The sequence below is a fragment of the Nuphar pumila genome, chromosome 13 (genome assembly GCF_984573655.1).
Source record: "Nuphar pumila chromosome 13, dmNupPumi1.hap1.1, whole genome shotgun sequence".
NCBI classification, from domain to species: domain Eukaryota; kingdom Viridiplantae; phylum Streptophyta; class Magnoliopsida; order Nymphaeales; family Nymphaeaceae; genus Nuphar; species Nuphar pumila.
In genome coordinates, this window is record NC_143261.1 from 69,276,082 (window position 1) to 69,348,170 (window position 72,089).

Genomic DNA, 72,089 nt, shown 5'->3' on the forward strand with positions numbered 1-72,089 from the left:
GTTTTGTAAGTGACGCTTTCACTAGCAAATTTTGCATTTAATAGTAAAAGAGTTTTCATTGGCACAAACGTGCATCAGTGATAATATTTTCACCAGTGTAAAATTGTGCCAATGATACTCTTTTCACTGTCGACAATTTGCGCCAGTGAAAATATTTTCAATGCCAATCTTATTTCGCCAGTGAAACAATTTTCACTGTGGCAGACTAGTGCCAATGAAAAGTTTTTTGCTAGCACGACTACCAATGATACATTTTCGCTGGCATTAAGCTGCACCGGTGAAAAGCTTTTCATTGGCACTAAACTCCGCCAGTAAAAGTCATTTCCCTGATGCCAAACTACGCTAGTGATACATTTAAAACTTTTTTTTTAGATTATATTTCTTGTCACAAATATATAACAAATATTGAATGTGCATATATAACCATCAAAGATCATTTAAGTATCCTGACAACAGGAAGTTGAGAACAAAGAAAATGCTTTTTCTCTTGCACATGGTGCATTACACGGACAAACAACAAACTGCCTATTACTTTTTATGCCTTAAAAGACAATTGTATATGGATGCCTTGTGGTTTGTTCCATATGGAACCCCCTAACCTGCTATACACATAGCTTCATGTTTTTAGTTTTTAGTTTGTCTTGAAATAGAAACTTTTTCTTCTCAAGGTTTTTGTGCATGTCATAAGGCTGTGTGCAATTGTTTGTGATTCTATTACACGAACAAGACCACCATAAGAGGGTATGAAACATGAACAACAACAATACTACATCATGTCTGCACTGGCCATTAGTAGACTCAGCCACATTGGCTATAGGCCAGAGTGAATCCAGAAGAATATCAGGGGAATTCCCATGCCTGGACAATCTGAGTTCCAATTTTCTTTTAAACTTTTGTGCATACAAAAATATAACAAGACCCAAATCGAACATTGAATCAAATACAAATTCAATTAGAGAACCAAATTGTGCAAACTTTGATATGCATCAATCTCTTATATAGTAAATCGATTCCTTAGCGAAACAACAAGGACCGCAATGCAGAAAAGCAATATCTACCAAAAGGTCACAATTAAACCAAAAATTCCTTACAAGCCTATCCTATAACTTATGTGAACTATACTCTATTCCATTAAAAAAACAAAGACAATGCTCCAACTTTACAATACGAGATACAAAAGGTGAAAGAGAAGAATCTGTACACGTGAACTAAGGGGGAAAATTTGTGGGTGCCTATTATAAATAAATAAATAAGAAGATAAAATTTTGATTAATATGAGAGAGACAAAGAAAATTTAAAGCATATATGTTTTATTCATATGCTTAAGTCAACACCTGAGCCACATTTAACTCATGATTCTCGTATGTAAACAAAATTATTCAAAGTAAAGGTATTATCACAAAATTAATCAAAACCAACTCAAAATATGATAAGACATATAATCAAATGGATTTTTAAGTTGATTTAAAATGGATCTCCCAATCCAACTAGTCCCTCGTACAAGTTTTACCGAACATTACTCGACCCTCCTGTACATCTTGGTTTCGAACTTAACTACACCCATTTTCTTCATCTGATTATGAAAATAATCATCGATCATCAAGAATCAGCATTAAAGCAATAAGTGTAAAACCAAATCCAGTGTAGAGATCCCCCTCCTGCAATTGCCCAAAAATTCTACTTCGCCAGATCCTTGGCCGCGGCTGCCGTCGCCTCGGCCGATAGGTTGGTGAACAACTTCGATTTTCTGGCATCGAATTTAGAGATTCCCTCCTGCAATTGCCCAAAATCCCCCCAAAATAAAAGAGGAAAAAATAGGTGAAACCCTGACTCTTAAGAAATGAAATCGGGTAATGGCAGATCTAAACCCTAACCTCCTTCCTAATCTTTTATTGTAGAGATTGGGAATTTTTACTTGATGTGCAAGAACTCCTCCAAGGAGTTCATGGTATCCAGCGGGCCTTTATACGAGCTCTGTGTTGGATGTAAAGAAGAGAAGAGTATTAATTCAAAGAAGAAAGCAATTTGGGGATCACTCCTTTATAAAGTTCTTTTTGGACTTTGATGATGTGAAATAGTCTCATATTGAAGAATCTCAAAAAGGTTGTGGGGTTTATAACCTACATGGAGATTCTATCACTTGTTTCAAAGAACAAGGGGATGGAATGACTACCACACACACATGTGCGCTCCTGCCCCGCCCGTCGGGTCGGGCTCGGGTTTGGGTTTGGCCCTTTAGAGCCATATCCATTATCTAAGTCCAATGTTCTTTTTATCCCGCATTAATTGTTTTTATTTCGATTAAATAATGGGAAAAGAGAAATGGTTAATGGATCATTCTGTTGATGGGTCATGTTACCTCGTAAATGGTAATGAGTCTCTTTCACGTTTTAATACTCATTTAGTAGTTATAAAACATGGTTAGAGGGTTGCAGTTACATATATACAGACGCAAGTGACTCTCGAAGTTTTGCTTTTCTCTCTCTCCTTGCCTTGCTTTTTCTTGTTGCCCTGTGGGTGTTTTTCAGAAAGGAGAGTTATGCAGCAGTCGTTCGTTGAGGTTGTCTTCGAACGGTGATCTACCATCGGAGTGCACCGATCCAGTTCGTCGAGGCTATTGTATTCTGGGGGAAGGACGTCAAACCCTTTTTGCACCGTATGGGGGGGCAAATCTTCTATAAGGGGAGTACTTTTATATGCCTTAGCCTATTATAGATTATTAACATGATTTTGTTGTTGTTCTTATTATGTTTTGTGCATATGTTTGATTTGTTGCCTTAGTCTGGATTTTGGTTTAAAATCGAATATGACATGTTTGAACCCTGTTATGATTTGAATCAATTGAATTACATGTATAGCATGTTGTATTGTAATCTGATTTATATCATGATACTATTATTGAATCTAACAGTCTTAGAGAAAATTCTAAGCATGTTGATAGCATCGAGTTTTATAACGAAAGTAGACATGTCCGGTATGCCTGAAAAATTTGTCGATCAGAGTTTCAAGCACTGGCAACAACACATGAAAATCTGGTTCACGACTATAGGCTTGTTATCTGTTCTAGAGTTTGAATGCCCTTCGGTTTCTAAGATTGATCCTGATCTCGCCGTTGTTACTACGGTTGTAGAGTGGAAAGAGAAGGATAGTATATATCTTGGTTGCATTATGTTGGCTCTGTCCAACACTTTGTTCGACGTATACAGTTTCTCATCTACCACTGTTAAAGCCTTATGCGATCAACTTGATAAAAAGTATAATACTGAAGACCAAGGTCTTGAGAAGTACTCGGTTGCTAAGTTTCTGAAATATCAGATGGTTGAGGGCAAGTCGGTCACTGAACAGACACATGAGTTTCTGTTATTGCTTAATAGTTTGGTTGAGGCTGATATGAAACTTTCTGAGAAGTTTCAAGTGACGACCATCGTGAAAAAATTTTCTAAGTCTTGGGTAGACTTTGGCATGTCTCTCAAGCACCGTAGAGGAAGAGCATAAGAGTCAGAAACAAGTTGTGATGCCAACTGAATAGCCTAAAGTGAATATAATCACTGAATCATTTAAAGGCAAGGAACAAAAAGTTAAACCTGCAACAAAAAACTAATTTAAACCTAAGGCCAAAATCCAAAAAAAACAAAGAACAAACCTTGTTGGAACTATGGACAGGTTGGGCACTGGGCCAAAGAATGTCCTTCCAAGAAGACCAAGGCTCATGGGACCACAGATGGTACTCCTCAAGTCAATATGGTGACTGAGATCATTGGGACTAGTGTTAGGTATGTTTCTGTTAACCCTCAAATCTATCATGTTTATGAGCCAACTGAGTGGTTGGTTGACACTAAGGCTAATGTGCACGTTTATACTGATAAGTCTGTCTTTGTCTTCTATCAGGCTGCTGAAGGCAGATCCATGATTATGGGCAACTCCACGGCTACAAAGGTATTGGAGATTGGATGCGTAGACCTGAAGTTTCCTTCAGAATGAGTTCTATCTCTACACAGAGTGCACCATGTGTCTGTAGTTAGAAGGAATATTTTAAGTGGTTTGTGTCTAGTTAGAGAGGATTATGAATTTAACTTTAAATGTAATAAAGTTGTTATTTTATATTTTGGAACATTTATTGGCAAAGGGTATTTGGATGATGGTTTGTTTAAACTTTGTGTTGAACATGTTTGTAGTAATAAATTAGAGAATGATATTTTTTTTTATTCATTGTCTAATGTTGCTTATAATATAGAATCATCTAACTTGTGGCATAATAGATTGGGTCATGTGGATTTCAATTTTGTAAAATGCATGATGAACTTGAAGATGATTCCTAAACATTCTATAGATAAAACTAAAAATTGTGAAATTTGTGTGCAAGCAAAATAATGTAAGAAACCATTCCATATGATTATTATAGATTCTGAAATATTGGATTTGGTGCACACAAATATTTTTGAGTTTAATGGAGTATTAACTAGAAATCATAAAAAGTATTTTATCACTTTTATAGATGATGGCTCTAAATACTGTTATGTGTATCTGTTAAAATCAAAAGATGAAGCTTTTGATAAGTTTCTTATTTTTAAGAATGAAGCAAAAATACAAACTGGTAGAAAACTTAAAAGATTGAGGTCTGATAGAGGGAGAGAATATACGTCTAACAAACTTGATGAATATTGTCAATCCATTGGCACAGTTCATGAGTTTACCACTCCATATTCTTCTCAATCTAATGGGATTGCAGAAAGAAAGAATATTAACTCTAACTGACATGATAAATGCTCTACTTGGGAGTTTTGGATTACCTACTTATATGTAAGGAGATGCTCTGATTATGACTTGCCATATTCTGAATAGAGTTTCCCAGAAGCATAAGGATAGTAGCCTATTTGAACTCTAGAGAAATAAGAAATTTAGCTTAAAATACCTCAAAGTGTGGGGGTGCCTTGCAAAGGTACTTGTCCTAGAGCACAACAGGAAGGAGGTGGGTCCTAAAACTGTAGATGGTCTTCTTGGGTTATGTAGAGAACAACTATGTCTATAAGTTCTTATTAATCAAGTCTGAGATATCTATCATAGATGTAAACTCTATTGTTGAGCTTCGAGAAGCAACATTCTTTAAGGATGTATTTCCCATGAAAGTTGGTGTACCTCAGAATCTTACTTCTTTAGTTGTACATCTAACTTCTGATTCAATTCCTGAACATGTAAAAATGATGATAGATGTGGGGGTTGAGCCATCTTGTTCTCACTCTAGACCAAATGAGTCTGAAGAAGTGGTTGAAGCAAGAAGGAGCAAGAGACCACGAATTACCAAGGATTTGGGAAGTGATTATATCACTTACCTGATCGAGGATGATCCTCCCACTTTCCGAGATGCAATGGCTTCACCTGAAGCAAGGCATTGAAAAGAAGTTATAAAGAGTGAAATGAACTCCATTATCTCTAATGGCACTTGGAAGCTGGTTGACCTTCCTCGTGGTAGCTCTACTATTGGGTGCAAATGTATCTTTAAGAAGAAGTTAAAACAAGATGGATCCATTGATAAGTACAAGGTTAGACTGATTGCCAAGGGGTTCAAACAAAAGAAAGGAATAGATTATTTTGGCACCTATTCTTCGGTTACACGGATGACCACAATTAGGGTGTTTATTACACTAGCCTCCATTTATGATCTCTCAGTCCATCAAATGAACGTGAAGACTATCTTTTTATATGACGATCTTGAAGAAAAGATCTATATTAATCAACCTGAAGGTTTTATGGCTCTTGATAATAAAAATAAAGTTTGTAGACTTGTTAAGTTATTATATGGACTAAAACAAGCGCCTAAACAATGGCATGAGAAATTTGATAAAGTTATTTTATCATTTGGCTTTGTTGTCAATGAATTTGATAAATGTGTTTATTGCAAAGTTAAAAGTGATGCACGTATCATTTTATGCCTGTATATAGATGATATTCTATTATTTGGTTCTAATATGGTAATTATGAATAAGATGAAGTCGTTTCTTAGTAATAAATTTGATATGAAGGATATGAGAATTGCAAATATGATCTTAGGCTTAAAACTGACTCGTTCAGCTGGCGGAATAGCTATTTCTCAATCTCACTTTGTTGAGAAAGTACTTGAGAAATTTGGCTATGACAAAGAAAGATCTGTAGCAACTCCATATGACCCTTTTACTCCTTTTTATAAGAATATGACTGGTGTTCCTGTATCTCAATTAAGGTATTCTTAGATTATTGAAAGTTTGATATATCTTGCAAATTGCACGAGACTGAATATTTTGTTCTCTATGATAAAATTAAGTAGATACACAAGTTGTCCAAATCGCACTCATTGGAAGGCATTGGACAGAGTACTCAGGTAACTAAAAGGAATTATTTCTTTGAGTTTGCATTACAAGAGATTCTATGTTGTTCTTGAGGGATATAGTGATGCAAGCTGGATAGCCATGAACTCTGAGAGTTATGGCGTAACAGAATATATATTTACCTTGGGTGACGGCGCAATCGCCTGAAGGTCAGTAAAGCAGACCATCTTGTCATGGTCTACTTTTGAGGTTGAGCTCTGTGCTTTAGATATCACAAAAATGAAAGCTGAATGGTTAAAGGGACTTCTAGAGGAATTTTTTTTAATGAGCAAACCAATTCTTGCAATATTTGTCCATTGTGACAATATGGCCACAATTGCAAAGATCAAAAGCATAAAATATAATAAAAACAGAGAAGACACGTCCAAGTCAGAATAAAATCTGTAAGAGAACTGGTGTCTCAATTAGTGGTTGTTGTGGACTATGTTGGATCCAAAGAGAACACAGCTGATCCATTAACGAAATGACTAGATAAGTCTTTAGTCCTGAAATCCAGATAGAGGATGAGACTGAAACTCATCAGTACTTCATCTACAGTAGCAACCCAACCTATCTAAGTAGAGATCCCACAAAGTAGGTTCAATGAGGTAATAACAAGTTGTAGGGTGAACTAGATAGCACCTTCTTAATGTGATACTATGTATCTGTGTCTTTTTCATGATTACTCTGGAAAAATGGTGTAGCTGTCAGTAAAAAAGAGTAAAAATTCTGAATGGGTTCAAAGTCTTCTAGGCGAGATGTTAGCAGTGCATCTCTAGAGAAACCCACCTATGTGAGTGTGACTGTGTGGCAGTAGTTTAAGGAATTGGGTTATTTCTAAAGTCACTCATGAAACAGGATTCAGGCGCATGGCCTTTAATGCGCCGCCCCTAAAGATTATAACCAGAACTTTATCATGTTGTTGCTAATGGATACTCTTACACCGAAGGTTGAAGTTCAAAACTTTAGTTCACTTCGTTCCTGTGGAGGTAAAGTTAGCCAACTAAGGTAGTGGTTCAAACTGAAAAGTACCATTACTAAAAGCATGATATGTCCTGTTGCAGATTACTCCATCTTGCATATTTGTTTCCTCCTGTTTTCATTCTTTGAATTTGTGGAAGAATGTTGGATGTAAGAAGAGAAGAGTATTAATTCAAAGAAGAAAGCAATTTGGGGATCACTCCTTTATAGAGTTCATTTTGGACTTTGATGATGTGGAATAGTCTCATATTGAAGAATCTCAAAAAGGTTGTGGGGTTTATAACCTATATGGAGATTCTATCACTTGTTCCAAAGAACAAGAGGATGAGATGGCTACCACACACATGTGTGTGTCCGCCTGCCCACCACGCCGTGTCGAGCCAAGCTGGGCCGGGTTGGGCTCAGGCTCGAGCTCGGGCTTGGGTTCGAGTTCGGGTTTAGGTTTGGGTTTGGGTTTGGGTTTGAGTTTGGGTTTGGGTTTGGGTTTGGGTAATTGGCTCTTTAGAGCCATATCCATTATCTAAGTCCAATGTTTAATGGATCGTTCTTTTGACGGGTCGCGTTACCTCGTAAATGGTAACAGGTCTCTTTCACATTTTAGTACCCGTTCAGGGGTTATAAAACGTGGTTAGAGGGTTGCGGTTACACATATACAGACGCAAGTGACTCTCGAGTTTTTGCTTTTCTCTGTCTCCCTGCCTTGCTCTCTCTTGTTGCCCTGTGGGTGTTTCCCAGAAATGGGAGTTTTGCAGCAGTCGTTCACTGAGATTGTCTTCGAAGGGTGATCTATCATCGAAGTGCACCGATCCAGATCGCCAAGGCTATTGTATCCTGAGGGGAGGACGCCAGACCCTTTTTGCACCGTATGTGGGGGTGAATCTTCTCTAAGGGGAGTACTTTTATACGCCTTAGCCTATTACAAATATGAACATGATTTTGTTGTTGTTCTTATTATGTTCTGTGCATATGTTTGATTTGTTGCCTTCGTCTAAATTTTGGTTTAAATTTGAATATGACATGCTTGAACCCTGATACGATTTGAATCAATTGAATTACATGTATATCATGTTGTATTGTAATCTGATTTACATCATGATAGCGTTGTTGATTCTAACACTCTGGACCTCCGCTTCTACAGAATCCTCACCGTCCGACGAGGATGACCCGACGCCGAAGCTGCTACTGCTGGTGGTGGTGGTGTTGCTGAAGTTGTCGGCACCGGAGACCTTACGACGACCTCCACTCTGGTGATCCTCTGATGGGTCTGGCATGTACACGAAGATGCATGGCTACATGATAGTGACAATATCGCGAGATTTATGAAAATCTCGCAAGAAAATTCCTGAAAGTTTAAAACGGTAATTTCTCGCGAGATTTTCAAAATGTTGTGAGATTTATGAAAAAACATAAATACTGCTATTTAAAAGCGATATTTATGTTTTAAACCGCTATTTATCATGAAAAAATAATGTATTTTTATTTATTAATATTTTTATAAAAAATGTTTTTTATATTTTTTTATTATTGAGATTTTGCCAAAAAAGTGAGAGATTTATAAAAAAAAATAATTCTCACGAGTTTTTGAAAAATGAAATTTTGCCATTTTTAACCTTTGTCACCAGGCTGCATGCCCCTTGCAACGAATCTGAACCCTTCGATCCGGACACTATCTAGACCGAGAGGTATCCTAAAACCTCTCTCTAAGTGAGAGAGAAAAACAAAGCCCTAGAGAGGAATAAGAAAAAACAAGAGAAGATGGGTGAAGCAATTGTTAGTCTCTCCTATCGTTATGTGAAGGCAAAAGGGTGCGGAGTTTTTTTATCAGCCTCGTGAAAATTTTGTAGGATATAAAGGATTATTATTAAAAGTTCGACCAAACTTTTAACTATGGTCTTGTGACTTTACTTTATTTTTATTAATCTTGCAAAAAGTTTGACAAAAATATTAACTACGGCTTGAAGTTGTAGTTAAAAGTCACAAAACTTATTATTAGGTATGACTCTTTATTTAAACCGTAGTTAATAATTACTTTTAACTATAGTTATAAGCAACCGTAATTAATACTCTTTATCTGTTAGCTTTTTATTTTGTAGTAAAAGGGCTCCTAACTCTAAATATATTTTGAGTACAAGTAAATAGTATTATCCAATAATTAATGTTTTTTAGTGTTTATCTCTTAAATCTTTCTTTTCTTTGTTTGTATGAGATTGAGAGCCCCTTTAGTATTTTGTCTTTTAATGCATTGTCTGCATGATTTTGAAATCCAATTGAACGCTCCACTTTTTTCCTCAATAAAATGCTACAAAATTCATATGTTATAGTTAGTCAAAAGCCAATTCATGAACTCTAATTTACTTGGATTCTTGGGAGAATTTTGTGTAGCCATTATATTACAAAATAAACTCATGAACTTGAATATGGCCAAGTTTGCCTTTATTTAGTGACATTCCAGCTATATGTGCCTTCACAACTTAAGATAACAACTGTTAATGGATCGGGTTTGTATTGGGTACTTGACTCTACCCAAACCTGAAATTGCAGGTAAGGGCATAAAAGTGCCGACACATAATATTTGAGTCAATCCAAATCCAACCCGAGTAATATGCAGACCAAGTTTGGGTTATGATTTTTACCGGATACCTGACCCAACACAGCTTTTTTGTCGGTGTTGGCGACTCGAGTGTTTTATATGTATTTTTAGTAACTGAAATTATACAGAGCAGCGTTTGAGATTTCATTTTCGTGACCCAGCAAAACCTGAACCCAACCATTTGGTACACCTTGATGGGTTGAATACCCAACCCTTTGCCGGTCCATAGCTGGTGAGATGCGGGCTATATCCAACCAATTCATGCATGCTAATGGATCAGTTCCAGATAATCATTGCAGGATCTCTCTCTCTCTGTTTGAAGATGTCAATGCGTCAGATATCCGAAATTCAACCCAAACCTGGCTCTAATTAGTCGGGTTCAGTAAAAGAAAACCAAATCCGATTACTTCTTGATTTTTATAGCTAAATCTGTTGGATATCTTATTCCGACAAATCTGAATCCAATTACATGTTAAAATGTCGGATTTGGCATTAGCCTTTCTCCAACCAAATCTGATTCCGACCCAAAACCCATTTAGCCAATATCCAATCTGTCAGATTCATTAAAGGCTACGCCCAACGCATCCACGTTTTATTTTTTTCAATGTTTTCACCTTTGGCGGCGGGGTTGACTTTAGCAGTACTTGAACAAATATGACCCCATCAAAGGTCTAGGCAGAAAAACCGCCTTAGCGGCGGTCCCTAAAGGTCATTTTTAAAAAATAATGACTTTTTCGTTGCTGATCTTGCACGATCCGCAGCAGAAACGTCATCAAAGCAAGCTGAGATTGGACAGACCCCTACCAATTATTATTCAAAGTACCACTGGGGTTTGAACCTGCAATGTCCCACAACAAAAAAACGTCTGACAGCTCCTACCAACCACGCGGAGCTCTAGTTGATATATCATGAAAGACTCTGTATGTTTGATGTAGGCATGTACACGAGCTGGGTTCCAGTCGAACTAGGCTCGATTCAAAATGCTTGTGTTCCAGCTTGGCTCGAGCTCGAAGTCGAGCTTGAACAGCATTGTTTAGACTCGGCTCGGTTCCAAGCGCAAGCAGAGACGAGCTTTTCTATTGTTCAAAAGAAATTTAGCTAAAAAAGTAAGATTAGAACTCATGCACTCATGAATGACCATCACACTACATTGATTGTAATGAAGATTATGACCCAGAAAGTTTATATTTACTAAAACCTCTCCAGAATACAGAAAAAATTTACAAGACTTTAGATTCGAATGCCCTACCCATTAAATTTATTTTGCAAACATATTATATATAACTTATACAAGTGTTATCGAGTTTTTTGAGCTTAATTGAGCTCAATGACTTGATCAAGCTTGGCTTGTTTATCCACACCGAGCTTGGACTTGTATTCAAGCTTGACTCATTTAGTTTTTGAAAGACTTCGAGCCGAGTTGACTAGTTTTGCATCAAACTTATACTTCTCTCTCTTGCTTTGTCGTTTCCAAAATTTGGAGAGGGGCAGACTTTTTCTTTAAGTCCACGGTCCACTACGTTGGTAGTATTCTTATTCTCGGAAAGTCTTCTCTGGGTATCTCTCAAGTCGACGATGGCTTGTTTTATCTTTCGATTGCCCTTTCCTTGAAAGCGAGAACCCATACAATGGTGGTCACTATTGTCTATAGTCTCAATTGTCCTCCCCTTCGACTAGCGTTATGGTCCAATTTGAGTTGGATTATCGGTTCTTTTGGAGAGTTGCACCTTCTTATGGGGGACTTTAACTGCTTGTTGTCTATTCATGACTCAAATCTTTTCATTTTTTCGACTACCTCTATGCGAGGTTTCAAGGATTTTGTCCAATAGCAACATCTTTACCCTGTTCCTCCTACCGGTGAGCCTTTCTCGTGGTCGAATAAAAGGTTTCGTCTGTGCTACAGGCTGCTCGATCGAGTGCTCGCCTCCCCTGATCTGCTAGAGATCCTCCCCGACATCACCTGCTTCCTGCTTCCTCCTTCTGTCTCAGACCATAGCCAGGTTGTCACTCATTTGAGGGAAGATATTACCTTTGCAAGGACTTTCGTCTTTGAAAAGTGGTGGGTGAAGGAGCCAGACTTCGAATCTGTGGTCTATCGTTCATGGAGCAAGCCTTCTACTGCGATCAAGATCGCCGTCCGGTGTCATGAGAAGTTTTTTTGCCTCAACCGTGATATCAAAGCTTGGCTTTTGAATCATAATTTCAGTAAATTCCAGCAAATGGATGTCTGGGAGCAAGAGTTGTCGACCATTCATCATTCTATGTCTTTTCTAGACTTCTTTTCTGATTCGACTATTCAAAGCTTAAAAGTCAGATCCACTGGGTTTTCTTTGCTTCTGCAAACATGGCAATTCAAGGATGAAATTTGATGGAAACAATGAGCGAGGGTGCATTGGCTTGAGGCAGGTGACGATAATACTAGCTTCTTCCACTCCTATGCTTCGCACTCCCACAGGAGGAACGTTATTCCCTCTATCTCCATTGAAGGAATCAGCTACTCCACCGACAATGTCCTTTTAGCGGTTTCTCACTATTTCAAGACCCTTTATGTTGCTCAGACCTCTGTCGATGGCACTATTAGCCCTCTTCTCGTACAGGCTATTGATCAATCTCAAGCCAGAGTTATGCAATTTAAGTTCGTTGATGCTGAAATCATTTCGGCTATCAATGGTCTTTCAGGATGAAAAGCTCCTGGCTACAATAACTTTCTCGTAGATTTCTTCCGTATCAATATCTTCGTTGAGTTTCATCGCAACTGTCAATTGTCGATTCACATGCACTTAGCCATTGTCTCTCTCATCTCGAAGGACGTGGTGGCCTCTGATATCTTGAGGTTTCGTTCGATTTTGGTTATGAGTGCGCTCTACCGCATTATTGCTAAGGTTTTGGCCAATAGGCTAAGAGTCGTTGCTGATCAAATCTTCTCGGACTCCCAGTTCGCTTTTATACCTCATAGGCGGATTCAAAACTCATTCATCTTGGCATCGGAAGTTCTTCACTCTTTACATATTAGCAGCCAACCTTTCTTCTCTATCAAGCTCGACTTTCATAAAGCCTTCAACTCGGTTTATTGGCCTTTCTTATTCCATATGCTTTTCAACTTCAGTATCAGTCGTTGTTTCTCTCGATGGATGTGTGAGCCCCACTCTTTGATTAAGCTTAACGGAGCAAGAGGTAGGCAGTTCAAGCTTAAGCATGGTATTCAGCAAGGCTGCTCTCTCTTTCTCCTTTGTTATTTAACATCATCGTTGAGGGTCTCGTGGTGTTGTTCAAGAGGGCAACGGATAAAGGCATAACCAATCACATCGGCATTCAGAAATTTTTCTATCATATTGTCATATATGCTGACGACATGAACATTTTCAGCTACGTTATCATGCAACAAATGTCCTTAATGACGGTAAATGATGTATGTTCATATTCAATGCCTATCTTCCTTGCTAACAGTCGGATAGCAGATTTGAATTTTTCACAATAAATATTTCTTAATTAGGGTAGGCATTTGGGGCTTATTAAAGCCAGTGTGAGAAGCATATATACACTATGGGGGTGGGGGTGGGGGGGTGTTTCCGTTCTTCATGAAAAGCAAATTACCGCAGGCCAGCATGAGTAGGTCTTTGATCCCGATGGTGGTTTTCCGGTTCTTCATGAAAAAAAAAACTAGCTTTAATAATGACGAAGGCTTTGAAATTTTGCAAGACAACTAATTTGGTGCGATCAAATCTCAGAACCAGAACATATTTGCCATGGATTCTTCCATATCCAACTGGCCCCAAAGGCATAAAGACTCTTTAGAGTAAAGGGCAAATTAAGCTCATTCCATTCCAAATAGAAAGTCCAAAGATTGGTGGCTCATGTGACTCTCAAAGCAATAGGCACTGTTGGTGTTTGGTAATCCCAATTATATTTTTTCACAATCCATGTCTTTTCCACCCAAATCATTTACCAACTGACTTAGTCTTCATCTTGTCATGAGTGCAACATTAAGCCCCTCATCTATAAAAAAAAGAACATATAAAATGATTCACGGTACGAGACAAAGGCATTCAGTTTGGTTACATACGGTCCAAATGTTTTTTTTATTTCACCAAAAGACACTTATGACCACTCCTTTTATCTTTATGTCTTGTAGTAATGATTTCTTTGGCATTAGAACTTTTACAAAGGGATAGTATTTTGAAGTTCTCGTGAGCAAGCAACTCCTAGCCATTTTTTTGGTGTTTCAGAACACGGTTAACTAATCGATTACGATAAATTGGATTGGATTTTGCTCTTCTGCAGTACTCTGACCTGACATTTGCCTGAAAAAGGTTCAAAAATCAATTTTATAAGGGCTAAAAAAGAATCCTTTATCTTGGCTTTTTGACCCCATATTGTAGGGTGGATCTCAAAAGATACGATAGATCTTCCTCCAAGCCGTACACACCGTACACACAACTTTCATTGAATACTGCTTTCCACATAACTTGTTTTAATCAAATTTGACTTCATAGATGTATTTAGTATGACCACAATAGCAGAATCAACCCTTGGATCATAGTTTTCAAGGTAAAAAATGTTTTTTTTTTATGTTTGTAAATTTGGTATGTTGTAAGTCATTAATTTTTTCAACCGGCATAAAATCTGACATATACTTCAGGAAACTATGAACCAAGGGTCAGTTTCTACTAAACTTAAACTTAATGTGTAGATCACATCTGGAGGATCAGTGTAAATAAACTGAGAAAAATAAAAAATATTGGATTTTTTCACTAAGCGTAGCAAACATTACCCCTTCACAAAATATGCTACTTGTTGGTAACCTCAAATATAAAAGTTTTGTTGTAACTTGAACATTTCTAGAAATAATGGATTTCACTTAAGTTTAGTAACTTCAATTTTTTTCTTAGCAACAAAGTTGTAGTAGTTCATGAACTTAGTCAGTGAACTCCTATGCTTCTCCTAGCAGTGTTGGCGATCATGAATGTGGTTAGAGTAACCCTGAGTACCTTGTGAATAATTACCAAGTTCATTAACTTCAAGTATTTAATTGGAGTTTGTGATCTTGGCCATATGAATTCCTATGTTTCTGCCATTCGAAACAGTGGAATTCATCAATGTGGCATTCTCTGTTATCCTAAACCTTGCTCAATTTAATGGAAGAGTGGAAGAAAGCCTGAGATTGAGAACTAATTATCTTACTACAATGGTCGAGGATTACACAGTGGATTCAATTACTGCAATTCTGTGCTATTTAAGGGTTGCGAAAGTGCTCTTTTGAACTCTTGAATGCGCTCGACAAGCTAAACACAAACAATGGGTGTTTGGTCAGCTCCGCTTGTTATAGGCTTTTCAACTAGTAATAAACACAAATTTACATATATTATATTATAAAACATAGATGGTTGAAGTGTTTGATTTACTAGCAGTAAGAGTTCAAATCCTATTACTTACGGCTTTCAAACAATGTATGTATTCTGTAAATGAGTCTGTCTGAGTTTGGTTCAGTACTTATGGATTCAGAATTCTACTATTTCTAATTTTGAAAAGTGTTTGTTTCTTAAACGAGCCAGTTCGACTCATTTAACTCGGGTTTGCCATGAGTTTGAGTTTGGTTCAGCTCACCACAAGAATGAATCAAGCTCGAATGCCCTCTGTTCTGTTTGTTTGACTCATTTATCAGTTGCTATTATCTTCACTGTCATGGCAATTCCCCTGTTAAAAAAGATACTGAAGCCTTTTCACTACTACAAAAGAATGGAATCTGTCTTGAACATGCCAGAAGGTTGCCCCATTGGTTTGATTTTGGGGGCTTGTTAGCAATTATAAAGAAGACACAGGGGCATTTGAGGAATGCTTATCTCACCACAAAAAAAAATGATAAGCTTCCCTACTAGAAAAAAACATGACCGTGCATTGCCCTCCTTGATATTTAAAAGCAGAAAATGGCACACAAAGTCTACCCCATCTCTGCTTGTCCAAAGATTTCATATTTCAGCTCCTGTCATTGCATTTCTCCCTTTGCAGCAAAGTGCATACTCTACCTAGTTAATAGAAGGCACTTGGGGTCAGCCACCTTGTTTATTTTTTTATTTATATTTTGGCAAATATTTCTGCTTAATTTTGCTTTTTCTTTTGGTTTCTAATGGTTGTATGGTGACTGTAGATGGTGCTTTTTGTTTTTGTGTTTTTTTTTTTTTTGCTTGGTCGTTTCTAACAGATAAGTAATGATTGTAGGTATCAATAGGACAAGGTGAATGGCCAATCATTTTGACAGGCTGGTGTGCCATTTGAAGTCCAAATTGAAGGCTTTGAAGATGAAGCAGCCCTATAACAAAATTGACAAGAGTGAGAGCATGAGAATGGAGATAAGAAGCAGAAGAGCTCAGAAGCTGGTAACAGAGACCCTAGAGAAGGCTGATTCATTAGGAAGCAAAGGTTTCATCATATGACGCCTTACGGAGGAACTCAATCACCTGTTTGCATGTAAGCACTTGCATCTTTCTAATTAACCTAATGATAAAGAAAATCTCTCTCTCTCTCTCTCTCTCTCTCTCTCTCTCTCTCTCTCTCGCTCTCTCTCTCAAAAGTCCCCAATAATATTTTTCAATTTATTGAACAATTTGACTTAGCATATGAAGCCAAAAAATAAACTTTATAGATTTTTTTCCCTTTTTTTTATTATTGAGAGAAATCATCGATGGTTCAGACATTCACCCCGCCTTGTTTCAGTGTTGTTGATGTGAAATTCTATAAGCATTCCTTCTGCCCACTAGGAAAAGTTTTCTTTTTTGGAACTCAAGATGTCCCTTCAACTCAGAACAATTGAGCCGCACCTTAGTAAGGTGTGTGGAGCCTGTTTGGGCAAACTTTACTGATTATGGTGACAGTCAAGATTCATTTCTTTAGTGGTTTTGGGCATTTTGACAACATAGTCTGCATAGATCCTTAGTAGTTGTGTCCCCCATTGTTGGTTGTGCTAAAATAAGAGCATTAGGCTATTCAAGAAAGGTTACTGCAACGTACAATGCCTGTGCGGCAAAAATGACACATTTTCTGAAATATCTCACAATTTTTGAAAAATGCCCCATGTCTAAAATCACAAATCGTCAATTTCATTGTGACCTTTCTATCCTCATGTAGGAAACTCACAAAGTTCGTGAGATATATCATTCCTCTTGTGAGATTACATGCTCCCACTTAAAATGAGGTCTGCATATTTTTTTTGCGAACAACACAAAGTTTGCATAATCATATTTGTGAGTATCCAGTTAAACCCAAACCTCAAAACTTCGCAAATACCTGACTAAGTGCATATATATATATAATACAAAATTTGTATAAAAAATGTGTGAACCTCTTGTTATAAGGTACCTATTTTCATCGAGGAAACAGGATTATTAAAATAGGTATTTTTCATGTTCAAATGTGTTTTCTAGATAGACGAAAAATCAACGGTGAATTGCTAAGACTTGATGATAAAAAAAATCCAGTACTGTGTCAGTGTGGTTCATATACATACGTCTTTATTTATTTATTTATTTTCATGAGAAAAATAAATTTTTCATGCTCCTTGCAACTGTCAGTAAAACAGAAAAATATGTTCGTAAGAAGAAATTAAATAATAATAAAAATAGAAAAATACTTTTGGGCATTTTTGCAACTGTCAGTAAAATATTGTTGATATTAGCATTACGCAACCATGCAACCAACAAAGGAGTTCCAGATTCAATGGTACACACCCATGCATGGATGAAAGAATTCATCTGAATCACATATAATCACCTGCCCCAGCATGTTGAGCCTTTTGGGTCAAGGTTTAAAAACTCGCCGAGTCAACCTAGTGTACAGGCCGAGTCACCGGATTGACCCAGCCAGGTCAGTCACTGGGTTTTAAAACTATGTTTTAGGTAGGCAGTAGAGGTTGTCGGTGTGCATGGGCTTGATCTGGATGTCTGCCTGGCCAATCGGATCATGCTTTGCGTTAACATTTGGTCAGTCTCAGCCAGATTTCATTGCATAAATTATGTGACCGGATACTGGATACTGGTTTGAATCGAAATACAATAGAACCTGAAAATATCCAAATGCAATAAGATTTTTTATTTCCATTCACTGTTTCTCTTGCTTAAGTCACAACCAGTGAGTACCTTTCCCCAAATGCACAGTTTTATGGTAATGTGCTCGTGCGATATGTACAAAATTTTGGAAAAAGTTTCAAACAAAAATTATTTTATAAAGTTTTGGAGCTCTATTGCTTCCTACCAAAAGTGTTTTGAAAAGTGGTTAGTCTCTTATTTTAGGAAGAGATGTTTATGGTGGTTTAAACAGAGTTGTTTCTCTTTATCTTATACTTTGGTAACACTTGTGTTAAGGTGGCTTGCAGACATTGTTACACTTCTCACATAAATGAATGTGTCGTTTGCATACATGTGCATGCACACGTGTGCACAAGGGCGCTTTGGTGGTGCACTTTGTGTAACGCCCCAAAATTTAACCCAAATTTTTAAAAGAATTTTTTTTATATATAACAGCAGAAACAACAATTTCATTGGATTAAGCATTCGGGCGCATTACAGGAGTGAGTGATCAAGTACCAGCATTTATTTTATTCCAAAATCAAATAAATAATGACATCAGAGTTTCAATGACATGAACTAATATATCAAGAGGAAATCAATCTATCTCGAGAACAATAAATCAAATCTCGATTGAAGCATCATCTCGCAGTCGCTCATAAACTCTATTCCTTACCTGAAAATGGTAAATTTATAAGAATTAGACTACAACTGTCTAAGTAAGAAATACTGTAATTTTTAGTGCAGATATATCATGTGTCAAGTATGTGATGTGGGTGTCATGTGTGATTTTCAGCATATACAAGAATAAGTAAAGGATTTACACTATGACAACTTTACTTTATAAAAACTAACTAATAGGTCAAAGCATTAGCAGAATTTAAATATCTCAAAGCCATAGATTTCATTGCATGCTAAAAGTAAATGACCACATTTCAAAAGTAATTTTTTATGTATAAAATTGTAAACTTATCACTACCTATTCAAATGTGATACCTAAGATGTTCTAATTTAATGTTTTTCTTTAATTATCTCACGAGTACATGCGGGTCAAGGCAACCGTAACAGAAAAGAACATTCGGGGGTTCATTATTCGTTGGTGTTTTACTAACCTAAACATTCTAACTGAAATTATAATCCTAAGGGAAAGGTCAGTGATCAAGAGAACCTCCCAAAGGCCCAAAACCAAAACAAGATGCATCTCTAACTTCTGCAAAAGAACTTTAAGCTACCGCCTAGGACAAATTTAGTAGTTCGAGTCCCCAAATTCTGAAAACTGGAGACCAACGAGCCATTGTTGCTCGAAGCAATAAACACATGTTCTCAGAGTTTCGTACCACCTACCCTCTCCAAGGTAAGCCCGAATCTAAGTGGGTCGCTCTTCTTATTAATTTATATAACCCAATTTGTCAGGGTTTTCCCTGATCTAAACCCAGTAACCAAAAGAAACTGGAGTACCAATCATACTACTCTAGTAGTAGATCCCCACTCATTAATACCTTCAAAAGGTATGTTAACCAAAACTTTATCCATATAATTGTGCAAACCCACTCAGAGTGCTCTGGTACCTTTAAATCATCAAGCATGAGCGCCTCGGTACCTTTAAACCAGTCAGGCTCACAAAAATTAACATTTAATTTTTTCACGAATGTAGTTTAGCCAGCCCTAGTACTCGCATCAGGTACTCAACCTATATCGCCCATTAGGCAAGGTTTCCCAAACAACCCACTCGCAGGAGGGGATAACAATGACTAACTTAATCATTTACCCATTTAGGTTAACACTGTATATAGTTTTTTTTTTCAGTTAAACTCTAACAATACTGGTGTGTGATTATAGTCCTAACTACAAAGGAAGGAACATATCTAAATGTCACTATATGCACAGTAATGTGTGTTGAGTGTTTTTGAAACCCATGTAACAACCTTAAATATATACATACTTCTGTGTATGCTCAACAATGGTTTATATGGTCACCTGTCATATCCAGCTAGTGCTACTCTTAATATGCTATAGTAGATTAAACAACATACTACAACATCGACTATTCATATGATGACCAAATGAATATGCACGGGACCTAATCATGCATCTAACATTGATTAATCAGATAACAAAAATTATCACTAGACTTATACAAAACTCAAGCACACATCAGTCATCGAGTGACCTGATAAGGATCAATAGTATTACATAGAACTTCAATATGCTTCCAGCATCGAACTATTCATATGAAAGCCAAAAGAATATAAATGTGTCATATTCATGCTTCAGACATTGATCATTCATATGAACATCAAAGAGTTTACACAGAACATAGTTATGCTTCAATCATTGATTACCCATAAGAAAATCAAAAGAAGATGCGCAGGACCTAATCATGTTTCAAACCTCGATTTCTCATATGAACTTCAAAAGGATATGCATAGGACCAATCAGGAAATTCAAAAGAATCTGCATGGGTCAAAATCGTGAAATTCAAATGAGTATACACAAGACATTATCATGGTTCAGATCTAGATCATTTTGGAACAAGTGCTTATACGTTCGATTGCAGTTTTTCAAGTTCTGTGTTGTGATACATGGAGGCAGACACAACCTTCCAGTCAGGGAGCATCTCACTCACACTCTAGCAACAAGATGTATATATGGACTTTTCCCAACTAGAACCTACAATTTCACCCCACTTACCATCTAACACAGATATGACGTGTATTCAAAGAATAAAACATGGTCTGAGTCAGAAGAGTTAACATGTTTTCGGATTTTACCTAAAACAAAACTCTCATTCACCACACTAGATACGTAGAGTACAGAAAACAACACTAACAGTAATGGGATACATCATAGTGCAACCAGGGAAACAAAGTACATTACAAAAAACATGGTAAACCCTATAATTACCGGTCGGAAACCGACCCCCCCCCCACCCCTTTCTTTTCCTCGATTCTCAAAAAGGGATTCACGGTATCCAAAATCCCCAAATTTGTCCATTTGGGGTTCATGGCAACCCTGCACACCCTCATTGATTTCTTTCATTTGGCTATTTCACAGACCCCAAATCTCTAATCTCTGGGATCGGCAACCCACACACCACGCTCGACCCACAAAATACCCTAAAGGAAAAAAAAAGAAAACCTACCTTGTTGTGCGAGGTGGTTGTTGCCGCGAGTGGAAGGGTCTGCCTGCCTCAACCGCATTGTCGCCTTGCAAAGGATTCGAGAGGGAGAGAGAGAAAAGGAACGGAAGGCAGTTGGGGAAACCGAGAGGGAAAAAGGGAGTGTGAGAAAAAGAGAGGAGAGGAAGAGCTTTAGTAGGAGGCTCCCCCCTCCCCCCCCCCCCCACCCACCCACCCCTTCATCCACGACAAGGCCTGCATTAGGGTTCTGAGAGAACCCTAATGCCCCTTCTTATCGGTGAGGCCCTGTAGTGGCCTAATACTTTTAACTTTTTTTTTTTGTTTACATGGGGCGCGGCTCGGGTCCGAGATCCAACCTCGAGTTGGGTCCACGTCTTTTCCTTGCGATGTGGATTCGCAAGTTGGATCCAAATGGATCCAACTGTGGATCCTTGAGTTTGATTTTTTTTCTACTAGATATATATATATATATATATTATATGAGTATATGGACCCTTTATGTATCCTGGATCTGAAACGCGAATCCCAAGCCCAATTCAAAAAAATATATATTTTTTATTTTAAGATAAATTTAAGCAAATAACCGAGATTATTATATCCTTTCCCCCTAAAAGAATTTTTTCCTCAAAATTTACCTGAAAGGGCTTACTCAAAAAGATTGGTGTACTTCTCCCGCATATTGGCCTCAGGTTCCCACGTGCTTTCATCAATGTCATGGTGTTGTCTTCTCACTTTGAGGAGAGGGATGGTCTTTGATCTCAAGACTTGCTCGATTCGCTCTAATATTTTCACTGGTTTTTCTTATATTGTTAGATCTTCCCATATATCTACGTCTGCATACTGGATGACATGTGATGGATCTTGAAGATACTTCCTCAGCATAGACACATGGAATATGTTATGGATCTGAGCATACTAGAGAGGTGGATGATACCATCACAAAGACCTGATCTCCCACTTCAAAAGTGAGCGCTTTGCGCCTCAGATCCGCATAACTCTTCTGCCAACTCTGGGCTGATAGTAGTTTATCTCTGATCATCTTGACCTACTAGGTATAATGTTGCAACACAATTGGTGATTCCAACGAGCGTTTACCAACCTCGTCCCAATACATAGGTAATCTGCAAGGTCTTCCGTACAGAGCTTCGAAAGGAGCCATGTCGATGCTCACATGGTAACTATTATTGTAAGCATATTCAGCTAAGACCATATGTTTGTCCCATTCACCTTTCTAATCCAACATACATGCTCGCAGCATATCTTCAAGAGTTTGAATAGTCCTCTCTGATTGTTCGTCGGTCTGGGGATGAAAAGTGGTACTCAATTTCAGCTTTGTACCCAAGGTTTGTTGCAACTGGTCTCAAAACTTAGAAGTAAACTGAGGATCTCGATCTGATATGGTAGAAACTGGTACTCCATGCAGTCGAACGATCTCTCTGATGTATAAATTTGCTAGACTCTTGAGGGGTTGATTTATCCGTATGGGTAGAAAGTGAGCCGATTTGGTGAGTCGGTTCACTATAACCTATATAGCGTCATGTTGTTTCCTTGTTTTGAGCGAACCCACCACGAAGTCCATGGTGATTTCTTCTCATTTCCACTGTGGAATCTTCATTTGCTGCATCATTTTGCTAGGCTTCTGATGTTCAATCTTAACTTGCTGACAAGTCAGATACTTCAAGACATAACTTGTGACCTCACGCTTCATTTCATTCCACCAATACCCCCATTGTAAATCTTTAAACATTATTGTACTCCCCGAATGTATGGTGTACTTGGACCTATGTGCTTCTGCCAATAGTTTTTCTTTCAATTTGGAATTACTAGGGGCCCAAAGTCTCTTCTGCATCCAGATACTACCATCTTCTTTGAGTGAAAGAACAAATTTTCTTGCTGAGCCTATGACTTGAGCTTCGCATACTGGGGATCCTCTTTCTGACCCTCAATAATCTTTGTAAGGATCTCAGGATGAGCAGATAAGTTGGATAGCTTGATACTTCCTTTGTTATCTGCGAATGACTTCAAGTCAATGAATTCTTCCACCAAATTTCACCCTTTTGTCACTAGACTGGACAAACTGCAATCAGATTTGCGACTGAGATAATCGACTACGACATTTACCTTTCCTGGGTGATAGGAAATGGTAAAGTCATAATCCTTTATAAACTTCAACCATCGTCGTTGTCGCATATTCAACTCCTTCTGAGAGAACATGTACTTGAGACTTTTATGATCAGTGAACACCTCGAACTGTTCTCCATACAGTTAATGTCATCATATCTTCAAAGCGAATACTACGGCTACCAATTTGAGATCATGAGTTAGATAGTTTCGCTAATGAATCTTTAATTAGCGGGAGGCATACGCTATCACCTTACCATTCTGCATTAAGACACATCCCAATCCGGTACCTGATGCGTCTGAATACACCACAAAACCACCATGACCTGATGATGAGGTCAATACTGAGGCAGTGGTAAGCTTCTTCTTTAAGATTTGGAAACTCTCCTCGCACTTATCTGTCTATTCAAACTTAATTCCTTTCCTTAGGAGCTTGGTCATGGGCATGACAATCCGTGAAAAGTCCTAAATGAATCTTCTATAATAGCCTACCAAGCCAAGAAAACTCTTGATATCGATGATATTCTTCGCTTGACCCCAATTTAATACGGCTTCAACCTTAGTCGGGTCCACCGATACTCCATCTCGCGATATAACATGGCCTAAGAACATAACATTCTCAAGCCATAACTCACAACTGATGTTCCTTAAGAGTCTCCAAGACAATTATCAAATGGTCTCGATGTTTCTCCATGCTTTCTTAATATATCAGTATATCATCAATGAAGACGATTACGAAAGTATCCAAGTATGCTCGAAATACCCAATTCATCAAATCCATGATTGTTGGGAGTATTTGTCAGTCTAAATGGCATAACTACGAACTCATAGTGATCGTACCTTATTCTGAAGGTTGTCTTGGGAATATCATTATCCTTGATCCAGAGTTGGTGATATCCAGATCTGAGATCGATTTTTGAAAACACCTTAGCCATTTGCAGCTGATCAAACAAGTCTTCGATAAAAGGTAGGGGATATTTATTCTTGATGGTTGCTTGATTCAGCATTTGATAGTCTATGCACAACCTCATAGACCCATCTTTCTTATTTACAAAGAGAATTGGTGCTCCCCATGGCGATACACTGGGTCGAATGAAGCCTCGCTCCATCAACTCTTGAAGTTATTTCTTTAGTTCCTCCAACTCCGTTGGGGCCATACGATAGGGCGCTTTTGAGATCGGTGTCATCTCAGACACTATCTCAATATGAAAATCCACCTCACACTGTGGAGGTAGTTCAGGCAACTCATCTAGAAACACTTTCGCAAATTCATGAACCACTTCAAGTTCTTCTAGTGGTGTAACCTTCGGCTCGCAGGAAAATACATTCACTAGGAATGCTCGGTACCCTTGCCGCATATACTTCGGAGCCTTTAGTATCGATACAATTTGAGCCTTCACCGTAGGTCTGGAGAGCCTAAACTCAACATTCAGCAATCCTGGTCGAGACAATACCACTTTCTTTTGGCGGTAGAGAACATTGGCATAATGTTCATATAATCAATTCATCCCCAATATGACATCATATTCAGTCATATCGAGTAGGATTAGGTCAGTAGGTAAATTCAACCCTCCAACATAATTGTTACATCAGTGATGTAATTTACACATATCGAATTATATCTTATAGGATTGTACACATCTAATATATGTTCCAGGAGTTCCGTATGTGCACCTAAAAGTTTAGCAAATTCTATAGATATAAATGAATGTGTAGCACCATAATAAAAAAGGATAAGTGCAGCATGACCATCAACAATCACTGTACCTTGCACCAAGTCCCCTTTCTCTAATTCCTCTGCAGTAGTTGAATATGCTCGTCCTAGCACCCTCTTTTGTGTGTTATGATGTGGTGCTTGCTGCTGTAGAGGTGGTTGTTGATGTTGATGCCCCCCTCCGACGTTCTGCCTCTGCATATCCACCGTCTTCTTATGGCACTGGTGGGCATAATGACCCATCTTGCCACAGTAGAGATGTAAACACCTTCAAATTTTTCACTTTCACTCACAAACCCTTTTTTCTGGTCACTGGGGCCCATTCTCTGAATCCTTCAGGAAACCAGTTGGTCGACACCTGAGCCAGGGCCATTCAGAGCCCGAATTTTGCCCCAAAGTCCAAATATTCTATTCTATAATTGAGATTCAATCTCTATTTTTTGGCTCGATTTCAAATATCTATTTTGTCCTCGAACAGGAATTCTCAATTTCTCGTCTCTACCAAGGGTCCAGGACTTCAAATCCCTCATCCAGGGTTTATATTTTCATATCATTTGTATCCTTTCATATCATTTCATATCATTTCATGTCATTCCATTGCATTTCATTGCATTTCATTGCATTGCATCTCATTGCATGTCATTTTCGAGATCCAAAACTCTCATTTTTTGAAATCTCCAATCCAGATTCGAGTTTTTAAAACCCTTCTTTCAAAATCAATTTCAAAAACCTGGGTTTTAGATCGATATTTGTCATTTGGCCAACCCCAGGGATTTGCATTTTTCATTTCAAAAACATTTTCTTCAGAAAAATAATCTGAATTTGTTTTAAACTCATCTTTTTAACTGATTTCAAATCTCAGACTGGATTTGTCTAGGTGGTGTCGCTTCTGAATCACTTCTTTTATTCAAATTTCTTAAAATTTTAGTTATTTCAAAGTTCTAGTCAGATTAGGACTCTGTCTTTTCATCTTTTAAACCCTTTTCAAAATTTTATTTTGATTTTAAATGAGAGGTAGTCTTATCCATCGTCCATTTCCTTTGTTTTGGCCAAAATTTTAGAGTTTTAGTCGGACTAGGACTCTATCTCAGAGTTTCAGTCGGATTAGGACTCTATCCTGATTCTATCCTTTATCCCTATTTTTCACTTGTTTTCAAAAAAAAAAACCTTCTCATTTGACTTTCAAAAGGCCAAAATTTTAGAGTTTTAAAATTCTAGGACTCTATCACGGAGTTCCAGTCAGAGTATGACTCTCCCTATCATCTCTATTTTCACCCGTTTTCAAGAAAATCTTTCAAAATCTTCTGAGAGAAGATAAAATCTAGAGTTTTAGTCGGGTCAGGACTTTGTTCCAGAGTTTCAGTCGGATCAGAACTCTAACATTGACTTCATTTTTTGAGAAAAACTTTCAAAAATTTCTTCATTCATTATTCAAAAATCAAATTTTAAAATTTCAGGACCTTATCGTTGAGTTTCAAAATTTTAGGACTCTACCCCAGAGTTTCAGTTGATTCAGAACTCGACTCTGATTTCATTCTTTACTTCTATTTTGCTTGCTTTGCCAAAATAGACCCAATTCTCAGAGTTTGAGTTGATTTAGAACTCTATTTTAGAGTTTTGAAATTTCAGGACTCTAACCTTGATCTTGTCTTTTGCTTATTTTCGTTGCTCTCTGAGAAGATCTTTCAAAATCTCTTTGTTTGTCTTTCAAAAACCCAAATTTAAGAGTTTCAAAATTTCAGGACTCTAGTCAGAAGTTTCAGTTGGTTTAGAACTCTGATTTTCTCGAGTTTTATCCTTTGCTTTTATTCTCGTCTGTTTTAAAAACCTTTTCTTTATCTTTATTTTAACCTATTCAAAAACTCAGAAGTGAGGCCCACACAGTTGGTGCCATATCTGGAGGAGTTTCAATCCAGTCAGAACTATGGTTGATTTAAAACTTTCAATTTTAAAGTTCATTCTTTCTTATCCCTTTTGAAAATCTTATTTTTAACCCTTTATTTTTAGGTTTCGAAATTGTTTTCTGAAAAACCAAATGGAGCCCACTTAGGTGGCGCCACATTTTGAAAGTATTTTGATTAGCTTAGGATTAGTCAGTGTTCTAATTAGGTTAGAAGTTCAAAAGAATCAAAATTGATTTTTAAAAATTCATCTTCATTTTAGTGTTTTAAACCTTGTTTTTAACTTTTAATTAAAAGTTTTAAAAAAACCAAATGTGGGCCCACACTAGGTGGCACCACATTTGATCTTTTTAGGGTTTAATTAGGACTCAACTAGGTTAGCTAGAGTTGGATTAGGTTAGAACACTTCAAGAAAATCACCCCCCCCCCCCCCCCCCGATGTGGTTTATCCAAGTCAATTAAAAAGAGTTTTTGAAAAACTAAACTCTTTAATTAAGAGTTTAAATTTTTTATAAATAGGGGGACCAAGGGGGTCAACCCTCATTGCTTTCTCACCCTCTCTCTCTCTCTAGAATTTGTGGTTCTCTCTAGCTCCTCCTTTATCCTCCATTGTTGCCCAAGGTAAGCTTTCTTCTCTTTTTATTTATTTTATTTAGTTTATTCATTATGCTCTTTCACCTTTGCCACCTCTATGCATGAGCTTCTTCCTTATTTTTTTCATTTAAGGAACTCTAAAACTATTCAATATGATGATCTACAGATCATGCATGGTTGTTTGCATGCTTTTGATCCGTTGAAATCATTGGTTATAGGCTTATTATGTTAAATGCCAAATAAAAGATGAGATTCGACTTTTCGATAGGTCGAATCTCTCTTTTAATGGCTAAATCAAAATCCAACCTTGTTTTCCCTAATTTTTTTATTGTATTAATCATATTAATATTTATTTTAATTTCTTAATAATTAAAACTTGATTTATTGCATTATTTGTAATTTTTAATAGTTTTTACATGCATAAATTAGGTTTATTCATATGCTTCATTGATAATACGCATTTTTTTCTGGGCATGCGAGAACGACATTATTTCGTGTTTGTTTTTCTGTCATTAAACTTTGATTTTTTTAGGGTTAAACCGTGCATGTGTCAGTGAATTTTCATAAAAAAAAATTGATTATTTTGGGTTCTATAACCCTTTTAAAAAAATCAGAAACCGAACTCTAATTTTGGTACCGTGAGAGTGTTGTACAGAATCAGGTATAGTTTGTTGAAGCAATATCTCCTTCATTAGAGATCCGATCGACGATCCGTAAGTTGCAGTGTGTTCATTATGATGTCTAGTATATCCAGTGAAATGTTTAGATTTTTTTATGGTTGTTTGTTATTTTTACTCTGTCATAAATCAGAATCTATTTCACACTGATCAGTATATATCGTTTAAACCCTAGTTTAATTTGCGTGAATCGTATTTCCCTAACCGGAGATCCGATTGACGATCTGTAAAAAATCATAGATGCATCGGAATATTTAGTTTTATCAGTGTGATTTATGTAATTTTTGAACATTGTCTATTATTTTAAATTGAGCCAAAATCAAAACTACCTTTTCTGGAGCCGTTACGTGCTCACCGAAAGCAAGCATATATTACCGGAATATATCTCCCTAACCAAAGATGATTTTTTTGATCTGTAAAAAAAAAAATTTGTTTATTTGCCTAGTTTCTTCATGTGAAATTTCACTATTTTTTATTATTGTTTGATACCTGATTTGGGTTTGACATTGTGACAGATACATGCTAGTGGGCAAAATCATATATTTTTAGGTTTTATTTAATTTTTATATTAAAATAATATCAAAAATTCTATTTTTCAATTTCAAATTAATTTTAGGGTTATTAGAAGTATTTATGTTGATTTTTATAAATTTTGGAATTAATTTGATGCATTATTTAGTTAAATCATAAAAAGAGGATGCTCGCGGAGTCCCCATTCACCTGAAACACAGGCAAAATTTGATATTTTTATGATATTCTAAATTTTCATGAAAAGTTTTATATTTTTAGGGTTTGATAATGTTTATAATCATGTTAGGGTACTCCACACCGGATTTGGTATTGATTTGAATCTGTTTGCTCCCTGAATTAAAAGTTTTATAAAAATCTTTTCTGAAAACCCTGATTTCAAGGCCATAGTCTTGTTTTCAGGGATACTTTGGTTATTTTTCCTAAAAATGTAAATTTTAAAGTTATTTTTTTATTATTTATTTAATTTTGCATCATTTTTTATTATGTTTATCTAAGAAAAACATGAAAAAAGGCTTATATTTGAATAAATCCAGCAATTTTCATATATTACTGGATAAATCTCGAAAAGGTGACATATCTTCACTAACAAGTTTGCTAGTTTTGCAGAGACATTCAAGACTGTATTTTCTTTATTTTAATTTATTGTTGATATGAATTGTAAACAATTTAGAATAAGAATTTAATTTCCTACTTAGAATAGGACTGCATTGCGTATAGTGCATTTTTCAATAATATGATTTGTGTGATGGATGATAATTCATGCATATTCAAATTCACCATGGTCTACACGAATGGCACGTACACTAGCTTCTAAAGAGTTGATAAACTCGGTGAGTTTCGTATTTGTGGTCATAGTCAAAATACGAACAAAACCCAGATTTATCTTCTTCTAAGCCACAAATAGCCTACACTCTTAGGCATTTTCATAAATTATAGCATATTTTTAAAACTTTTTCTAAGTATTTTTCCCTTTTAGAATTAAATGAGCTATATTCAATGTGTATTCGTGGTCAAAGTCAAGGATATGTAGAGAATGTATTTCATCTAAATTCTATATGGCACAAAAACCCTTTTTCAAAGATTTTTCTTAAATTCTTCAGAAAATATTTTCTCAAATTGCATTCATGCATCATTTAGGTTAGATTGCATCATAAATAGTCTTCACAGGGCAACCACTACAAGAAAAACTCTAATTAGCGACAAAAATTTGCGATGAATTTTTTTTATCACAAATTTGTGATGGATTAGCTAGAGAAAACTATCTGTCACTAACATTCGAATTATTTGCAGAATTAGCGACATAAAAAATTATGTTGCTAATCTGTCGCTAATTAGCGACGGATTCGCGATAGAATAATTCTGTCTCAAACTCCGTCGCAACTTAGTGACGGATCAGCGGTAGAAATTTTCCATCACGAATCCATTGCTAATTTCCCCCGTAAAACCCTAATGCAAGCCCCTTTCTTTTCCTTTCTTTTTCATCCCTCTCCTGTCGCCCGCCGGCGATCACCTGTCACCAACTGCCAGTCGACCTCCTCCTTTGACTCAGTCCTCCTCTCACCTCTACTCCTCTCTCTTTCACTCTAGTCTTTTTTCTGGCTGATGAGCCCCGTTCGGCAACCCCCTTTCGACCACACCATGTCTCCCTTTCCCGACTCTGGTCTCTCTCATTTGTCGACACCAACATTGGCTCCTTTTAGGTAACCTCTGACTGCCTTCTCTCTTTCCTTTTTTGTCGGTCAGCGAGCCCATTTCTTTCCCTCCATTTCATTTTTCGTCAGGGAGGGGTCGAGCCCCCTAACTATCTCTCGGTCTTACGAGATGCGAGGGAGGGGCTCGGCCCCCTCCCTGTTCTTTTTTTGCCAGAGAGGGGTCAAGCCCCCTCCCTGTCTCTCTATCTTACAGGATGTGAGGGAGGGGCTCATCCCCCTCCCTGTTCTATTTTTGCCAGGGAGGGGTCGATCCCCCTCCCTGTCTCCCTATCTTACGGGATGCGAGGGAGGGGCTCATCCCCCTCCCTGTTCTTTTTTTTTCAGGGAGGGGTCGAGCCACTTCCTTGTCTCCTTGTCTTACGGGATGCAAGAGAGGGGCTCGGGCCCCTCCCTATTCTTTTTTCGTCAAGGAGGGCTCGAGCCCCCTCCCTATCTTTCTGTCTTACGGGATGCGAGGGAGGGGCTCGGCCCCCTCCCTGTTCTTTTTTCGCCAGGGAGGGACCGAGCAACCTCCATATCTCCCTGTCTTACGGGATTCAAGGGAAGAGCTCGGCCCCCTCCCTATTCTTTTTTCGTCAAGGAGGGCTAAGCCTCCTCCCTGTCTTACGGGATGCTATTGAGTAGATTGTTTTGTATTGTATTGTATTGTATATTTGTGCTTTGCAGGTACGTGGCTGAGCTAATTGTGCAATGCTTAGTGCTAAGTATCGCATGCGATTAAAAATGCAATGTAAAAAGAAATAAGAAAAAAATGTAAAGGCAAAAGCAATGCAAATCGGGTAAATACCCGTGGTGTATAAGTGATGCAAGCGCATCACAGGTTATTTAATTTCTTAGATGCAACACTTTTCTGTTCACACACTCACTTAGTTGTGATATCTAGGACTACTTTGATGGAGTTCGGAGATCATGCTGAGCATGATTTTAATGTATGAAAATAGAAGTGTTTTTATTTTTAGAGTTCGGATTCCATGCTAGACATGGTAGTAGTTAGTGGGATATTGGAGTATATTTACTGCAGATACATGTTTGACATTGTTTTGATATGAATGATTTAAATTTATTGTAATGTTTGATGTAACTGTATCCATGCTTGCATGAAAGTATTTTCAATTTGATTATACCTTTCATGTGAAATTGTATCATGAAAACATGGTTCAAATGAATGTATCATGTTATGAATGATTTTGCACATGAAAATGAATGATAAGTTATCAATGCTTCAAACATGCTTCAAATGAATGATTTTGCACATAAAAATATTAAGTTATCAATGCATGCATCATAGTTCTTGTAATTGAATAACATCATATATATATATGTGTGTGTGTGTGTGTGATATATATCAAATCATTACATTCACCATGAATGCATGATAAATTAGATATTTTCTTCATCATAGCTGTCTTATGATTCTCTTTTAACTTGTTATGATAAATTAGATATTCTCTTTTAACATGTCATATCTCCATTGTCCAATGACATACATATGGAAGAATATGATCTAAATGATATACTAAGTGGATGGGCGCCCAATGAAGAAGAAGAGGACGAAGAGGAGGAAGAAAAAGAAGAATATGAAAGTCAAACAAGTGATGAGGAAGCATACTCGAGCTAGTGAAATACATTTTGTAATACATACCTTATGTTTGATGTGAATGATTTAAATAATTTGAATGTATTGAAATGTGTTGCAATGATTTGAATGTATTGCAATGTTTGATTTGAATGATTTGAATGGATTGCAATGATTTGAATGATTTGAATGTATTGCAATGATTTGAATGTATTGCATGAAGTTATTTTTTATTTGATTATATATTCATGAAGATATAAAGTTGTGTAACTGATCTAAATAAAATTTTTATTGGTTAGAATATGGTTCGTGGAGGTCACAGTGGCCGAGCACCCAGTGGTAGCCAGTTTCAGCCTTCATCTTCACGGGTTGCTTCGATAGGTATATCATTTAACTAATTATATACTTGATTAGTTTAAATGTGCATTGTGTGAATTTCTAACTCAATTTTCTATAAATGATGTTTTGCCTGCACATGACTCACCTACACCATCTATTCATACACGTCACGAGACAACGCCGAATACAGGGTCTTCTCAGTCTGACACACGATGACTCATTTAAATAGTGTATATCGATAGTCGATCGTAGGTATTTCATTGTCATTTGTCCAACACTTATCTTATAAATAGTATATATCGACAGTCAATTGTTAATGTGTATCAATTCATGTGCAGCGCGAGGTTCGAGCCACAAGAAGTAGTACGAGAATTTAGGAAGTCACTACTACAGCATCTATCAGGATCGGTCGCTCAATAAAAAGAGTACTCGAAGGAGGTATTAGACAGATTATTATCTTCATTCATGATATGCAATCGTTTATCATAACTAATGTGTTTCATATTTAATTTATTGTTATAGTCATGTGTATTAACTTTCTAAAAGTATGTGTAGGCTTCGCATTGCTTCGCGACTGCGAACGAGGAGAATGACGTTATGGTAGTGTGGCAAATGGTGGCTGCCAATCGATTTGTCGACATGATGTATAATATGAAGACTGCAGTAATAAAAGCAGCTGGTGGGATAGATGATCCACTGCAGTGGAAGGGCCATGGCCCTTCTACTATCAAGATAAATTATTGGGACGGAATGTGCGATAAGTGGGCGAGTAATGAATTTTGAAACCACTCAATAAAGGCTGCACAAAACCAAACGAAGATGCCTGATGCTCATCTACACATAGGTGGATCTAGGACTTTTGGGAGCCACCAGAAGAAAATGATAACTCGTCAATATATATATTGTCAAATTTATAAGTATTTCTGCATACTTTTTAATTAATTTTTTTATCATTTAACCTTACAGGAAACAGAAAAAGGGGGAATTGTGCCAAACAAGGATGTATTTGTTGAAACACATAAACGTAGGAGCACGAGAGAGTTTGTATCAGAGAAGGCGAGAGCAACATCAGTATATATTTATTGTATTAATAAACATTGTAATATACAAGTTACTATGAATTACATTATCATAAACATTGTAATTTTTAATTATTAATTCATATTGTAATCATTACTTTATAGGAGTCATACGAGCAGCAGATGGTAGAGAAATATGGCGATGACTCCACTCAGCATCCGCCTTTTGATCCTGCAGCATGAGTGACTGCAATCGGTGAACCCAAAAAGGGTCGTGTGTTCAGGTTTGGGAGTAACATAAACACCACTCCAGTCGTTGCCTCCTGCAGCCAGGGCTCTTAGAGTTCTCCCAACAGCATCAACTTCCACCGTCTGATTGACCCTGCTATGTCTTGGGATAGTGTCTGCTAGCGTCTTGAGGACAAAATGTGTGACTTTTTATATGAATTCATTTTCAACCTTGTCCATAATGAGTTGTGCAACTTTTTTCGGGATAGGGAAACTTCGTCTGAATTCAACATGAGCTTTGGTGTCCGTCAGGTATAAAGATTCATGTAATTTGTTTTATGTTGTTAGATTTCAAGCTAGTGTATGCATGATTGGACACAAATAAGCATGATTTCATCACTATAAAAAATTTTGACTGCCTTATAACACATATGGGCATGATTGAATCACTATGAAAGTTTTTTGACAACCTTAGAATACATACAAGCATTCTTTCATCACTATGACAATTTTAGAACACATATGAGCATGATATTAGCATATATAAAAGTTTTTTGACTGCCTTATAACACATATATGCATGATTGAATCAATATGAAAGTTTTTTAACAACCTTAAAACACATATATGCATGATTGAATAACTATGAAAGTTTTTTGACAACCTTATAACACATATGAGCATGATATTAACATATATGAAAGTTTTTTGACTGCCTTATAACACATATATGCATGATTGAATCAATATAAAGTTTTTTGACAACCTTAGAACATATATATGCATGATTGAATCACTAAGAAAGTTTTTTGACAACTTTAGAACACATATAAGCATGATTTCATCACTATAAATTTGTTTTACTGTCTTAGAACACATATATGCATGATTGAATTACTATGAAAATTTTTTACTGCCTTAGAACACATATATGCATGATTGAATCACTATGAAAGTTTTTTGACAACCTTAGAACACATATAAGCATGATTTCATCACTATGAAAGTTTTTTTATTGCCTTATAGCATATATATGCATGATTGTGATACATAACACATTTGTTTGACAACCTTATAAACATTATATGCATCTGTGAATCACTCTGACATTTTTTTTACAACCTTAGAACACATATTTGCATGATTGAATCACTATGATTTTTTTTTGTCAGTCTTAGAACACATATCTGAATTTTGTTATTGTCCTTCACTTTATTGCTAGTCTATGTGTCATTCGGCCATTTACTTTGATTGCATTAGACTAGGTGCATTGCATATAATTTATTTCATTATATTTTGTTTATCAATACTAACATTTTGGTTCTCTTGTAGGATGCTGGAGATGATTAGCGTAGAGGAGCTGATGGAGCCATGGATGGAGGGGCAGATTGAGATAATGAAGAGGATGATGCCCCAAATCTTGGCGAGAATTAGATTTATCTGTTTAATTTGTTTCACGTACTTGTAACTAATTAGAACTTGGCAAGGATTGTATGTAAGTTATAACTTGTGTTAAATTTATTTCACCTGCTTTGTATATGTATTTTTTATGTGTACTTTATTTTTTATACATAGGTTATATAAATTGTATAACGAGAAAATTTTTTTGATATTCATATTTCAAAAAAAATTAATAATAAATTAGTGACAGATATTATCTATCGCTAATATCCATCACCAATTTAAATCGGTCGATGTTTTGTGATGGAATTTAATCCGCCGTTAATCCCTCGCTAAATTGGCGATGGACATTAAAACGGATACGTATTCATCATTAAATTTAGCAATGAATTAGCGATAGAATACATTCCTTTGCAAAACCAAATCAGTCCTTATTTAGCGACGGATTAGCGACAGACATGATCCATCGTTAATCCATCGCTAATTAGCAACGGATTGGTGATAGATAAATTATGTTGCATTTTAGCGACCAAGATTATGCGACAACCGATTTTCGTCGTTAATCTGTCGCTAAACACATTTGCGACGGATAGCATCTGTCGCTAATCTGCATTTTTCTTGTAGTGTACACGCCCATCCTTTTGATCAATTCAAGAGTTCAAAACTCAAAAAAATCAATTTTCTCAAAAATCATTCAAGTTTCCTTCAGAAATCGATTTTCCTTTTCTTTCGAAATATTTTCCAATGTGATTCACGATTTTCAAAGTGTTCATTTTTCTAAGAATTCTCCAATATTTGAAGCATACACCATATTGTCAATCTGCATTTTTCTAAGTCATAGCACATGCTTGATTCTTTGGGCATTTAGGAATAGAACATCGATTTAGACAAGTTAAGCAAAGCAAAACACCAGATTGATCCTTGGTTCAATTACCCCTGGTTATGGCACCAAGAACGGTTGAACCTCGTACCGACAAGCGAGTTTCATTTTTCAAAATTATCTTGCATTTTAAAATAGGGGCAAGTTAATTTCAAAATCTTTTTCAAATGTCAGTTTGACTTGCAAAAGTAAAATTTTGCAATGATAACAAGAGACATGCACCAGTATTCCTGGGGCAAGGTTGCCCATTATGGAACCGGTTGCACTTCGGGCAAACCAGATTTTGGCCCTGGTTCTGCGGAGGACGATCACCGCCATTGTACCTCTGCTTCTTGTGAGGTGGTTGATGCTTCTTGCCACCCAGGTGCTACTGCGGGCCGGCTCCCCGCTTCCACGATGTGCCCTTCTGATCCTTCATGGATCGCTCCCAATCTTTTTTCAGCTTAGTGGCCGCTTCAATGGCCAGTGTGAGAGTGGATGGCAGACTAGTCATCACTCAGGATCGTAATCCGTCCTTAAGTCCCCGGACATACTTGGTCACCCTAACCTTATCATTGGCAAACAAGTTCGAGCAGTATCACTCCAGGCTTCAAAATTTTGTAGTGTAATCCACTACACTCATGTTTCCCTTGGCCAGCTCCAGGAACTCCTGCTGCTTCTGATCGCGAGCATGCTGAGAAAAATATGTCTCTAAAAATGCTTTCTTGAAAACTTCCCATGGAATAGGATCCATTCTGGCAAAATGGACTGTCTGGGTTGTATCCCACCACTTTTGTGCATCTTCCATTAAGCCGTATGTACCGAAGTCTGTCTGCCTATCCTTGAGAACAGGCAGAACCCAAAAAGTTTGCTCTGTCTTCGTGATCCAGCTCTCGGCTAACTTTGAGTCAGCCTTTCCTGAAAAAGTTGGTGGATTTAACTTCAAGAATTTTTCATAGGTCACTGCTCTCGCATCGTGTCGTGCACCAGCAGCCGCAACCTCGGTCTGGTTGCGCATCTGAGTATCCATGGTCTGGGCCAAGTTGTTAAGGGTGTTCATCACGAAATCCCTCTATTCTTGCCAATCATTGGTTGTACTCAACTGGCTTGGGATCGGTGATACATATAGTAAAAATTTCAATACAGCAAACATTTTTTTACTATCTATGAATTTCAGTTCTTCTACAATTATTACTTGTATATATCTATAATTATAGACACTTTAAAAGAACATGCAAGTAACATAAACAAAATATACTTATAGAGCGCTTGCAGGGTGTGGCACGACCGTGATCTTAAATTTATTGTTCTCAGGCTCTAATGTCATAACTGTAATGCTCTGAAATTTAACCCAAACTTTTAGAAGAATTTTTTTATATAACAGCAGAAACAACCATTTCATTGGGTTAAACATTCGGGCGCATTACAGGAGTGAGTGATCAAGCACAAGCATTTATTTTATTCTAAAATCAAATATATAATGACATCAGAGTTTCAATGATATGAACTAATATATCAAGAGGAAATTAATCTATCTCGAGAACAGTAAATCAAATTCCGATCGAAGCCTCATCTCGCAGCCGCTCATAAACTCTATTTCTTACCTAAAAATGGTAAATTTATAAGAATTAGACTACAACTGTCTAAGTAGGAAATACTATAATTTTTCTTGCAGATATATCATGTGTCAAGTATGTGATGTGGGTGTCGTGTGTGATTTCCAGTATATACAAGAATAAGTAAAGGATCTACACTATGACAGCATCAATTTATAAAAACTAACTAACAGGTCAAAACATTAGCAGAATTTAAATATCTCATAGCCATAGATTCCATTGCATACTAAAAGTAAATGACCATATATAAAAAATATTGTTTATGTATAAAATTACAACCTGCCACTACATATTCAAATGTGATACCTAAGATGTTCTAATTTAATATTTTTCTTTAATTATCCTGCGGGTACATGCGGGCCAAGGCAATCATAACAGAAGAGAACATTCGGAGGTTCATTATTCATTAGTGTTTTATTAATCTGAACATTCTAACTGAAACTGTAATTCTTAGGGAGCGGTCAGTGACCGAGAGAACCTCCCAAAGGCCCAAAACCAAAATAGGATGCATCCCTAACTTCTACAGAAGAACATGGACCTACCGCCTAGGACAAATTCAGTAGTCCGGGTACCCTAACTCTGGGAACTGGAGACCAACGAGTCATTGCCGCTCGAAGCAAGAAACACATATCTCCAGAGTTTCGTACCACCTACCCTCTCCAAGGTAAGCTCGAATCTTAGTGGATTGCTCTTCTTATTAATTTATATTACCCGATTTGTCAAAGTTTTCCCTGATCTGAACCCAGTAACCAAAAGAAACTGAAGTACCCCACAATTTGAATCATACTACTCTAGTAGTAGATCCCCACCCATTCATACCTTCAAAAGGTATGTTAACCAAAACTTTATCCATATAATTGTGCAAACCCACTCAGAGTGCTACGATACCTTTAAATCATCAAGCATGAGTGCCCCAGTACCTTTAAACCAGTCAGGCTTACAAAAATTAACATTTAATTTTTTCACCAGTGTAGTTTAGCCAGCCCAAGTACCCGCATCAGATACTCAACCCATATCGCCCATTAGGCAAGGTTTCCCAAACAACCCACTCACTCGAGGGGATAACAATGACTAACTTAATCATTTACCCATTTCGATTACAACTGTATATAGGTTTTTTTTTCAGTTGGACTCTAACAATACTAGTGTGTGATTATAGTCCTAACTACAAAGGAAGGCACCTATCTAAATGTCACTATGTGCATAGTAATGTATGCTGAGTGTTTTTGAAACCCATGTAACAACCTTAAACATAAACATACTTCTGTGTATGCTCAGCAATGGTTTATATGGTCAGCTGTCATATTCAACTAGTGCTACTCTTAATATGCTACAGCAGATTAAACAACATACTACAACATCGACTATTCATATGATGACCAAATGAATATGCACGGGACCTAATCATGCATCTAACATTGATTAATCAGATAACAAAATTATCACTAGACTTATACAAAACTCAAGCACACATCAGTCATCGAGTGACCTGATAAGGATCAATAGTATTACACAGAACTTCAATATGCTTCCAGCATCGAACTATTCATATGAAAGCCAAAAGAAAATAAATGTGTCATAATCATGCTTCAGACATTGATCATTCATATGAACATCAAAGAGTTTACACAGAACATAGTTATGCTTCAATCATCGATTGCCCATAAGAAAATCAAAAGAAGATGCGCAGGACCTAATCATGCTTCAGACCTCGATTTCTCATATGAACTTCAAAAGGATATGCATAGGACCAATCAGGAAATTCAAAAGAATTTGCACTGGTGAAAATCGTGAAATTCAAAAGAGTATACACAGGACATTATCATGGTTCGGATATAGATCTTTTTGGAACAAGTGCTTATACATCTGATTACAGTCTTTCCAGTTTTGTGTCATGATACATAGAGGCAGACGCAACCTTCCAGTCAGGGAGCATGTCACTCACACTCTAGCAACAAGATGTAGATATGGACTTTTCCCAACTAGAACCTACAATTTCACCCCACTTACCATCTAACAGAGATATGACGTGTATTCATAGAATAAAACATGGTCTGAGTCAGAAGAGTTCACATGTTTCGGATTTTACCCAAAACAAAACTCTCATTCACCACACTAAATACGTAGAGTACATAAAACAACACTAACAGTAAAGGGATACATCGTAGTGCAACCAGGGAAACAAAGTACATTATAAAAATCATAATAAACCCTACAATTACTGGCCCAGATCCGAACCCCCACCCCTTTCTTTTCCTTGATTCTCGAAAATGGATTCACAGTAGCCGAAATCCCCAAATCTGTCGATTTGGGGTTTACGGCAACCTCGCACTCCCTCATTGATTTCTTTTATTTGGCTATTTCACAGACCCCAAATCCCCAATCTCTAGGATCGGCAACCCACACTCCATGCTCGACCCACAGAATACCCTAAAGAAAAAAAAAACAGAAAACCTACCTTGTTGTGCGAGGTGGCTGCTGCCGCGAGTGGAAGGGTTTGCCTGCCTCAACCGCACTGCCGCCTTGCAAAGGATTTGAGAGGGAGAGAGAGAAAAGGAACGAGAGGCTGTTGGGGAAACCGAGAGGTAAAAAGGGAGCATGGGAGGAAGAGCTTTTGTAGGAAGGTCCCCCCCCCTTTCATCCACGACGAGGCATGCATTAGGGTTCTGAGAGAATCCTAACGCCCCTTCTTATTGGGCAGGCCCTGTAGTGGTCCAATACTTTTAACTTAAAAAAAAAAAATTTACACGGGGTGCAGCTCGGGTCCGAGACCCGGGATCCAACCTCGATTTGGGTCTGCGTCTTTTCCTTGCGATGTGGATTCGCAAGTTGGATCCAAATGGATCCATCTATGGATCCTTGAGTTAGATTTTTTTTCTACTACATATATATATCTTATACGGGTATATGGACCCTTTATGGATCCTGGATCCAAAACACAGATCCCAGGCCCAATTCAAAAACAATACATTTTATTTTAAGATAAATTTAAGCAAATAATCGAGATTATTACACTTTGCACTTTGCTCACAGTGGTGCGAGGCACATGTGAGGTGTCGAGGTCCGTTTTTACCACACCTTAACTGTCAACCAAGTCATCTTTGACTTTATGTTTCTTGATTGGTTTTGCTGTTTGAAAAACTTGATATAGTGTTTATGGGCATTGTAACTGTCGCACAGTTTTGAAGGTCCTTAACCCTTGGTCAAATGCGGGTGGTCGTTCATGATCATTTTTATCCAATTTTCAAACTATTGGATTGATGACCTTTAATATCATTTATTACAAAAAATGTGTTGGTCTTCTTAAAGTCTATAAATCTCTTCATTTTTTTATTTTGGTTCATCAAATTTTTTTGTTTCTTAGACTTTCTTTATTTTATTCTTTTGCTCTTATTTGGCTTGCAAAGTTCTTGCATAGGAGAAGTCACCTAATCTTGTGATACAATAACATTCTTGAGGTTCAAGCCTTGTATCTTGAGAATTCAGTCACAAACAAACCCTTTTCGCATCTTCGAAAATCCTGAAGTAAGGTGATTGAAGTTCCAAAGATAGTGATCGTAAAAATGTCTCTAAGCTTGGAATCTCGATTATCTTAAATCATGTTTTTGGCCACTATTTGTTCCTATACAAAAAGAAAAAAGATTCAACGTGACTAATATATATATATATATATATATATATATGTGTGTGTGTGTGTGTGTGTGTGTGTGTGTGTGTGTGTGTGTGTGTGTGTAATTCTTTGGTTCCAGACCATTTAAGATCCAGTCATAATGGAACACTGCTTTCCTCATATGGATATCATCAAGTAAGAAAAAAAGGTTCCATGGCTGCAACCTATCAATTATTTTATATATATTTATATATTCATATATTTATGCATTTATTTTTATAAAGAGAGATTTAGATCAAGCGAGAAGAACTGCTTCATGATGTTAGCCTGGGAGTTCTTAGTGTGGGGTAATGCTGACAGAGGTGGATTCCTCTAACTCACTCAAGGTTAAAGACATATGGCCAAGAATTGTATAGATTACTTCTTTTATGCAAAGAGATAATGGGCACAAAAAGAGAACTTATGGGTGAGTGTCCTTGTCACATGTAGGAATGCACAAGAGTCGATCCTAGGCTGTTCAAACTCGGCTCGCTCTAAAACACCCTTGTTCTAGCTTGGCTCAAGCTCATTGTCAAGCTGAAACAACCTTGTTTAGACTCAGCTTGAGCAGAGCGAGCTTTAGGTATGCATTTGAATTGTAAAAAAAAAGGTATGATTCTGAATTATAAAAAAGAAAGTATGTTTTCGTAAACACTTTCAAAAACCTCATTCCACTTTTCAAGGCACTTCCCATTTATATTTCCCTTCCCGCAACTTTGGCCAAAAGACCATACTGGAAAGGACTTATAATAAATGAGACAGAAAGCAAAGCCCTTAAACTGGTGCTGCTCATGCTAGTGCATAACAGGTTCTATTACAGGTGCTGTAACAGTTCTAAAACATCTAAGACCATATTTATAAATCTGGAATGCAGGATTTTTGTTGGCAAGGAAAAATTTCACAATAAATATCAAAAAGAAATTTTTTAATATCAAGAAAAACTTGATACATGTAAAAAAAATGGAATTTTTATAGTCCTATAGCAATTGTCGTGTGTTACTCTTACAATAATGGCAAAGAAGTAATAAGCACATATCTTTTTCACAGAGGATTTACGATCAATAAAACTAGAGGAAGTCATAAGCTGGTCTTCTTCTAAGATTACACCAGTTACATGTCCATGAGACTCCAAGATAGGGAGGGTCTAAGCAAAAAGAATGGACCCAACGATTCCTGCAACTACAACACCTAAGAAGACGATCATCTGCATCTCCACTTCCACACTTGTAACAAACGAATGCCAATGCCTGTTAAAAGCAGCAAAGCAGAAATCATGATTAGCCATAATCAAATGCTTTTAAGCACAGAATGCACACTCATGCACATGCAGCAAAGGAAAAAGAGAAGACTCTGTCATAAGGTTGTCAGAAAGGGAAATATCTTGGGAAATGGAAACGGCAAACGAGGTTAGGTTTTTCAAGTGCATGTGAAATGGGAAACTACTAGGAAATGAAATGGAAACGTTTAACAAGAAGAAAAAACTTACCAGACATGAGAAACATGTATCCCACAAAAGGGAAACACATGGGAAACGAGTTTCCCATGTATGGGAAACACGTTCCCACTGTATGGAACATGCATTTCCCAACATTTCACAAAAAAAAAAATGGTGTTTCCTACACGTTTCGGAAACACAGTGTTTCCCATTTCAGAAATGGTTTCCCATACCCCTATAGTGTTTCTGGTAACCCTGCTCTGTCTACAATCAAAAGTTCAGTCACAACTAGGGGTGGCAAAACCTGACACGACCCGCCAACCCGCCTGTTAGGCGGGTTCGGGTTTGGAAAAAACGAACCTGTTTAATAAACGGGTCGACCCGCCTAACCCGTTTATTAAACGGGTCGGGTTCATGTTAGGGGTATGCCAACCCGCCAACTCGTCTGCCAACCCGCCAACCTGACCCGCGAACCTAAGAACCCGTTTACCCGACCCAACCCATTTATTAAATGGATTGGCGGGTCGTGTCGGGTTACCCGTTTATTAAACTGGCCGGGTTCGTGTTTGCCACAGCCGACCCGTTTAATAAACGGGTCAAGTTCGGGTTGAGGTATGCTGACACACCAACCCGCCAACCCGACCCGATTGCCACCCCTAGTCACAACACACCCAGATCCCTCCCTCACATTCATCTAACCATCTATGTTATGTAAGCTAAAAGAGGCATGTACTTTCAGATCCCTTGAATCTTCAGTTTCATGAATATCAACATGCATGCATAGAGATGTATATCCACAGTCTCTGGCCATCAGCGAATAAAATATATACAACAACATGGAAGAGAGAAAAGTGACAGCCATGAAAATTTTAAATATGTTTAATCTTTTAGAACCAACCATAGTCACTTACATCGTTAAAGGTAATTTCTTGGCGAGGGTATTTCTCGGAGAGATTTTCAAAAGTAGATAAATCTCAGGAATATCTTGGCAATATGTAAAAAATTAAATAAAAAAACTAAAAAATAAGTAGAAATACAGAAAATAGAAAAATGAAAGAAACAGACTCTCTTCCCTTCTTTTCTTTTACTTCCTTCCTTTCCTTTCCTTTCCTTTCCTTTCCTTTCCTTTCTTCTTTTCCTTTCCTTCCTTCCCTTTTTCCTTTCTTTTCTTCCTTCTTTCCTTTTCATCCTTCCCTTTTTCCTTTCTTTTCTTCCTTCTTTTCCTTTCCTTCCTTCATTTCCTTTCCTTCCCTTCTTCCCTTCCCTTCATTTCTTCTCTTCCTTTCCTTTCCTTCCTTTCAACCCTTTCTTCTTTTCCTTTCCTTCCTTCCCTTTCAGTAGCGATATTTATCGTGATAAACATAATTTGCCGATATATTGAAAATATCATGATATTTCCAATATATCGGCAATATCAATGACACTGGAAAAAACATAACACATGCACACACATGTCCACGCACACGTACACATGCATGCACACACAACAAATTCATTAGTTATCCAATTCATTTAAAGTAGACTAATTTTATTCTTATGAAGTGAAAGAATCCGCTGCATTTCCTGTGAACAGTTTTTGGCCATTCATCAAGCAGAGAATGTAATGGTATTTACCAGGTCTTCCATATTCTTTTCACCCCCATGAAGCAAGACTATGTTTGTGTTTGAAGAACAAGGAATAGTCTGTGAAAATATCTTCTGATCAGAAGAAGCAGCATCCTCCACTTTTGTGATGCACGCAAAGGAGGCCTTACACAAGGGACACGTTGATTCTTTCATTTTTGAAGCCTGCAAGCAGATCCAAAATTTTCAAACCTCAAAATATATCACAAATAGTTAAGAATATAGCTTGCTTATGTGCATAGTGTTTACCATTTGATCAGCCCAGCTCTGTATGCAGGAATAACAGAATCGATGCCCACAGAGCAGCACCCCCCTGGTTGAGCTGAATTCTGTCCAACAAATAGCACAAGAAATTTCTGCAGATGCAGGCATGCTGCATGATGCCCCTACAGAAGCACATCCTTCATATTCAAGATTATCTTTCTCCTTATCATCATGTAACAATTTTGAATTTGATGTTTGTAATATTTCTATGCTGTCCCTTCTTGAACTACCAGAATCAAGAGAAAAAGCATTGCTGTTAAAACCTTGGTTACTATTTCCGACAAGATCATCTTCATGGATAGAGTCCAAAACAATATGAACATAGTGAGCATTCCTTGAAGTTCTTTTTCCATAATGATATTCATTGGACGTAGTTGGATTTGCAATGGAAGAACTGCTCCCTGTGACATTACCAGCACTCTTTTTCTGGATAGGGTCCATAAAATAGGAACCTGGGTCAGCTTTCCATCAATTCAAAAGAACAAGCAAGAAAGGTTAACAGATGCATAATCTAATAATCATGTTGAAAATATCTGAACATAGAATCAACTGCACAATAAGAAAATCAAGAAAACCTTTCAATCATCAGAATAGGACCAATAGGCACATTTCAGCATTTTCAAAGATCTCTCAAGTGAATGAAGCAAATATAAGAAACATATTATTTCTTGACTCAGATAACTGAAAGAAACCAACAACTGAACAAAAACCAAATGTTGGCATAATGCGAGAAGACTAAGAAATCAGAAATCAATTTGCCGTCCAAGTTGTTCCCTGCCTCATGTGCAATTATGCATCTTTGTGCATATTAAGTAATAACCTTTTTTTTAGAAGATCACATTAAGGGCAAATTTGGTAGGCTGATCCAAATGTGATTCCAAGTCAAATTTGATGTGAAGTCATATGAATCAGAATCACCTGAGGTTCCTTGTGATTCTGATGCTCATTTAAATGAGAAAGAATCTCTCATTTGTAAAGGCAAATGAGACTCCATTTCTCACCAATCATTTTCTGATGTTTGTTTAGCCAATGCCAATAAGAGTCATTCTCTCATTTGCATGAGAGTCCGAATCTCATGAGACTCAAGAAAAGATGCTATAAGTAATAATTATTGCCTTGGGACATTTTATTTTTTCTCTTCCTATCTGATGCAGAGCAAAGCAAAAGACCCAGGTTCATAAGTGTCCACTTGGATCCATTTGCATATTTGGATCTTTATTTGCTTATGAATATTTTTGTATTTGGATCATTATATCGGATCCATATTTTACGATAAGTTTGATCTTTTTAGAAGATTATCAGAATAGGTAATTTGTTGGATTTTCGATAAACTTTTATTTAGATAAGCTGGATTTAGAATCAGAAAAGATTCATCTATTTATAGATGAGTTATCTTTGTAATTGGGCAGTTGAATTGGATAAGAATCAGTTATTCTCTTCTCCATTGTGTTCTAGTTTTCTTCCTTTCCTACATTTTCCTGTTATTTTCCTGCTTTCTTAGATAACATTAGATATTGTCAGATAGTTCATAGTTTTCATAGATTTTTTCACGTAAAATTTTGTGCAATTCATCATTGTTTCTTGTGATAATTTTTTTAGAATTTTTGCTATTTTTTCTGATTTTTCTTGATGTTTTTGATTTTTTGAATTTTTTTATTAAAAATTATGATACATTTATGATAAGATACGATACAGTGTAACTTTGGGCCCGACTGATATTGGTAACGATATGACACTTACAACCTTGCTCCAGAGTGTTCATTGCTTTTCTTTCACATAGTATAAGATATAGTCCAGAGTCAAAACCTGAACCAATCAGTTATGCCATGACTAATGGGTATGGCTACCATGGGATCCTTTTTATCAACCAGACAAAAAAGTACAGGAACCTCCATGGGGTTTTTTCTTAGCTCTGTTCTATAAATGCACTGATTTTAGGTCACATGACCAATCCAAACTCCAAACAGCATCATTATCAGAGACGAGCACTTCAAAGAAGTTATTTCGTTAACATTTGACATTTTGCCATCCATATTTTCAGCTTCCACTGTATCACCCTTCAAGAGATTGTGCACACTGACATCATCCATTGGTCCGACAACAGGTAAGTTTCAAGGGTTCCTTTTACTTCCAATGATCATTGATTATTGTTCCCTTGGTTTTTGGAGGTTTTGGGGAAGCTTCTGATGGGCCTAGTAATTGTTGCTCTAAACTACTTAGAAAACAACTTTTATGCATTTCAAGATTCAAAATCAATGATAATCTGAAAGAATAGCTATAAAAGGGTCCTTTCATTAAATGCAATCTCATCAAAAGCACCATAACTTTTTCAATATAAAGACATTTATGATAGAGGTTTATAGACTATACACATTACCCTCGCTTGAAATAGATGCTCCACAGGCACTACTGAAGGTTGATACCCATTGTTCAATCTGCGTTCCTGCTTCTTATCTTTCACCAATTCCTTTTTGGCAACTTTACGTGATCTTTTTATATTTTTTTCTGAATCAGATAAATTCTGCATTCCAAAATTACAATAAAGTTAATTGACAGATAAAGAAGATGACTTTAGATTAAAAAAAAGTATTAGCATCAGCAGAAGCATCAATTTATTTTAACCACTTATTATTTGGATTTTAGATGAAACCAATGATCATCTGCAACTACAACATGAAAATTAATGAATCATGAATCACTCAAGTAATCATATTTCTCTTGGCATAAGTAATAGTGTTTAGTAAATACCCACCCTAATATTATAAAATTAGTTTCCCACATAATCCTAAAAACAAATAGATTATTGGAAAGGCACTGCCCCCAAAAAATACAGTTTTCTGACAACTTGAAAACTGTCCGATGTGAAGCCCAGCAGGACTAGCAGAGGCAATTTGAAACACAAAAGTGGAAATAGAAAAGCAGACCACATGGCCAACCATGGCTAATCAACCAAGATGGGCATATGCTCAAGCTGAATCTAGCTCAGACTCCAAAGTTGAGTGCAAAACCAAGCCCGTCCCTAGTCAATTATGCAAATCAGCTTGATGTTGGATCCCATATTTGGCTCCTACCAATACCAAAATGAGGGTTGGATTTGAGTTCCTGAATAATAGATGTCATTTCAATGCATTTCTTCTATTGTGCATGCAAATCAGGTCTTGTGACATTCTTGATGCACAATGGGTGGTTAACAGATTATGGGTCTGCCAACAGTTTGGACAATTTTCTTAAGAAGAGGAGGCTCTGCATGGACCATCCTTCCATGAGAAATGAATCTGACCCCAACACTCCCCCCTCCTTCCTTAAGGAGACTCACTCCCATGTTCATCTTGGACATGGAACCTGCAGAAAGTGCACATGTTTCTGCAAAAACAGCACTGTTTCCACAGGATGTAAATGCCTTCTTAATCTTTTTATTTGTACACCAAGCTTATTTTATTACTTTTAGCATCTTTTATCCATCCAGGGCCTATTTTTATAAATGTTTCTTTCCATGTGTATTCATGTTATTGTATGCATGTGTATACAGCATGAACATATTAACATAATATGAATACATACCTATGTACATCATATGTACACACATGCATATACATGTGTCCTTGCACATACATATGTATGTGTCCATGCATGTATATGGTGTGTATGTCAACAATTTTATCAACAAATCTCAATGATGATCAAAAGTGTGGCTTAACAGAAAAACAATGGCACAATATCTAGAAGCATCTAAAACACACTCCCAGGCTATGTAACACAGACTCTTCTAACAGGGCACCGCACCCGCACCCAGGCAGGTGCAACACTTGGACATGTCTTCCTTTGTGTCTGGTGATGTCAACCACACTGAGGTTCATTTCTGTCCAAAAGTATATTCAATTAACCCTAACCAAGTCCAGATTTATCTATATTGTATATATAAATACATACATGCATACATACCTAATATATATATATATATATCCGCACCTCCACACCAGTGTGGTGTTAGTATTTATTGATGAGGAATAGCAATTGTGGATTGTTAATTTGATTTATTGCATGAATTTATGCATGATGAATTGATGATATGATAATCACTTTTATTTCATTAGTGTTAACTTAAACTCTAAAAAATTATATATATATATATATATATATATATATATGTATATATATATATGTATATATATGTATATATATATACTATGTCACACGGACTCGGCTAGGGAGGCGCCGCACCCGAGTCGACACGGGTGCGGACACAGGTGCGGCTTCGGACACGGCCCGGACTCGGTCAACGTCGAGTCGGACTCGGTCAACGCCGAGCCGGACTCGGTCAACGCTGAGCCGGACTCGGTCAACGAGTCGAGGCCGAGTCCATCCTTGTTTTGGACTCGATCAACATTGACTGAGTCCAAAAATATCCATTTTTAAGGTAAAAAACAAAAAAAATGATCTTTTTATATTTTTTTTTTAAAATATATATATATAGCATGAGTCTCAAACATAAGCCCCAGAAAAAAAAATCAGTGTGAGCCCCCGAACTCCCCTTTCTGCAAGGGCAAAAGTACAATTTGCAAAGTTTATAAAAACACTCATGCTGGTGCCAAACTTTAGAGGACAATATCCACATATATGCACACAAGATATATTATATTATATTATATATATATATATATATATTTATTTATTTTAAAATATATATATATATATAGCCGAGTCCCCGTGTCCAAAATTTTTACAATTGTGCCACACTCGTGTCACACCCGCACCCATGTGACATAGTATATATATATATATATACCCTCACCGCACCCAAGTTTTTTAAAGTGTTTGACATAGCTCCCAGGTTCACCTTTATAACTGGTCAGAGATTCATTCATATTTATGTTGCATAACCTTTCTAGAGAATGAACTGAACTATACATTTCAATGTGACTAAACTGATAATCCATATGGACTACAACAACAAAAACTACGCCTTCATCACAAAACAATTGGGGTCGGCGATATGAACCAAAAAAAAAAAATCATTCTAGGTCTTCCACATGAATCCTTCTCCTCCAATCATTTCTATCCAATGCCATGTCCTCGGTGAGGTTCAAAGCATTCATATCCTTTTCTATCGTCTCCATCCAAGTCTTCCTAGGCCTACCCCGACCTCTTTTAACTAATATATTTTCCCATTTCTCCATCCTTCTAACTGGAGCATCATTAGGCCTTCGTCGAATATGTCCAAACCACCGTAAACGATTCTCTCTTATCTTATTTTCAATGGATGCAACGCCTACCTTCTTACGTATCTCCTTGTTCTGAATCTTATCTTTTATTGTATTTCCACACATCCATCTAAGCATACGCATCTCAGCTACACTCATTTTTTGAATATGATGTCTCATGGCAGCCCAACATTCCGTACCATATAGTAAAGTGGGCCTAATAGTCATCCTATAAAACTTTCCCTTCAACCGCAATGGCATTCTACGATCGCACAACACTCCAGTTGCACTTTTTCATTTCATCCACCCAACCTTTATCCTATGATTTACATCTCTATCAATTTCTCCATACTTTTGAATGATAGATCCCAAATATTTGAAACAATCATCCACCGGTATTTCTTGCTCACCAAGCTTCACTACACTCCCATCACTACTTCGTTGCTTACTAAACCGACATTCCATATATTCTGTCTTACTCTTACTCAACTTAAAACCTCTTGCTTCCAATGTCTGTCTCCATAATTCTAACTTAGTATTAACCCCAACTTTAGACTCATCAATCAAAACAATATCATCAACAAACAACATACCACCACGGCACATTTTCCTGAATTGATCTCGTAAGCTCATCCATCACTATAGCAAATAGGAAAGGGCTTAAAGCAGATCCTTGATGTAACCCAACCGTTATAGGAAAATTGATTGTCACCCTTCCACAAGTGCGGACATTGGTTACTACTCCTTCATACATATCTTTAATTATACTAATGTACTTGAGAGAAACACCTTTCTTCATCATTGTCCACCAAAGAACGTCCCTAGGTACTCTATCGTATGCCTTCTCCAAATCAATAAAAACCATATGCAAATCTTTGTTCCTCTTTCTAAATCTCTCAATAAGTTGTCTAAGAAGATGTATAGCTTTCATAGTTGATCTTTCAGGCATAAAACCAAATTGATTCTCCGATATCATGACAACCTTCCTTAACCTAGACTCAATCACCCTCTCTCAAAGTTTCATAGTATGACTCATGAGTTTTATACCACGATAGTTTGTACAATCTTGTATATCACCCTTATTCTTATATAGAGGCACCAAAGTACTCTTCCTCCACTCATTAGGTATCTTATTTGTTAAAAAGATTTGTCAACCATTTTAAACCTTTCTCTCCCAAGCATTTTCAAGCCTCGATAGGTATACCATCTGGGCCAACTGTCCTTCCTGATTTCATTTTCTTCAAAGCCTCTGTAATTTCTTTCTTTTGAATCTTGCGTATGAAGTCACGATTCATCTCATGAAAAGGAATGGAGAAGTCTCCAAGATCCTGAGCACGACTTCCATTAAATAGCTTATCAAAATAATCTTTCCATCTCTCCTTAATCTCCTCATCTTTAATTAAAACCCTTTGTGTTTCATCTTTGATACATCTAACCATACCCAGATCCCTCGATTTTCTATCTCTCATCTTTGCAAGCCTATAAATATCCTTTTCGCCCTCTTTGGTATCCAACTTGTCATAAACCTCCTTATATACCTTATCCATTGCGTTTCGAACTACTTTTTTAGCTTTCTTCTTTGCTATCATATACTTCTCCAAATTCGCATTATCACGACTCTTACTGAGATTTCTATAACACTCTCTTTTAACTTTAATAGCTAATTTGACATCCTCGTTCCACCATGATGTATCCTTACCAAGCGATGCACCGCCTTTAGACTCACCCAATACCTCCTTAGCCACATTTCTTATGTCACCCGCTATCTTATTCCACATTGATTTTGAATCCTCCTCGAGACACCAATAAGCTTCCTTAATTACCTGCTCTACAAACATTCCTTGTTTACCTCCTTTCAGTGCCCACCACTTAATTCTAAGATCTATCCTATGTCTATCTCTTTTGCGGCATTGTCTAATTCTAAGATCTAAAATTAAGACTCTATGTTGTGTAGCTATACTTTCTCCCTGTATAATCTTACAATCGGTGCAACAACCCCTATCTCTTTTTCTAAGTAGGAAACAATCTATCTGACTCGTATTAACCCCACTTTTAAATGTTATTAGGTGAGACTTCCTCTTCCTAAACCAAGATTTTGCTAAGATCATATCATAGGATAAACCAAAATCTAAAATCCTTTCTCCACTTTCCTTTCTTTCTCTTATACCATAGCCTCCATGGATACTCTCAAATCCATCCCTACTAATGCTTACATGTCCATTAAGGTCACCGCCGATGAAAAGCTTTTCTCCATAAGATATCCCTTGTACTACTCCATCTAAATCTTCCCAAAATTAACGCTTAATGGAATCATCTAAACCTACTTGAGGTACATAAACACTAATAATATTAATAATATTCATACCTAATACTAATTTAATAAGTAAAATCCTATCACCCTTCCTACGGACCTCGACTACATTATCTATAAACTCATGACTCATAACAATCCCTACTTCATTCTTATTCCTATTTATTCTTGTATACCAAATCTTATATCCCCAAGGTTTTATCACTTTTGCTTTCTCACCTACCCATTTAGTCTCTTGTAGACATAAAATATCAATCTTTCTCTTACACATAACATCTACTGACTCTACCAACTTACCAGTTAAAGACCCTATGTTCCAAGTGGCTAACCTAATTTTATGGTCTTGGACTAACTTCTTTACCCCCACCCGTCCAACAAAGTGAGGGAACCCTTGCCTATTTGACACCACACCCGGGCGTCGGTGTGACGCGTCGCTTCTGGGCGACGACCTAGCAACCCTTGCCCATTTATCACTGCCTCCGAGCCTATAGAGTACAGCGCGTCGCTCAGTAGGGAACGCCCCAACGAAATTCTCATATTGGTTCATATTCATAGGGTATGACAATGTTTTTATGTTGGCTGTCACTGGCCTATCGCAACCCTCCTCCTTTGTCTGGACTTGGGACCGGCAGTGTATAACTAAACAGTTATAATCCATATGGACTGTTGATAAGAAATTCAATCATTGCACATTTTAGAAGTTGCTTAGCCACATCTTTAATGTGCCAATAATTAACATGGCCATCATTATCACATTTTCATAGGTTAAATCTTTGTAACATTAATGTTTAGAAATCTCACTTTTATGAGATTGCACATCTATGTGCCAAGAAATATAAATAGGAAACTCAGAAACAAGTTTTAAAAAAAAAGTTCAAAGCAGTCAACAGACAGATATTGCCAACAGCAAGATTCTCAAAATATCACATAAATGTGGTCTCAATTCTGTTCCGAAGTTCAAACTGCTGTGTATGACCAATGTATAAATCAAATTTATGTTGTTAAATAAAATTTTGAATGTCTGGTGATGGCACTTAAATCCTCTTCACGTAATATATGCTTCCTTCACTTACAATTTCAAGCAAATTTAAGATGTGTAAAAGGTATGGAGATATCTAAAAATTAGAGAAGTTCAGGAAATGTATCTTTGCAGGTTGTCTAGGGCATTTAGCAATTTGATGTTAAGCTTTTTGTTCAAACTCTATCATTTGAATTAGGGTAATAATCTAGTAAAACCTGATGCAACAAAGAGATGTAATGGAACTAGCAAATAGAGAAACATCAGAAAGAACAGCACTAAATGAAGTGTTCTGTAAAGCTAGAAAAGCATAAAACTCCTCTAGATGTGGAGATAATTCAGATATTCTACCTATCCCAGTCAACTCATAAATTGTATTACTTGTGCAGCTTAAAGATACAATAGCATAAAAGAATGAGTCATAATATACAAAACTTATAGAGTTACCTCATCAATCAATCTAGATTTGGACCAAGTCATTCCTTCCACTTTTGAGCACCGCTTATCAATCTCCAGAAGTTCTGCCGCATTGAAGGTATTGGACACATCTAATAACTCTTTCCCTTTTAAGCATGACTGGAAAGTTTGTTTTTGCCCATGACTACTGAGAATAGCAGGTGCTTCCCATAGTAAAGGGCCAATATCCTCACCACTGCAAATGACATGAGTATAAGCACGTAAATGTCGAAAAAAATCGTGAGAGATATGATAATCAGTATGACATTTTTACTAATTATTCAGCCATAGGAAGCATAATGCATTTTCAAAAAACAAATCATGAATCCATGATATAGAAAAGCGCTCACATTTGTTTATCAGCAATAGATGGCCTAATACTACTTTTATACAATTTTTAAAATAATATTATTAAGTTCTATGGCTGCTAACCTAGTGGAAATGAAGAATGGGATTCATATAAAGATCCTTAGTTGTACATAAAATACAATACGAGTGAATGTTTCACCAACCACTTTACTAAAAGATATCTACAACCTTCCAAACTGCAGCCTAGAATTATAGGATGCAGAATCGATGAAAAGCTCACCCTAGGGCTGCAAGAAACTCTCAGCTACTATAATATAAGATACATCTACCAAGGAAAACCCTGCTGGCCTATAACATGTTACAGAACATAAGCTAAACAATGGCTCGTGAAAGTGACAAGGAAAACTGACAACCTAGAAATATGAATATATTTACTCGATACTCAAGAATTATGAGAAATAACTGACATAGTTGCATTGGATAGAGACTCTAATCCTTGGTTGCATAGCTTTTGAGTGTAATAAAAATTTAGGCTAAGAAATGTTTTTTTTTCTTCATAACAGCAGCCATAGTGTACGGAATCAACTAAAGTATGCATAGTTAGACTGACTTTAACAAAATTGTGGATATTCTATTATTACAGGTAAGTATGATCAAGTGATCTGAGACGAGGAATTCCTCCACCCACCTCTTCTATATGCTGAATTCATCCATTACTGTGGTGTTTTATGTAATTTTTCTATATTAACATAAAGAACAAAAAATATAAGGAGATAGCCAGAAGATGTATATGTATCAGTGGAAAATGCCCTACCTTCATGTGTGGTTTGAACCAGCGATTTACATAATTGGAAATAGCAATTAAATTCAGAAGGATATAAGTTTTGATTTTAACCCAGAAATTCAGCTCAATGTGAATTACAAAATGCAAAAAACCCAGTACCTTCACGAAATTAGGACAATAACAATTTTTTCATATTCTGGTGGGTTTTGGCCACCATATACTACGACAAGATGAGAACACCAATCATATCAGGCTCAACAGAAACATTAGGTCATGAATTAAAATTCATTTGCTTATATCGTGTGAATTTGTGGTACCTCAACATGGTATAAGGACTCTCTTGAAGCTTCTTCCCAGCCTTCAAACAATCCTCGAACCACCGATGGTTCACAATTGTAACCCCAAACTTCTTTGCAAAATTGTACTTTTTCCCTTCAAATCGCCAACATACCTACACAACGAAATGTCGAAAAATTACAAACATTTACCCGCATTTTGCAACACCAACAACAAGCAAAGAGAAATGCCAACTACAGAATCAAGAAATTTCCGTTCCCCACCAAATGCGATGTCGTTCTCGTCAATGTTCCCACGTAACTGGCACCTGTTTGGCTGATGAGCTTGATGAGATTGAACCTCTCTGACCCATTGTAGCCGCTTACCGCAGCTACAACATTGTACATCCCTGAGATCGGATGGCCCCCTTGCCCTAAATACCAAAGAGGAAACAATGTGAATTCACTTATCAGCGCACAGAGTATTCAAACCACACCAATTTCGATCTTCCAATGGCCAAATTTGCTCAACTTTTCAAAGCATTTTCAACCAAACAGAGTCCACAATTCCGGCATACAATATGGGCAGTTCCTCCATATCTCGCACAACGAGAAATCTTCTTTATGCATAAGAAGAAGGAAATCTTTCTCCCAAATTGATCTACCATTAGGAGAACAAAAGTCCTCAATTTGCTACTGAGACCATCCCTAAGAATGCAATAAAACAGCAAAATCCTTGGAAATTTTCTATGTAAAAATCAAAATTAAGAACAGAAAAAGATAGCAAACAGAGATTAAAGACGAAATTTTCCGTGGGTACCACCAAATACCCGAAAATTTCAAGGCTTAAAGACATAAATAGAAGAAGGACGAAAACGATAGAGAGAGAGAGAGAGAGAGAGAACCCATCATCGATCGGGAGCAACCAAAGTCGTCGTCTTCCTCTGGCGACTGCATCTCTCTCTTCCCCTTCATCGCCACCGCGTCGCGTCGTTCTCGTTCCGCTCCTCGCCAAAACGAAAATGGCTTGGCTTCCGGGGAGTTTTGAATTTTCAAAACCACGAATCCAACTCGTACGGCTCGGGGAGACTCGACTCGTCCTGACCTGGCTGACCCGGGCTTGGGCTGAATCAACTCTACATCGATTTGGTCACTGGCCTAGACCACAGTGCAGTCAGTAGGGATAGGAACGGTTCGGGTTCAGGTCGGATATCCGATTAAATTTGAATCCATTTAATCGGATTCGGTAGCCAGAGTCCGGATCTGATTAATAATCGGATTTGAACTCAGTATATCAAGTCCTGCATCCGAATCCTAAGCTCCAGCCTGACCAAACTCCAAAACCGATTGCATGTATCCAGATCCGGCTTAGCTGCTCCCTATATTAGGTTCAGAACCGAGACCGGCATGTTTACATCAGTAATGCCTTGAATCTTGATTGTTAAGGGTAGTACGGATCTGAACTATTTCAATATACAACCTGAATTTTCGGTTTGAGAGCTGGTGGCTGCGTGATTCTAACCCATAGATGGGATATGGGCGGCCTACCGTTTGCTGAGAAACCTTTCCCACCTTCACAATGCAATCAACGTACGGTTGAGATCTAACAAGGCATCCAAGTTTCACTTAATAAAAGGATGAAGCTAAGCTTCTAGCATTGTCCTTAGCACACTCTGTCACGCTCTGAAATTTAGAGCTCAAAAATTTACCAAAAAAAATGAATTTTTTTCTTTTTCAATAATGACAGCAAAAAACAATTTAATGTTGTATCTGAGTTTCAACAATTTCGGGTGGGTTAGAAGGGTGATATTATCAGAGTAAAACCAAAAATATTATTTCCATCATCTTTTTCAAAATGTTAAGAATATTCAAAACACAAAGTTGGGTCCTGGATCATTCGAAGAGTGCTAGTCCTCGATGTTGCACCAGCTCCACAACATTCACTATCTAGAACTTGAACAAAACATCATTAAAGGATCATACTTCTAAGAGTATGGTAAGTCTATACCAATTCCAAGTAATTCAGAATATTAAAACATATTCAAGTACCAAAATATAACCCAGAGGTCGCTACAACTATGATTAGAGCAGATGATGTGTATTCTATGCATATTAAAGTATTTGGTTGCATATAAGGTTTACACATCAAGAGAAGCAAGAGCGAGATCTTCATCTTCAACGTCAACCCTATCATCACGGCAACAACCTCCCAACTTTTCGATTGTCGAATTGTGATTAAAATTTGGTGTGAGTTTTATGAAAACCTTTTTTAAAACAATATTTTTAATGAAAACAAGTGTGAAAGTCAGACACCAAATAATAAAAATCAGCTCACACGAGTGGTGGAGTTCGGGTTGATCTCAGGGAACGGGAAATACTTTGTATTCAACACACAATCTATACTACGCTTTATTGCCAAAAATAAAAGAATTAATTAACTAAATAAATAAACAAGAGAGTGTTGCCCTACGCAGAGGGCTTAAACAAAAGAATAATAAATGGTTTTATTACAGACCCAATTAATAAAATAAACCCTAATCTAAGACTAAAAGAAAGGTCTTCAGTGCATAGAGTCTTCTTGTCCCTTCTTAAGGTAATGTATGTTTTCTTGAACTTTTGCTTTTCTGAGGGCACTTCTAAGAGCCTGAGGAGACCTCAGAGGGTACTTTTAGGACACGAAAATAGCTCTACTGCACGTTCCAACGCTTTCCTGCAAAAATCAAAAGACAAAACATGAAAAATGAGAAAGCGAACTACACAAAAATTGAAGGTCAATATAAACACATATCACAAAAGCATGAATTAAACTAACATGAAATAACAGACCACTACAAGACAGAATAGTAAAACTAACTATCTAACTAACTAACTGAGTGACAAACCATGTAATAGCTACTACTTAATCTTGAACAATAAAAATGTGAACTAATCAAATAATGAACTAATTATGAAGTAAGTAAAACATGACTACATTAACTACATACAATTTAACTAAACGTGAATTGAACTAAAACAAATTGATTAATGCTAAACCAAGAAGGAAAATGTGAACTAAAATTGAGGATTTAACAATCTAATCAAATACAGCTACTAAAGCAACTTCTAGAGAAATAACTGTGAAGACACGTGAATGTAAAACCACTTGAGAAAAACTATATTAACTTAATCATTCTAAACGTCGACCCCAATTGTTTTGGGATGAAGGCGTAGTTGTTGTTGTTGTATTCTAAACTTGACATGAACAACTAAATAAAGTTGAATGCATTAATTCATGAATAGCCGAACCTATATGTCAAAATCAAGTAAAATACTTCCCAACTAAACTATTAAATAAGTTAGCATACTGAAATGAATAAATTACTAATCACTACTGAACACTTGAAAACAACCTAATGACACACCAAAGGCTAATGTAAAACAAATCAGATGCAGCTAGTGCACAAAAGACTGCAAGAACGACTAATGAAACTCATTTGGTTAATGAAATAAAGAACTAATAAAAACCAAGAATAAAAAAAAATATGTTGTATGCAAGACCGACTAATAAAATAAAGAAAACTAAAACGTTGCTGACACACTATACTAATCAACCTATCAGCATAGGAATTAACATGAATTTAAACTGCATATAAAAATAAACACAGGCATCATTAACTATTCACATAGAATTAAACGATTGATGCAAACAACCAAAATTGGCTACAGTAAAAACGACAATCCAAAAGAATAAAACGAAATGATAATGATCAAACATAATGACTATTTCTAATGTACTCTATGACAAAAAAATTTCTAGAGATAAAATGAAATAAACTAAGTACTTACTGACCAAAGAACTTACCTAACTTCAATCTAAACGATGCTATCAAAGAACAATAATGACTATAACGACTAATGAAGAAAACATTATTTATTTAATCTAAAGAATATCGACCCCAACCAAAACATGAGACACATCATTTTATGCTAAATCTGACCTAACCCTAAAAAAAAAACTAATCACGGAACATGAAAATATATGAAACCCCTATTCTAAATCTAACGATCTATAAAACGCGATTATTCAACGCTTAGATAAAAAATGGCTAAACTATCAAATCAACATATATTTTTTTGTTTATTTTCAGATGCAAACACGAAATAACCTAAATGAATATGCAGAGGTTATGATCTACTGAAAATATATGCTATGTGATGCTTAATGCAATGAAAAACCTAAATCTACGGTGAAAAAGATAGAGAAAGAAACAAATCGTAATTTGCTTCTGATGGAAGAGTTGAGAAGAAGAGGGTGGTGATTCCATCTGTGTGCACACGATCCTAACGAAGAAGAAGAGGTTGCCGATAAAGAGAGAATCCGAAGCTTGATGAAAAGGAGGGAGAAAGAAGAAGAAGAGGAGAGGAAGGGAGAAGGAGAAATCGGCTTTTAGAGAGAGAAATCAAAGGAGAGAGAGAGAAGAGGGAGGCAAGATGGAGAGGATCACGTTTTCCAAGGCAGGAAAAACGTGTTTTCCTTCTCAACACGACTATTTATAATGTAGAATTAGGTTAAAACAGCTTTTTCAAAACAAGTCTGATAATTTTTCAATAATTTTCAAAAAAGGTCTTTTAAAAAACGTGTTTCATAAAACTCACATTCCTAAACTAATTAAAGCTCAATTAATTTAAAATCTAATCTAATTAACTTACAAAAATCCTAAACTAATGAAAAACACTAAAAAGCTCAAGAAAAGACTTTGAACTATGCAATTTTATGATAAAATTCAATGCGATGTGGTTTCTCAAAACTAACGATAAAAATAGGTTTTTAAAGTGATTTTGTTATGGATCATGCATAAATTAAGATGAATAAATATGTAAATTGCTTGCATGATCACTTACCTCAGCCTTTCACTTGACAGTAGGCAGGTTCGTGGGTCGCACTAGTCACTTGTGTTGGATCGCATAGAGTCTGGATTAAAGTCTTGGCATGGTAAGTGTCTATCCCGAGCAGATCGTTTGACCCTCATCAAGGTTGTGGTGTTGGACATAATTCCCTCACACTACATGTTGGTCTTTAAACTATAAACTGCCCACGAAGATTGAAAAGCGCAATGAGCAGCTCATGCAAAACTTCATATTAGCGGGGAGGGGAAGAGAGGGTAGTGACCAACCAAAGATGGCCTTGGTTGCTTGCTCTAGGGTGGCTCAACCATCCAAGAGGGGTGGTCTAGGGGTCACAACCCTATCATTGATGAATTAAACATTGATATCTAAGTGGTGGGTAACGAATGAGACCTTGCGCCATATTTTTGCTCAGAGTACTTGTTGCAGGGACCCCCCACTGGGTAGACCCCGAATAGGGGGCCACAATGCTCATTTGAAACATGGTTGCACTGGTGTCGGATATGGCCCAAGTTTGTTATCGGGCTAGCACCATCGGCCATCGCGGGGAGGGGGTGTATGCTTCTGGGGAGTTTTCAGTGGTCTCCTAGTGTAAGCATTGGGAGAGGTTGGGGTTGACCCATATACCGCTGAGTGTGTATGGTCCCGAGGGCCAACTTCTAGATCGAGTCTATTCGTCTGGCTGGTAATCAATGACGGTGTGCTGACTCATGACAACTTTTGCTTGCCCAACATCTATTACCATTGCAAGGCAGGCGTAGAATCACCCCCACACCCGCTATGGTTCTACAATTTCTTTCAAACCTTGTTCTTGTCTACCTGGCGACAACTCTATTTAATGATACTCCAGAAATCATTTGCTAGAGACCTACTCTTCAACCTATGTTTGTCTCCAAGGAGGAGTAGGTGATATTTTGTTTGGAGGTGCTGGTTGTTCACTGCTTGGTGGACAGTTTGGTGAGAGCCAAATGCCAGGATCTTTGAGGGACGGAGAATGTTTATATCCTCATTGTTGCTCTATATCTTATCCAATGTATTTTACATGGCTGACGTGAAATGGCCAGGGCATGACTTGGGTTGGAGGGTCGATACCTCATTGCCATGAGCTCTTCTCTTTATTTTGATTAAATAAAATTGAGTTTACTTTCCCTAAAAAAAACTACAAATGTCCAACAGATTTATATTTTCATCAATTGGACACATGACAAAGCTGTTATTTATGAAACAATTATAAAAAATCATTTTTTTTGTCTCAACTACTCTTGCTTTTATAAGATTTAGTATTGATTATTTATATTCATTTAGTATTAGGATCATTGAGCCCCTTCACTTTGGCCTATCATAACAATTATTGATATTTTCGTTTTATAGAAACCACCCGCAAGTTCAAAGACCTAGCCGTGCTAGCTCTGCCTGCCATAGGGCTTACCCATTGTGACAAAAAATAGTATTATTTTACAAAAATGTAAAGGAAAAAAACACGATAAACTATGACATTGTTTAATATTGCGTCTTTTTTCCAATTTGTCGTGATAATACCTTTTATTCTACCTGATAAAAAAAATGTGCAATTTATTGGATTTTTTTTGGAAAAAATTACAACTACCTGCCTAACTTTTGACCTAATTAAAAATACCCGCCTAACTTTTCAAAATTTACAAATCCTCACCTGAGTTAGAAGAATAACTACCAAACACCCGTCTGTCTCAACTCAAGTGGGTTTAGCATGGTCAAACCCTAGTTACCATAAATAAAATTACCTAATTATCCTCATCTCTTTGTTTCACCATTAACTATCTTTCACAAATCAAAACTTAGGAACTGAATGTTCTCTTTCTCTCAACGCTTTGTTTGTGAATCCACCCCATGGGCAAAACTAAAGAAGAAGCTGTTAATGGGTTCCTCACACACCCAACATCCAATAACTGTGTTACTCCCCACCAACCACAAGATGAAACACATATTTTTGTTACAGTTGAGCCAGAGCTAAAGAAGAGCAGAAAACAGCAGCAGCAGCAACGTTGCCAAGCAGATATTGGTGCATCAATGAGCTGGGAGCAACAAGAGAAGCCTCCCAAGATTATGAAGCTACTAACCACAAGATGATATTTTGTTACAGTTGAGCCAGAGCTAAAGAAGAGCAGAAAGCAGCAGCAGCAGCAACGTTGCCAAGCTGATATTGGTGCATCAATAAGCTGGAAGCAACAAGAGAAGTCTCTAGTTTTTTGCTCAAAGCATCCATCCTCAAGGAACAAGAAATCTTCAAGGCTCATCTCCCTAGTTGTCGCCTGCACCTCATGTGAGGCCCCACCATCATTGCAACTGAAATCCAGTGTGAGCGCCTAATCCATGTTCCCCCGATTATGCTCTCTGAACGAGTAACTGCAACTAGAGGAGGAACAAACTCTTGGCTGCCTGCCCGATAAATCAATACTCTGAACTATGATCTCCATGGAAGAAGACCCTAGGCTTTACAAAATTGGTTAATGACAAGAGAAAGGTAGTAAATCCATGTCACAGACACTTGGACACGGAGGACACGAGTTATTGACTTGTAAGTTTGAAAATTCTTTTAGAAAGATAGGACACGAGGATACAAAAAAATTTAGTTCTTTAATCAATAAAAACTATTTCTTTGGTATTTTAACGTTTAAAAATACATTTTTATTGAAATAAAACTTTAAATCATTAAATATTAAAAGCAATGTTCACGCGTGTTAGTGTTGATGACCACACGTCCGAGCCTGTCTGTCCCTGTCACCAAGAACACACCATCAAAATGGCATGTCCAAGATGGGTACTGGTATAAGGTGAGAGTACGGGTAAGCAAGGCGCTCAAAAGTTTCAGGTACTTTTTTTATTGAACTGTGTATCTAAAAGATTTGGTACAAGTTTTTAACAGACATGGATACAATATTTTGGCACGCGATTTCTTTGATGATGGTACGTGTTTTTGGAAATTATATTTCATCATTTATGTTATAAGAATAATCCATCATATATATTGTGACAAAAAAATGTTAATAAAAACAAAATCACTAAAAATCAAAATATCACCTAATTTCACCATGTATAGCAATATTGAAAGCAATATATTTGAAGACAATGACTAAGTAAAAAAAAACATAGAACAATCTCAGATTGCCAAAAAGTACACCCAAATATGGGCATGATCTCTTGCATGTCTTCTCAAATCTCAATCATAAAATTTATATAAAAAGTACAAAATTCATATTTAGATTAAATAAAACAAAAACCTTCTGGTAACAGTCTCAATGGGAGAGTCAGAGAAGCCTTTTTTATGGTTTCAATGAAAGTAAGTTGCATCCACACACATAATTAATCATGGTTTATTTTTATTATCCTCATCCCCATTAGAGATTATTGCATATTCTATCTCTGATTGGGAAGAAAATGTGAATGATTGTCGCTCAACCACTGGATTTTGTATTTCTTTAGGTAGTTCTTTGATATCTTGAAAATGCAAAAAACAATAGGTGTCCTTATCTTTTATAGAAGTCGATTATTGTGTCATGACTACTACGACTTTTGAATTAGTGTGGTTGAGTCAACTATTAGAAGACTTGAAAGTTCACATAATTGAACCCTCAAGACTGTGTTGTGACAACAAGAGGGTAGTCTACATTGTAGACAATCGTGCATTTCATGAGTGCACAAAGCATATCGAAATAGATTGCCACTATGTCCGGAAATAATTTTTTAAATTTTTAAAGAAGACTACATCTTGCCATATGTGCCTTCTGAATATCAATTAGTGGATTTTTGTCACCAAAGCGCTTCTATCACAAAGATTTCGGGTGTTAAGATACTTTGTATATGTGTGTATATATATATATAGTTGTTTATGTAAATGTAATGGGTAATACTTTCTAGAGGTATTTTGGTCTTCGCACATATTGTAATAAGATATTTTATTTCTGTTTTTCTTTTTTTTAATTTTTTTTCCTTTTTATTTTTGGGATTAAGTTTTGTGTTAAAAGGCATTATTGTCTTTGACACAATAGAACTCTTGGGAGTTCCAACGGCTAGAGGAGTCTCTCACTACCTCTTTTTGTTTGTATATACATGGGGTTTTAACCCCTTTGTAAAGAATGCATCTTGTATGCATTTGATGAAAGGAAACTTGCATTTTTTTATGTTGTTGACTTGACCCTTAGTGCTCTTTTGTGTGTTTGTACTCATATTTGGGTTGTGTGACTGATATTTTATCTTGCTTGAACCTTATTGGGTTGTGGATTGTGATAGTGCTCTCATTTCATTACAATGACGACAAAATGTATAATCTGATTTATTTTACGTTTAATTGGATTAGTATGGGAGATAATTATAAATTTTCTAATAAGAATACAATGTTGAGGTAAATTCCTTAACGAGACTATCATAAATAAAACTTTACAGTGGTAGACAAGCAAAAAGATCAGAAGTATCTAAATTCTCTAGTTGCATTGTCCTCCCAACCATGCCTCTTAGTATAATGTTCCTATACTGGTTGTTCGCCTTGGTAATTGCACAAAGCTCTTTTATTGGCTTATGTTTTCATATGTGTGCATATTTTAGTTGTCAAAAGCACTAGTCGAAGCCTAGGCGGAAGACCCTTAAAAGAACTAGTCGGTCTCAGTGAGACCAAAAAAAATAAAACATCAAGAAAAACATAAATATTACAATAAATAGGTAAATTTAGTAACAGACATATGATTGTAACTATGAATGATGTGTAATTCAATGTAACATATCACAAAATTAATAAAATTGTATAACATTGAACATAAAACATTATAATATATATCTGAAAAACACAAGCTTATATGTAAACAATAAAAACAAATAAAAAGTAAAAAAGAATAGAAAAAATGGGAAAAAAGGAAGAAGAAAAAGAAGAAAAGTGAAGGGGTAAAAGGAGGAAGAAGAAAAAAAAAGAAAAAAATAAGAAGGAAAAAGAAAAGGAAAAAAGGAAGGTAGAGGGTAAAACAAGGAGAAAGAAAAAACAAAAAAGGAGAAAAGAAGCGAAGAAAAAAGAAAGCATTATGGGCAGGAGGAAGAACAAAGAAAGGAAGGAGACAAAGAAATGACAACCATGCCCCTACAGCTTAGGCGGGGCCTAGGTAGAAAAACATGTCCCTACCGCCTAGACCCATAAGTTTAGGTGGTGGCCCTGTGCTTTGCCTGCCTAGGCGCCACTTTTGACAATTAAGGTGTGTATGTCTGTGTTACCTTGGTCTATATAAAATAAAGCAGGACTACAATAAGACCCAACACTAATATTTGGCATTGGGTATCGAGCAACTAAAAATGCAATAGGAAGAAAGAGGCATGTAGTTGAGCATTGTTTAGATGGGCAAAGAAAGACATAAGTAATGAATATGTTTACAGCTATGTCACATGGGTGCGGGTGCGGGTGCGGGTGCGGCGCAATTTTAAAATTTTTGGACACGGGGACTCGGCTATATATATATATATATATATATATATATATATATATATATATATATATATATATATTATTTTATTTTTAAAGATATTATTTTATTTTATTTTATTTAAAAAGTGCACAGTCACAACACTGTGCACTGTGCACAGGCACTGTGCACTGTGCACAGGCACTGTGCACTGTGCACAGGCACTGTGCACTGTGCACAGGCACAGGCACAGGCATTGTGCACTGTGCACTGTGCACTGGCACAACACTGTGCACTGTGCACAGCACTGTGCACTGTCTCTTTTTATATAAAAAAAATCGTTTTTTTAGTTTTTTCAATAGACATTTTTGGACTCGGTCAAAGTTGACCGAGTCCAAAATGTGGACGGACTCGGCCTCGACTCGTTGACCGAGTCCGACTCGGCGTTGACCGAGTCCGACTCGGCGTTGACCGAGTCCAGGCCGAGTCCGAAGCCGCACCCGTGTCGGGGCGTGTCGACTCGGGTGCGGCACCTCCCTAGCCGAGTCCGTGTGACATAGGTTTACAGTGATAACAAAATAAAAAAATTTAGTGTCATCTAAGAGAATTTGAATATGTAAGAAGATCAAATGAACAAGGATGCAGAAGTTTATTAGGTGGTTTTTACTACTAGATAGAAAGGATTGGAAAACAAGCCTCTTGAAGCTGGTGGCATCATGTATGTGGGAAAAAGCTTGATGATTATGATGAATGATATTGAGAAGTTTTTGTTGTTTGTTTCATGCATGCCATCTTAGATGAGCTTTTACAGCAACTGTTAACATCCAAACCAATTCAGAATTTTTATTTTCTGTTGCTTTGGTTTTTCTTTGCTATTTTGGTAAATTTTTTGCTACAACACATGATAATTCATGCATATGCCATTTAAAGCTTTATTTTTAGATCTCTTAGAACACCAAGATTTTAGTTGTGGTTCTTTTTTTTTTAATGGTTCCTCTTTTCTGCTTTTCCATTCGCATTAACAATTGGTTCCCACAGAAAATATTCACCTCATAATGAAAGCTCACTTGTACTGTTTTTCACTTTTTTGTTATCAATCAATTACTGATAATGTTATTTCAATTCACAGTATGGTGTCAATATGAAGCGCCAAGAATATTATGCAGACAGCCCTTCAACTGGAATGGATCTTGCTACCAGAGACGAGTAGCTTCAGGCGTCAAAGCCTTTTGAATCTACTGTACATAATATTTCCCTGATTAGATGGGGGACCGAATTCTTCTCCTCTCTTGGTGATTTGCTAACTTCTGTGCTGCTGTCTGTGCTGAAGTAGATGTTGGGACCAATACATGTGGATGATAACGAATCCAATATGAAAGCTAAGAATAATAAGAAACTGGTCATCATCTCAATTCATAGAGAATTGTCTGCATAGATAATGAACCAGAACTAGAATCTTTATCATGTACATTGTAATCCTTAAGCACGCATCAGAGGTGTCAAAAGGCTTCATTACATATCTCTGCTTCTAGGGGTCTCAGCAGCAAGTGCCTGTGTCGCACTGCAGAAGACAGTCATGTTCTGGAACTTAGAATTGTTTGTTTGTGATGGCAACTCTTAGCAATCGAACACGTTTGAGTTTTCTTTTAAGAGTTGATTTGTGGAACAATGATGCTGTTAGTTAAAAATGCCTCATTTATCCTGTAATCAAGAGATACTTGAGTTGGCACCATCAGGGTTCCACACACTTGACTAGGTGAGTTGGTTTAAGGCATTCCAAGTTGAAGGGCATTGCGAGTTTGATACGGAACGCAGGAGACATCAGAGTGGGGTACATTTACCAATAGACGGTTGAGGTCCATAAGAAAACTTGCCGGGAATGCATTTTCAACAGCACCACATGGATGGTTTCCTTCGTTGTGAAAAAAGGGGATACTTGACATGACATGCATACTGTAGTTTGTCCAACAGAATGTTAGATGACCTCAGATTTCAGATCCAGAGATCTGATGTGGGAAATCATTCAGATTTGAAGCAATTGAACAAATGCATATCAGACTCTGCCTTTTTTAGCTCAAATCCAAGGATTTAAAATCTGATCCCTCAGATTGTAGAAGAGGGCTATCAAACACGGCCTATGTTTCTGAACAGGTCCATTGTGATGCAAAATTGCTTGGAATGGATGTATGGTGGCTTTGCATTGTGCGGTGTACCCAAATCTTGCGGTGCATGTTGCCATCCATGTACTTTAGTCTTAACCAGGTTGTCTTAAGTCTCTCAAAACATAACCATAATTATCTCATCTAACACAATTCTTTGTTGTTTTCCAATAGATGATAATCATGGAAGTGTTTATCGTTTTAAACTATACAACCTAAGCACAAGTTGAGAGAGCGCAATAAATAAAAGGTAATGACTTAGATTTTTAGGTGAATTTTAGAGCAAAGTTTTGTAAGTAAAAGGTTGAGATGTTATATGTTCAACTAGATTCAACACAAACATGTCTATTCGAGCTGGCTGTTGTGTAAAATTCAAGCACTTTTTAATGATTAAAGAAAGGGGTGGATGTACTTCAGAGAAGAATGTTTTTGGCCCTTAACCTAATTTTTAATAAAATTTGAAAGTTATATCAAAACCTAAATTAACATTGATCATGTTTGGGTTAGATCCTCAACTCGACTTGTCAAATATATATTCCAAGCTCACCAGCTTGTGAAGGTCACGTGAGCCGAGCATGAACAAAAGATACTCAGCTTAGCGCGGTTCAATGTATTAACACACAGATCACATAATATAGTGCAGATATGGGTGAGGTGTATGTCATGGGAAGAGTTTCAAAGAGAACAAAAAGGAAATAGAAAGACATGGAACTCACGCTATAGCATGTTTTAATTTCCACAACACAAAAATGCAATATCTTACACATGTAACTGAACTGAAGGTCTCTTGAAGAAGAATACATTTCCTAATAAAAATATTAACTCGCTATAACAAACAACAATGGCACATATATTTACCAAAACACTCGTTGCGCTGAAAAAGCCACAGCTCCCAAAGTAACTGGACAGACTTTCTAATTTGTATATGGTTGTTAACCATAATTCTTTTTCCTAAGAATGATACAAGATGAGAACTGTATAACACAAAAATGAATGAACCAAATTGACTTGAACGTGTGAGAAAAACATATATTATTTAAACTTGACTATACGGGCTAGTCAATGCTTTATAGCTGTTTGTATGATGCTTCTCTGTGCCTCTGTCAAACTCTGCAGTAAAAGGGGAAAAAAAGAATCAATATTCAAAAAGGTGATGTAGAAGAAAATAAGCCAAATGGCCTTTACAGCAAGCAAATAAATACCTATGTGCCTGTTTGATCCTTTCAGTATGCTATATATACATGCTGTACATATTTATTTTAAAAAATCCACATTGAATTGGAGTACAAAAGAATGCATGTGATGACATGAACTAAATCAAGCATGAGCATATCATGTCAAAAAATGCTTTCAATTAATCTACAGTTACCGAAACTTTTCACATCTCAGAATATTCAATAAACGGAATGCATAAAAAAGAGATGACAAGATAGCCACGTCTAATACAATATTGCAAAAGCTTTTGGTATGAAGCAGTGTCTATAAAGTTAGTATTTAGTTGCTCAAAAGTCACCAATCAATAGGATGCATTTTTCTCAAGAACTCAAAAGAATTAAATGAAATTGATGATACCTGGCGAAGATGGTCAAAAAATGGGCCTATGGCTGCTTGAAATTTTTGTGATGCAGTCCACAATATAGGTTGTAAGATTTATCTAATTTACACAAATATCAAATGGTTGAAGAGAGACTCCAAACAATACAGAATCAAATGTAGCAACCAATCAGGTCGAGTGAAAACCTCATTGAGGGGGTCTCCTTTTGTAAGGTAATCTTCATAGTCATCTTCTTGACTCTATAAACATTAATCACAACAAAAAAAGATCTCCATTAGTCATGAAATTAACTCGAAAGTCACAAGAGAACTGTACTATTTGCCTCGTCTGACCTCATACAAGACTTTTTCCATAGCATCAAGATGTTCTATTGAAGGCATGACACTTGATGGTGATGCTGTTGAATATATTAGATTTTGATGATCAGCATAATTTGAATGCTGCAGTTCTTCCCACTCACTATCCTACAATCAAGAAAATAGGGAAAAGGATTGGATTTCCATTCTGAACTACAAAATAACCAGAGAAGTCCCTAGCATATTACCTCATCATCACTATCAAGGATTTGCTCTTGAAGTTCAAGTAACATGTCTGCTAGGATAGAAAGGATCTATAATCACAAAAATAGCATCTGGTGAGTTGAAAAAACATGTTGGCATTCAAAGTGATGCCTGGTTTGCAAGTCCAGTTCCAAAAACACTCCCAAACAGTAGGGAGATGAAAGAAAAAGAAAACCATTAAATATTACCTAGAACTAACAGATAAAACACTCATTCACAGAATGCAAGAAAGAGATAAGACAACCCAGTCTGGGCAAGTGCTAAATGTAATTTGTGCAAATCCAGTTTGAATCTAAATTTCCCTTGAAAATACCTTGACAGGAAGTGGCACCAGTGTCCATTGGTCAGGAGCTGCCTTTGCTTTCGAGCGAGTTACTAGCCCTGCAGTGGACTGAGATTGGAATTTGTAAGTTCATAGTGATTCCAATACCTTGCAGTCAATTCAGTTGAAAAAAAAACTCATCAACCTTTATCAGGTGCCCTTGAACATATATTTTTTCCAATTCAGCATGTTGAGAGGACAACAGTAGGACTAAAGCTGTAGTTGTAACCTTAATCTGGTAGTTACCCTGAATTTCTCCTGCACTCGTATAAATATATGAACTAATAAATTTGGTCAAAATATTCAGTGAAACAAGACATGAGTATTACTGGCTGAAGGTGACAATATCCAACTATGAACACTGTGAAACCAACAAGGAGTTTCCCTTCCAACACGGCATACTTTTAATGGTGATATATTATGTCATAAACAGTTGAAAACAAAATATCAATGAACAATCTCAGAAGGAAATATAAAGTGCAAAAAGAATAATAATAATAATAATATCAATTACTAACCTAACAAGAATGCCACTTCCTATCTGAAAAGTAACAAATCCATAACAAAGGAAAAGCTTATCTGAAGTATCTTTAAGTACACAGAAGCTACATTTTTTTTGTGTGTGTTTCTTAAACATTTTATTTTCTGACAGACAAGGGCACTCAGGCAGACCTGTAAGTGATAGTAGAAGGGTTCTTCCAAACAACAGGGCATTGCAAACTGTGGAAACATTCTCCATTCCCTTTCCAGTTTTGGAAGTGCTTCATGGATTATGCAAATGTTTCCTAGCAGTACATATTCTGAGAACTGGATTCCTCATGTTGGAAGGAGATTGAGAAAGCAATTAATGATGCTACGTTCATAGGCATGTTACAATCAAGAGCATGCTCACAAGTTAAAAGAAGCATGCTTTTGAGATCACATTAATATGCACTCAAGTTCCCTGACACTTATTGGGAGAGAGAGAGCATGTTCTTAAGCACATAGGAATATGCTCTTAATATTTCGGAAAGTATAAAGGGATGTTGAAAGTCCAGCCCAAACAATAAAACAAATTACAAGATATGCCACAGACGTCTTACATAAAATACAATGAAAGGACACTTAATTACACACAAATCCCTGTAATGCAAAAATGACACTTCTGCCCCTGTAAGATGTTAGGTCTAGCACTCCCCCTCAAGTAATATGTAGCATCAGACATGTATAACTTGGATAGGATATCGTATATAAATGTATGTCTCTGGGCAATCCTTTAGTGAATGTCTGCCACTTGATGATCTAAGTCAATAAATTTCATCTCCATTTCTCCTAACTCAATCTTATCTCTGATAAAGTGATAGTCGATTTGAAAATGCCTAGATCTGTCATGCAGCATGGGGTTTGTAGAAAGTGCAACTTTTATTGAAACAATCGATAATGGACCTTGAGATCTTCAACTTCAATACTTTAAGGAAATCTCTAACCCAAGAAATTTCAGCAACAAAACTTCCTAATGCACAATACTCTGCCTCTATGCTTGATCTTGCTATAGCCTTTTGTTTTCTACTCCAAGCTATTAGGTTTCTTCCCAGGTAGATACAATAGCCTAATACAAACCTTCTTTGGTCCGGATCATTAGCCCAATCAGCATCGAAGCAGCCGACCACATGATGGAGACACAAATGATTTGGATCATTTTTTTAATAAACTAAGTTGTGGCTCAAGTTCTTTTCACGTACCTCATGATACACTTTAATGCTTCCATATGAACATGTAACGACCCCAAATTGTAACCCTGGAAAAGTGCAGAATTTTTTCTTTTTTAAATCAATTGCAAAAAGTTTTCCGGAAACCCGGGGCCTTTACAGTTCCAATCATCACTAGATAACTCAACCAACCACAAGGGATCTTACACCCCTTTCAAACCAAACCCAAATTGAATCACTTTATTAATTCAAATTAAATAGTATGAGAAAGTGTAAGATAAAAGAAAATCAGAGTATGCCAAAAAGTAAGTGAAGGATTAGAGCCACGTTGTCCCTAATTGATCTGTCCAACATTCATGATGCACTCGTAGCTCTACCAGATCAATGTCCTCTCACTGAGTACCTGAAGTTGCAAGATATAAAAATATGGGTGTTAGAACCAAAATTATGAGCATAATTTTTTCTAAAGAAACAAATAAGCATAAAGAATACAGATAGGATTCATGCAATAATTTAAAGTGCTATGACTGCAGTAAGATAATAATTCGGATAAACAATAAAAATATTCAGCATGCAATATCATTCAATAAATCATGCAGGACAAGTAAAGAAGTAAGTAAATGTGCATGATCTAATGTATAACAGGAAAATGCATAATCTCAGTGCACATGCATGAAGAATTTATTTTCTTTAATCAAGTTCTCTTTTATATGCATATCTCTATTAGGATGCGCACGCATATTTAAGTTTTCACTTTTTATTATTGTAATGAAGTGGATTGAA

The 72,089-nt window shown here is 36.8% G+C and overlaps 2 protein-coding genes and 2 long non-coding RNA genes across 6 annotated transcripts in view; all 4 read right to left on the reverse strand.

Annotated features, from left to right (window-relative positions):
- Positions 1-20,169: 20,169 nt before the first annotated feature.
- On the reverse strand, positions 20,170-40,040 carry LOC149818623 (uncharacterized). Its single transcript, XR_016427314.1, has 2 exons — positions 39,855-40,040; positions 20,170-20,423 (listed from the first exon to the last, which is right to left on the reverse strand). It is a non-coding gene; the product is annotated as an uncharacterized LOC149818623 (long non-coding RNA).
- Positions 40,041-41,921: 1,881 nt separating this feature from the next.
- On the reverse strand, positions 41,922-55,744 carry LOC149818624 (zinc finger (C3HC4-type RING finger) family protein / BRCT domain-containing protein). 2 transcript variants are annotated; one of them, XM_089985198.1, is made up of 9 exons: positions 55,627-55,744; positions 55,007-55,155; positions 54,764-54,897; positions 53,345-53,549; positions 46,745-46,888; positions 44,631-44,793; positions 44,353-44,489; positions 44,095-44,268; positions 41,922-42,292 (listed from the first exon to the last, which is right to left on the reverse strand). In XM_089985198.1, the coding sequence occupies exons 1-9, from the start codon at positions 55,694-55,696 to the stop codon at positions 42,113-42,115; spliced, it is 1,356 nt and encodes a 451-aa protein (XP_089841324.1). In that variant the 5' UTR covers positions 55,697-55,744; the 3' UTR covers positions 41,922-42,112. The 2 variants fall into 2 exon arrangements, with proteins under 2 accessions (XP_089841324.1, XP_089841323.1); XM_089985197.1 differs by having other exon boundaries at positions 44,353-44,793.
- Positions 55,745-67,956: 12,212 nt separating this feature from the next.
- On the reverse strand, positions 67,957-70,790 carry LOC149818625 (uncharacterized). 2 transcript variants are annotated; one of them, XR_016427374.1, is made up of 7 exons: positions 69,764-70,790; positions 69,610-69,687; positions 69,281-69,346; positions 69,069-69,200; positions 68,922-68,975; positions 68,754-68,835; positions 67,957-68,291 (listed from the first exon to the last, which is right to left on the reverse strand). It is a non-coding gene; the product is annotated as an uncharacterized LOC149818625 (long non-coding RNA). The 2 variants fall into 2 exon arrangements; XR_016427373.1 differs by having other exon boundaries at positions 67,957-68,835.
- A 733-nt stretch (positions 70,791-71,523) lies between these two features.
- Positions 71,524-72,089, reverse strand: part of LOC149818626 (protein trichome birefringence-like 19) — an 11,938-nt gene continuing 11,372 nt past the window's right edge. The window contains exon 3 of the mRNA XM_089985199.1: positions 71,524-71,709. Coding sequence (XP_089841325.1) covers positions 71,688-71,709 — 22 coding nt within the window. The 3' untranslated portion in view covers positions 71,524-71,687. The remainder of the gene's footprint in view (positions 71,710-72,089) is intronic.

Bases quoted from the DNA above. Each gene is read 5' to 3' on its own strand.
- LOC149818624 (XM_089985197.1), bottom strand. From the start codon at position 55,696: ATGAAGGGGAAGAGAGAGATGCAGTCGCCAGAGGAAGACGACGACTTT. The intron at 54,898-55,006 runs GTGGGGAACGGA...TTCGTTGTGTAG, and splicing joins CGAGAACGACATCGCATTTG to GTATGTTGGCGATTTGAAGG. The intron at 44,794-46,744 runs GTAATGTGTATA...GACCCTATCCAG, and splicing joins AGCATCTATTTCAAGCGAGG to AAAAAGAGTGCTGGTAATGT.